The 65,728-nt window shown below is 55.0% G+C and overlaps 4 protein-coding genes across 9 annotated transcripts; 2 read left to right on the forward strand and 2 right to left on the reverse strand.

The window, feature by feature from the left end:
- The first annotated feature begins 3,769 nt into the window (after window positions 1-3,769).
- SLC34A1 (solute carrier family 34 member 1) lies at window positions 3,770-18,773 on the forward strand. 2 transcript variants are annotated; one of them, XM_015141513.3, is made up of 13 exons: window positions 3,770-4,413; window positions 5,585-5,714; window positions 5,853-6,002; window positions 6,087-6,215; window positions 6,289-6,432; window positions 7,631-7,742; window positions 7,863-8,058; window positions 8,146-8,241; window positions 13,873-13,942; window positions 14,212-14,379; window positions 16,670-16,786; window positions 16,886-17,010; window positions 17,712-18,773. In XM_015141513.3, exons 2-13 carry the CDS (start codon window positions 5,606-5,608, stop codon window positions 18,213-18,215), a joined length of 1,920 nt encoding a protein of 639 aa, XP_014996999.1. In that variant the 5' UTR covers window positions 3,770-4,413; window positions 5,585-5,605; the 3' UTR covers window positions 18,216-18,773. The 2 variants fall into 2 exon arrangements, with proteins under 2 accessions (XP_014996999.1, XP_001089538.1); XM_001089538.5 differs by having other exon boundaries at window positions 3,774-4,413; window positions 5,559-5,714.
- Window positions 18,263-20,506, reverse strand: PFN3 (profilin 3). Its single transcript, XM_077937475.1, has one exon. It carries the CDS (start codon window positions 20,504-20,506, stop codon window positions 20,093-20,095), a length of 414 nt encoding a protein of 137 aa, XP_077793601.1. The 3' UTR covers window positions 18,263-20,092.
- A 2,049-nt stretch (window positions 20,507-22,555) lies between these two features.
- On the reverse strand, window positions 22,556-38,196 carry F12 (coagulation factor XII). 3 transcript variants are annotated; one of them, XM_028849951.2, is made up of 16 exons: window positions 38,093-38,160; window positions 30,839-31,175; window positions 30,418-30,475; window positions 29,992-30,125; window positions 26,360-26,459; window positions 26,137-26,207; window positions 25,724-25,834; window positions 25,454-25,585; window positions 25,210-25,314; window positions 24,899-25,064; window positions 24,596-24,813; window positions 24,259-24,490; window positions 23,883-24,019; window positions 23,656-23,799; window positions 22,965-23,113; window positions 22,556-22,874 (listed from the first exon to the last, which is right to left on the reverse strand). In XM_028849951.2, the coding sequence occupies exons 4-16, from the start codon at window positions 30,008-30,010 to the stop codon at window positions 22,707-22,709; spliced, it is 1,752 nt and encodes a 583-aa protein (XP_028705784.1). In that variant the 5' UTR covers window positions 30,011-30,125; window positions 30,418-30,475; window positions 30,839-31,175; window positions 38,093-38,160; the 3' UTR covers window positions 22,556-22,706. The 3 variants fall into 3 exon arrangements, with proteins under 3 accessions (XP_028705784.1, XP_028705785.1, XP_001089771.2); XM_028849952.2 differs by lacking the exon at window positions 29,992-30,125 and having other exon boundaries at window positions 23,656-23,782; window positions 38,093-38,196; XM_001089771.5 differs by lacking the exon at window positions 29,992-30,125 and having other exon boundaries at window positions 38,093-38,196.
- A 9,167-nt stretch (window positions 38,197-47,363) lies between these two features.
- On the forward strand, window positions 47,364-64,929 carry GRK6 (G protein-coupled receptor kinase 6). Of its 3 annotated transcripts, none has more exons than XM_015141517.3 (16): window positions 47,364-47,574; window positions 51,483-51,578; window positions 52,608-52,720; window positions 52,856-52,933; window positions 53,329-53,429; window positions 53,768-53,860; window positions 53,968-54,031; window positions 54,157-54,297; window positions 54,535-54,725; window positions 55,497-55,534; window positions 55,627-55,716; window positions 56,992-57,200; window positions 57,312-57,449; window positions 62,763-62,900; window positions 62,982-63,116; window positions 63,308-64,929. In XM_015141517.3, the coding sequence occupies exons 1-16, from the start codon at window positions 47,523-47,525 to the stop codon at window positions 63,311-63,313; spliced, it is 1,683 nt and encodes a 560-aa protein (XP_014997003.1). In that variant the 5' UTR covers window positions 47,364-47,522; the 3' UTR covers window positions 63,314-64,929. The 3 variants fall into 3 exon arrangements, with proteins under 3 accessions (XP_014997003.1, XP_014997001.1, XP_014997004.2); XM_015141515.3 differs by having other exon boundaries at window positions 63,772-64,929; XM_015141518.3 differs by lacking the exons at window positions 47,364-47,574; window positions 51,483-51,578 and having other exon boundaries at window positions 52,439-52,720; window positions 63,770-64,929.
- Window positions 64,930-65,728: the final 799 nt, after the last annotated feature.

Consider the following 65,728-nt stretch of genomic DNA (forward strand, 5'->3'; position numbering starts at 1 on the left):
TGGCGCGATCTCGGCTCACTGCAAGCTCCGCCTCCCGGGTTCCCGCCATTCTCCTGCCTCAGCCTCCTGAGTAGCTGGGACTACAGGCGCCGCCACCACGCCCGGCTAATTTTTTTGTATTTTTAGTGGAGACGGGGTTTCATTGTGTTAGCCAGGATGGTCTCGATCTCCTGACCTCGTGATCTGCCCGTCTCGGCCTCCCAAAGTGCTGGGATTACAGGCTTGAGCCACCGCGCCTGGCCTATTTTATTTTATTTTATTTTATTTTATTTTTGACACAGGGTCTTGCTCTGTCACCCAGGCTGGAGGGCAATGGTGTAATCACAGCTCACTGTAGCCTTGACTTCCCAGATTTCAGCAATCCTCCCACCTCAGCCTCCCCAGCTACAGATGTGTGCCACCACACCCGGCTAATATTTTATTTTATTTTTTTTAGAGGCAGGGTCTTGCTATGTTGCCTAGGCTGGTCTTGGACTCCTGGGTTCAAGTGATCCTCCCACCTCAGTCTCCAAGTGCGGGATTACAGGCCTGAGATATAGAGGGGATGCACCCCTGATGTATGACTGTGCATTTAAGGAGCGCATGGCTCTGAAGAATTGCAGAAACGGCTGGTCGTGCCAGCCTCCACAGCTTGCTCAGTTCCTGGATGTGCACATTTGTTCTTGGGATCGTTCTCTCTCTCCGTTCAGCAGTTATGCCTCTCCTGGAGAAATGGTTTTCATTGGTGTGATGAAATTCAATATATGTGTCAGCTTCTCATGTTCATGCCGGCCATGCTATCTCTGCTCCCCCGCCTCCCGCTCCTTCCCACACCATCGCAAGCGGACTCCTCCCTCGACACGCCCTCCCAGGTGGCTGACAGCCCCTGGCTGTTAAGTCCTGTCTGTTCTCAGATTACTTGACATCTCAGCAGCACTTGACCCAGCCAACCCGGGTGTCTCTCTCAAAATGTGGTCCAACCTGGCTTCTGAGGTGGCCTCCTCCTGGTCCTTGGCTGCTCCTCTCAGTCTCCCTTAAATATGGGCGCCTGCCGGGTGCCGTGGCTCACTCCTGTAATCCCAGCATGTAGGGAGGCTGAGGCGGGTGGCTCACAAGGTCAGGAGATCGAGACCATCCTGGCCAACATGGTGAACCCCATCTCTACTAAAAATACAAAAATTAGCCGGGCGTGGGGGCAGATGCCTGTAGTCCCAGCTACTCAGGAGGCTGAGCCAGGAGAACTGCTTGAACCTGGGAGGCAGAGGTTTCAGTAAGCCAAGATTGCACCACTGCACTCTAGCCTGGGCGACAGAGCAAGACTCCATCTCAAAAAAAAAAAAAAAAAAATGTGGGTGTGCCTCTGGGCTAGGCCCTGGCCCCTTCTCTCCTCCTGTACATGCCCTCCCTGGGGTACAGGTTCTCAGGCACAGTCTGAGGCTGGCAAAGCAGGTAGGAAGCCATGTCACCCTGGTCCTTCTAGGCTACTGTAGGATCCTGGGCTTTATGCTAAGTGGTTAGCAGGGGCAGGTTTTAAAGGGAGAGGAGGCGACATGCTTAGCTTGGTTTTTCTTTCTTTCTTTTTTTTTTTTTTTTCTTTTTGAGACAGTTTTGCTCTTGTTGCCCAGGCTGGAGTGCAATGGTGCAATCTCGGCTCACTGCAACCTCCGCCTTCTGAGTTCATGTGATTCTCCTGCCTCAGCCTCCCGAGTAACTGAGATTACAGGTGCCCACCACCACGCCTGGCTAATTTTTTATATTTTTAGTAGACACGGGTTTTCACCATGTTGGCCAGGCTGGTCTCAAATTCCTGACCTCAGGTGACCCACCCACCTCGACCTCCCAGAGTGCTGGGATTATGAGCCACTGTGCCCCACCTAGCTTGGCATTTTGAAAAGATTGCGGCCGGGCGCGGTGGCTCAAGCCTGTAATCCCAGCACTTTGGGAGGCCGAGACGGGCGGATCACGAGGTCAGGAGATCGAGACCATCCTGGCTAACACGGTGAAACCCCGTCTCTACTAAAAAATACAAAAAACTGGCCGGGCGCGGTGGCTCACGCCTGTAATCCCAGCACTTTGGGAGGCCGAGACGGGCAGATCACGAGGTCAGGAGATCGAGACCATCCTGGCTAACACGGTGAAAGCCCGTCTCTACTAAAAAGAAGTACAAAAAACTAGCCAGGCGAGGTGGCGGGCGCCTGTAGTCCCAGCTACTCGGGAGGCTGAGGCAGGAGAATGGCGTAAACCCGGGAGGCGGAGCTTGCAGTGAGCTGAGATCCGGCCACTGCACTCCAGCCTGGGCGACAGAGCGAGACTCCGTCTCAAAAAAAAAAAAAAAAAAAAAAAAAAGAAAAGATTGCTGTCTGCTGTTTTGGAGCATGGATCAGTGGCAGCAAGGGCAGAAATGGACAGAGCACTTGGGAGGCCACTGCAGTGACCCAGGGGAGATGACAGGCCCAGTCCAGGGAGATGGCCCCAGAGAGGCCTAACAGCAAAAGGATCAGGGAGCTCCTGGAACAATAAAATTGGAAGAATTCAGGAATGGGTTGGAAACGAGGAAGTGGAGGGGAAGGAAACAGCAAGGATGTGTGCTTGGTGCCCGACCCAGATGGATGGACGGTGTGCTGCTCACCAAGATCAGGAAGAAGGAGGAGGCCCAGGTTTGGGGTGAGAAGCACAGTGTGTGCTTCTGGCTTACAGAGCCAACTGCTCGTGCCAGAGGCCGCTCAGACAGCCTGAGCAGACGGAGCTTGGCACCTTCCCTCCAAAACAGTTCCTCCCGCTGGGTACCTTTTCTCAATGCGAGACACCCCCAACCAGGCAGGCTCTCAGCCCAGAAAAGGTCTGGGGAGGCCATGGCCAGAGCCCAGGTGCACAGATAAGGTGGGAATCACCACCCAGGGGGACACACAGACTCTGTCACTGACCAGGGACGAGGCAGGCAGTAGGCAGGGAGGTGCTGAAATAGCAGAGAGGCTGGGAAGAGATGCTTTGGTGCTGGAATGGAGCTGCCTTCTCGGCTGCCCTTATGAGTCCCAACAGCAGCTCTGGTCAGATGCAGCATTTTCTCGCTTTCACTAGGGCTGTAGCCCCAAAATAAATTTTTGGAAGTGGTGGCTGCGTAAATCCGCAGCAGTTTGGAGTTACATCTCTTGATGGATTTGATCAATAGCTAACTGCCTCCCCCACTAAACCCAGAGCTCCGTGACAGCGGGGAAGGCAAACTTCAAACATACCAAAAAGCACAACCTTATTAAAAAGGAGAAACACCCCCAGTTTACCAGGAGCACCTTGGATTCAGCTGCTCCTGCCAAGGGTCTGAACTGTGCGGGGGAGAGGAGAGAAACAGGTCACGTGGGCCGGGGTCTCTGGGCCCGCTGTGGGGGTGTCAGTTTGCTCATAGGTGAAGACACTCAACGTGACATTAACCTTCAAGCCCAAGAACCCAGAGATTCTGACATAAGAACTGAGAAATGATTGCATTTCCCTGACTCGGTGACACCCTCCTACCTGGGCGCGAACCCAGCCCTAGCCAAAGATCCAGAGGCGCGACTCCCATCTGTTTCCTTTCCCTCTCTCCCTCCCCGTCACCAATCCTACTGGCCAGGTGTCCCTGGGATGCACCGGCCCTCCCCAGCCCCTCTGTTCCCATCTTAGTTCAGGCCTCATCGTCTCTCGCCTGGACCATTTATTTCATCAGCCTCTTAACTGGCCTCTCCGCTTCCAGGCTCTCTTCCACGTGTCCGGGCTCCACCCCACTGGGGCCATTCTAAAAGGCAGATCAGGCCCTTCCCAGTCTGGAGGGCAGCTCCACATTGACTCAGACTCACATCCTGGACCCAGGGTCAGGCATTAGAGACCTGGCACTATTCAATGTCCTCCGGCCTCTCCAGCTTAGGTCCTCATCTCACACTCCCTCTCCTCCGAGCTCCCCCTGGGAGACTCACAGACGCCCTGACGCCTGGCAAGACCATAGGATGTTTTTGTTTGGTTTGGTTTGGTTTGGTTTTTCTGAGACAGTCTCACTCTGTCACCCAGGCTGGAGTGCAGTGGCACGATCTTGGCTCACTGCAACCTCCGAAGGCCATAGGATGTTTGGGTCACTCCCTGGGGAGTCCTGTCAGGCCAGGAATGAGGGGACCCTGGGAACAAGGTGCTGAGTGGCATCAGGGTCTCTGCCTGCGAGCGGGGGATGTGTCTGGATCGCGGTTGACACGGAGAGCCTGACCACAGATTCCCCATGCAGAGCTGACGATTAGCAATTAACTGGGAGGAATCTCGGGGGTGAGGTTAATTGGGGAACAGAGGGAGGGCAGCTAGGGTTCCAGGGACTTTGCCCTTGGACACGAGGATATAAAGAGGAGGGTCCCAGTTCTCCTTCCGGCCCTGGAGGCTTCCTTGAGCTGCTGAGCAGAAGCTGAAACACAGAATCCCAAGGTGAGCCCAGGACCCTCACATCCCACCCCCACCCCCAGCTCTGAGTAGGAAACAGCCCAGCACCCCAGCCCCTTCATCTCTGTCCTATCTGTGCCCACCCCCACCGTGGCCCATATAACATGTCAGTCCAGCCAGGCGCAGTGGCTCACACCTGCAATCCCAGCACTTTGGGAGGCCAAGCGGGCAGATTACCTGAGGTCGAGTTTGCACCAAAAATACAAAAATTTAGCTGGGCATGGTGGCGGACACCTGTAATCCCAGCTGCTTGGGAGGCTGAGGCGGGACAATCGCTTGAACCCAGGAGGCGGAGGTTGCAGTGAGCCGAGATTGCGCCAGTGCACTCCAGCCTGGGCAACAAGAGTGAAAGTCCGTCTCAAAAAAAAAAAAAAAAAAAGGACTCTTGCTCCTTCAGGGCTTGCATTCAGCTCTTCACACCCCCACCACAACAGCCAAGGCCGCTAGGACAACGCGGGGAGTGCTGAGGCAGATCAGGGTGCCTCCACCCCAATAGCCGAGACTCCTGGGGCAGTGTAGGGACAAGCAGGGGGCTGAAGCAAGCCTGTCAGTGTTTGTTTATTGCCCCTTGAGGGGGTGGATGGGGAAAGGAGTTCACTGTGAGGGGAACCCAGGAAATCAGGATCCGGACCAGGGGAACTCCATGTGTGCCCAGCTGACCCCATGAGAAGGGAGGTGACTGCAGCTCCTCCCTGCTCTCCAGGTGGGCAAAACTGAAGCCTGGCCCAGCCCCAGCCCACACCTGCAGCCACTGCCAACACCACATATTCCCTGGCCCCCTCCAGCCCCACACAGGCTGGGCGTCCTCGGTTCTCAGTGTCTTTCATCAACGCTATATCCCAGCCTCTGGTTCAGAGCCTGGGCTAGAGCTCCGTAATACTCACTGAATGAGTGAATGGGTGAATGAAGGAACACCTCACCACCACCACACACACCCCTCTGAGACTCACATGCAGGTGCCCGGCACAGATGTGCACATGTAAGTCTGCATGTGAGTCTCGGAGGGGTGTGTGTGGTGAGGATCGGGGGTGTACTTTGCTGGGTGTGTGTTTAGAATCACGCGCCATGGGGGTTTGTGCAGGTGAGGGTGTGTGGGAGTGAGTGTCCCGGACACAGCCATTGTCATTCAGCATTGCTGCGACCCACTGACCTGCAGACCTCACAGTGGGTGCCCAGGATGCTGTCCTATGGAGAGAGGCTGGGGTCCCCTGCTGTCTCCCCACTCCCAGTCCGTGGGGGGCATGTGATGCGAGGGACGGCCTTTGCCTACGTGCCCAGCCCTCAGGGTGAGTGCTGCTCCCATACCCTGGACCCTCTTTGCCCACAGTTGACCACATCCCGGGTGAGGCCACTTCCCCCGCCTGTCCCTCCCCGCCTCCCCGCTGTGGGGCCTCTGGGAGCTCCTGACCAGGCTCCCTCCCTAGTCCTACACAGGATCCCGGGGACCTCTGCCTATGCCTTCCCCAGCCTGGGCCCTGTGGCCCTTGCCGAGCACACCTGCCCCTGTGGGGAGATCCTGGAGCGCCATGAACCACTGCCTGCCAAGCTGGCCCTGGAGGAGGAGCAAAAGCCAGGTGGGCCTGGGCTGGGGGCAGCAGGGGCAGCAGCAGTCCCCGCCCTGGCCTCTGCCCACTATGCTCATGGCTTCCCCCGACCAGAGCCCAGGCTGGTCTCCAAGCTGCGCCAGGCTGGCGCCATGCTGCTCAAGGTGCCGCTGATGCTCAGCTTCCTCTACCTCTTCATCTGCTCCCTGGACGTGCTCAGCTCAGCCTTCCAGCTGGCTGGAGGTAGGGCCCAGGTGGGAGAGACCTGGGAGGGGTTCCTGAAGGGCCTTGGACAACGCCAGCTCATGCTCCCCAGGGAAGGTGGCCGGTGACATCTTCAAGGATAATGCCATCCTGTCCAACCCGGTGGCCGGGCTGGTGGTGGGGATCCTGGTGACCGTGCTGGTGCAGAGCTCCAGCACCTCCACGTCCATCATTGTCAGCATGGTCTCCTCTGGCTGTGAGTTGGCCCACCACGGTGGGGAAGAGCCTGGAGGGGCACCCCAGGAGCTGGGAAGGGTGGCAAATAGGGAGCATGACCCCAGGAAGGCTGGCCTCCATTCAGCCTGACTCCCGTATCAGCCAGGGACACGAGAGGAACCCAAACTGTAGCTGTGTGTGACCCAGATGATTTATGGCAAGAAACTAGCTTCCCCGATGGTGGGCTGTCTGGGCAAGTCAGGAATCCGTAGGCTAGGGCATTGGAAGGGCAGGCGGGAACTCTCAGGTGGGCGCCGACGCTGTAGTCCAGACAGGGCAGGGTTTCTCCTTCCTCAGGGAAGCCTCAATTCTGCTCGAGGCCTTTTGTCCTATTGGATGAGGCTGACCCAGGTTACCAAGGATAATCTCCTTTTCTTAAAGTTAGCTGACTGTAGATGTGAATTGCATCTACAAAGCACTTACAGAACACCCAGGCTAGTGTTGGGTTGAATAACTGGGTACCACAGCCTAGCTAAGTTGACACATAAAACTAACCATCACTGGTCGGGCGCGGTGGCTAATGCCTGTAATCCCAGCACTTTGGGAGGCTGAGGCGGGTGGATCACTAGGTCAGGAGATCAAGACCATCGTGGCTAACACGGTGAAACCCCGTATCTACTAAAAATACAAAAAAAAAAAAAAAAATTAGCCAGGCATGGTGGCAGATGCCTGTGGTCCCAGCTACTTAGGAGGCTGAGGCAGGAGGATGGAGTGAACCTGGGAGGCAAAGCTTGCGGTGAGCCGAGATCACGCCACTGCACTCCAGCCTGGGTGACAGAGCAAGACTCCTCCTCAAAAAAAAAACAAAAACAAAAACAAAAAAACTAACCATCACGTTTGGGGACACGTGTGCACACACAAGCACAAATCTCTATTTGCACGTAGGATATGAGCCCACAAGCCCTCATAACGAAGGCCTCACATGCATACACGTTCACATCCATACACCATGAGCAGCGCGTGTACATCTACTCACATGGATGAATGCACACACCTGTAAATGCACAGCCCGTGCCCACATGCACCTGTGACACCAAGGTTAGGCAGACGCAGCAGCATGGCAGGAGCGTCCACTGGGGACTGGGACATGGGTGGGGACCTGACAAGAGTTGTGGTAGGACCGTGGGGCAGGAGCTGGGTGACCGTCAAATTCGTTAGGACGTCTTCTCTTCTACCAGTGCTGGAGGTAAGCTCTGCCATCCCCATCATCATGGGTTCCAACATCGGCACCTCTGTCACCAACACCATCGTGGCCCTGATGCAGGCGGGGGACAGGACTGACTTCCGGCGGTGAGGGGGGCTGGGGGTTGGGGACTTGTGCCTGGGGGAGGACAGCCCCAGATGCCAGGAACCCCGGGCGCGACCGCGCTCTGGCTGCAGCCTGCCTTGCAATGTGGCCTCCCTGCCCAGGGCCTTCGCGGGGGCCACGGTGCATGACTGCTTTAACTGGCTGTCAGTGCTGGTCCTGCTGCCCCTGGAGGCTGCCACCGGCTACCTGCACCACATCACTCAACTCGTGGTGGCCTCCTTCAACATCCATGGTGGCCGTGACGCTCCTGACCTACTCAAGATCATCACAGAGCCCTTCACGAAGCTCATCATCCAGGTGACAGCAGGGCCTGGCATGGGGCGAGGGTGGGGGTAGCAAGGGACCCAGCCTCCTTCACTCCCCCTGCCCACATCTTGCCCACAGCTGGACAAGTCCGTGATAACCAGCATTGCCACGGGTGATGAGTCCCTGAGGAACCACAGTCTCATCCGGATCTGGTGCCACCCAGACTCCTTAGAGGTAAGTCCCAGGCCTAGCCCCAGGTAAGAGGACTCCCTTTTCAAGCTGTTGGTTTCATTGTCTGTTCAAAATGCTCCAGATAGAACTTGAAGATCATTTAGCCAGGAGAGGGCAAATATGTGGCCCTTCTACTGTGCTTACAGTAAACATTGCTAATTCCTCCCAGCTTCACACATTGCCTTAGGCAGACATCACCCATCAGAGTTATTATGTAGCTGATCTAGCCCAGTGGTTCTTGAAGTGTGGTCCCAGGCCGGCATCTTGGGTACCACGTGGGAACCTATTGGAGATGCAAATCACCCTGCCCTTCCCTAGACCTGCTGAATCTGGAAAGCCCTGGGAGTGGGGCCAGTGGCCTATACTTCAGCAGTTCCTCTGGGTGTGCTCCGTGCTCAAGTTTGAGAACCACTCATTTAGTGCAACCCTTAGGTTTCACAGGTAGAGACACAGGTTCAGAGAGACTAAGAAACATGCCAGAGCTTGTCCTACCATGTCAGGGCCTGAGCACCCCAGAGGGGTTAGTGACTCAGCTGGGCCATGTTTTGGGACCCAGGTAATGGGAGGAGGAGGCGTGTCCTATAAGGACACCCAGGAAAGTAGGGTGAGCAGGAAGGTGGGCTGCATGGAGACCTCCTTGGAGATACAGCAGCTACTTGTGCTGGCATCGGGGATTCCTTCTCCTGGAGACTGCCACAGGCAGGAGTCCCTTGTCCTTCTGCACTGTTTCTGCTGCTTCTAATGCTGGGAAGATCTGTTTGAATCAAGTGGACACTCATGGACCACCCATTATGCCAGGCTGACAAGGAAGCAGGCAATTAGCACACTTCCTTACTCAGCCATAAAAAGGAAAATGCTCGGCCGGTTGCAGTGGCTCATGCCTGTAATCCCAGCACTTTGGGAGTCCGAAGTGGGCGGATCACGAGGTCAGGAGATCGAGACCATCCTGGCTAACAAAGTGAAACCCCGTCTCTGTTGAAAAAAAAACAAAAAACAAAAAAGTAGCCGGGTGTGGTGGCGGCCTCCTGTAGTCCCAGCTACTCGGGAGGCTGAGGCAGAATGGCGTGAACCCGGGAGGTGGAGTTTGCAGTGAGCTGAGATTGCGCCACTGCACTCCAGCCTGGGTGACAGAGCGAGACTCTGTCTCAAAAAAAAAAAGGAAGACACTTCATCCAAACCACAATGCACCATATTTGCTTCTCCTTGATGCGTACATACGAGACATAACTTCATTTATAATGAGATATGAGGAAACCCAAAGCCACAGCACAAGCACAAGCCCTCCCCCCCACCCTCCCACTTGCCACTCCTTGTGACTGGACCTTCCTCCTGGTGTGAACAGAAAACACTCATCTGACTCGCCCTGCGATGCTCCTTTGCATCTGAAGTTGCTCCGGCTCAGCCTCTGAGTGTTCAAAGCAGCCTTATATAAAAAAGCCCCAGCGGGCAGCTTTTACGCTGACTTCGTGACCTCTTTAATACATCAAGCACCTTCTCACGAGCTCTGTGAGCACTCTCAGTGCTCTCTGAATCACCACAAGCCTCTAGACTTCATAGCAAAATGTGGAAGGGAGCGAAATCACACACTTTGATCTTCACACAGAGCAAGCCAGGGAAACCAGCTCTGATCCTCGCTGCCTCGGAACTCCCCGCCGGTCACCTGCTGCAGCTTCGGGCAGGTCTCAGCCTGCAGCCTCCACATCCTCACCTGAAGTCGTCCTCACCCAGGTTCACTCCGTGGAGGCCGCCCTTGGGCCTTTCTCTACGGCTGCAGCTGCCACTTGTCCAGCTGGTTTCTCTTCCTCACTCTGCCAGGAAACGCTTTCCTTCAACGCTTTCTGCAAGGCAGGGTCTGATTTCCTCGGCTCGGAGAGTAGCTGGTGGGTGGGACCCAAGCTCTCACGTTCACCCTCTTTCTGGGACCCCGCCGAAGGAGGGTGACTCACACAGCAATGGATGTGCTTGGTCTTGCGAAGTGTGAAGTGCGAAGTGTGAAGTGTGAAGTGTGAAGTGTGAAGTGCCTCCTGGCTCCTCCTGCCCAAAGACTTGGGTTTGTCCTTTGGCTGCAGAGTCTCCCTGTGCTTCCTTCCAACCTGTTCCCATTGACTCCAACTTCCACCACGCTGAACCTGAACTAGTCGCCAGGGAAGCTACGCACGCGGGAGAGGAGGCAAGTCCAAGGCCTTCCAGATGGGGAAGGAAGAAGCAGTGGCAGTTGTAGTGTTCAGATCCTGAGTCTCCCGGGACCCTGACATTGTCCTGGGAATCACCTTCTTACGTGGCCACACTGCGGATTATCAACTATACCTGCCTGGATTAAACAAGCATCTTTTGAGGACTTGCAACCTGGGAGGCAGGGATTATCACATCCCCCATTTCACAGATGAGGAAAACCGAGCCCCAGAGAAGTCCAGTGGCTTGTAGGATACAAATCCTGGTGGAATCCTGACTCTCTATCTGGTTGCCTCTCCCACTCACCGGTCTGACATTCTACTATATATGTCTGTTTCCCATGCTGCCCATCAGGCCTGAAGGCCACCAGGTGACCACAGCCCCCTGGAGACCACCCCAGAGGTAGCGGGTGTTACTCTAAGGAGGAGTTCTCCTTTTCGCCACCAGATGGTGCTGCTGGCACAGTGCTCTCCCTCTGCTTCCAGAAGAACAAAGGCCCTAGCGCGCCCCTTCTTCTGTGGGGGAAACTACTGCGCAGGCCCACATCCTGACAGGCTTCTGTGAGCTTCATCACCTCCTTCAGTTCCCAGAAGGGGTCTCTTTAATTTAGGGTGTCCCTGTAGGCACTTAAATCCCAACTCCCTCTTCCATAATGCTGCCAAATAGCCTCTGGGAAAAGGTGGGCAGCATTATGGACTTCATGCTGCAGAGGAGGAAACTGAGGCCCAGAGAGGCTAAGTGTTTGCTCCAGTGTCACACAGCTGGGAGTGGCTCAGCTGGGGTATGGACCTAGGGCTGTCCACAGGCCAATTCTGCTCTTCCCACAGAGCCCACCACCTGCTTCAGGTCCCTCCGGCCTCTCCTACCCAACCCCAGGCCCAGGCAGGGATGGGCACATCTTGGGAAGATGCCCCCAGATCCTGGGCCTCCCAGCTCTTTTATCTAAGCTGGAGTTTCCGTCTTCTCCCTCTACCCCACAAGGAAGCCCCAGGGCCTGCTCCCTCCCGGCAGTTCCCTCTCCGCCTGGCTTTGTCCCTCCTGCCACCTTTACCTTCCTCTCTTATACTTTAGGGTCTCTGGCCTCCCAGCCAGGGCCACACAGCCCCACGCAAGAAGGTCAAGGTTCTAAAAACCCAGAGGGCTTGGCCCTGCTGCTGCCCCTGCCAGTCCTAAGTCGGGACCCCAGTAAAGTTCCCCATTCTCCTCCAGCCTCCCCAGGACCCCACAGTCCTCCCCACAGAGACCTCTGGGCCCAGCCCAGGTTAGGTCAGTGGGGCACAGGTTGACCAGGCACCCACTCATTCAAGGGGTTGTCTGCTCCCTCAGCCCCCAGGCTGGGTACTCCCAGGAAGGTCCAAGCAGATTCCTCCCCAACAGGGCCAGGGTTCTCAGGTTCGTCGGCAGGGGGCACTGGTCCTGACCTAGGAAGTCAGTCACACACACAGCCTCCCCGCCATGTGGTCCTGAGCAGGCCCAGGGAGGGAGACGGTCACTCCGTGTAGGAAGACAGTTTACCGAAGGCTCACTATGAGCCAAGCCCTGTGATGAGCGCTTTAAACACATTTCCCCCGTAGCCTTCACAGCAGCTCTTCTCTTACCCTGCGTTAGAGAAAACGGGCTCTGAGAGGTGGCATGGCTTACCCAGGGTGGTTGGTATAAGAAGCAGGATTTGAACTTAGATCTGCCTAACAGCAAACAGCTGGCTCGCTCTCTCCCTTACCCTCGCAGCAGTTACCGTCGCTTTTCCAGCCTGGTTTTCCCATCTAGCCCAGCACAACCTATTTTTTCCAGGCTTCTTGGCCTGCCATTCAGGACCAGTCTTGATGGGTCCACAAGGCCCTGATGTGGCGAACTGGGAGCACACAAGAGCACATTGCCCCATTCAAGGGAGCACATCCCGCTAAAATAAACCCGGATATTACACCAGATGCCACAAAATTTCTTACCTTGGCCAGCGCAGTGGCTCACACCTGTAATCCCAGCACTTTGGGAGACTGAGGGGGGGCGGTGAATCACCTGAGGTCAAGAGTTCGAGACCAGCCTGGCCAACATGGCGAAACCCCGTCTCTCCTACAAATACAAAAAAATTAGCCAGGCGTGGTGGCGGGCGCCTGTTAACCCTAGCTACTCAGGAGGTGGAGGCGGGAGAATCGTTTGAACCCAGGAGGCGGAGGTTGCAGTGAGCCGAGATTGTGCCACTGCACTCTAGACTGGGCAACAGAATGAAAACTCTGTCTCTAAATAAATAAATAAATAACTTACTAGCCCAACAAGGCTAAAAATTAGTTGTCCACAGGCCAGGCTGGCCTGCTTCTGCTGACCTTCTTTGAGTTGTAAAGATAACTCTAAGTGGTTGCCAATATTTACAGATTGGGAGTTTGTTGCTTTTGGGGTTTGTTTTTGTTTTTGTTTTTTTGAGATAAGGTCTTGCTCTGTCACTCAAGCTGGAGTGCAGGGCCGTGATCAGAGCTCATGCCAGCCTCGAACACTTGGGCTCAAGAGATCCTCCTGCTTCAACCTCCTGAGTAGCTAGGACTACAGGTATACACCACCATGCCCTAATTTTCTTTGTGGAGACAGGGTCTTGCTATGTTGCCCAAGCTGGCCTCCCACTTCTGGCCTTGAGTAAGCCTCTCACCTCAGCCCCCAAAGTGCTGGGATTACAGCCATGAGCGACACTGCACCTGGCCCAGATTGGGAGATTTTATCTAGAACTTCAGAGTTGTGGCTTCTCTCATAGAAATTGGGCAATTTAGCCATGCCAGGCTCCGTCCCTGGATGGTGACAGTGACCAGGAGCTGAGTAACTGCTGACTCTATAAGCCCAGCAGAAACTCTCCCCACCTCTTCCACACATAGCCCGAGCTGCTCACTTAGGTTACCTGCCCAGCCCTGTGGCCCTCTGAATTGTACGGCCTCCCTGGGGAGCCCCTTTGTTTCACTGACAGTAGGTGACAGAATAGATGTGTGGGCTGGGCCCTCTGTCCCCCCACATCCCCTGAGAATAAGGAATTGATCTAGAGGAGAATGGAGCTTGGGCTAAGGGTGTCTTGGAGGAGAGGAAGGAGCCAGGATGCTGGGGAAGGGGCACCAATAAAGGGATTGGTAATAAAAGATGAGGAAGGGGGAGTTTTCAGACAAAGAGGAACACGTTCAGCAGCACGGAATGCCACTGAGAGAGGGAGGAAAAGAAAGACAGGAAGCCACAGATGTGGCCCTGGGGAGAGCTGGGCCAGTGGAACGACAGGGCAGAACACACAGAGGGCCAGATTCTTGTGTGGCAGCTACTTTCATCTACATGTCCTCAGTGGAAGAGACAGGCTCAGAGAGGGCAAGAGACCCATGCATGGTCACAGAGCAGGAGGCCCATCTCCATCTTCCCCATCCTTCCCTAACCCCCATCTCGGCTCCAACCTCAGGCTATGTTTTCCTAATTCACTAAGTCACCCTCCTCTTAATGTAGGCTCCCACCTCCATGTCGAGAGCAGAGGCCAACTCCAGCCAGACCCTTGGAAATGCCACCATGGAGAAATGTAAGTGCCTGAAACATGGTGTCCAGAATGGCAGGGGCAGAGCCTAGCAGTGGCAGGGCAATCCTGCACCAGCTGCCAGCCACTAATTGTGTCCAGCCCCAGGAAGGACAGCTGTCAACCAGCCCATCTCCTGAGCCTGGGTCAAGCTCCGGTGTTAAGGCTCAAGGAGCCTGAGGTGGGGCCTTAGGCTCAGAGTCCAACCAGGTGGCAAAGGTGGGGACCTGGGAGCCAGGTATGGGGTCAGCTGTCAGGAGCTCCACCCCCTGCAGGCAACCACATCTTTGTGGACACCAGCCTACCGGACCTGGCTGTGGGGCTCATCCTGCTGGCAGGATCCCTGGTGCTGCTGTGCACCTGCCTCATCCTCCTCGTCAAGATGCTCAACTCCCTGCTCAAGGGCCAAGTGGCCAAGGTCATCCAGAAGGTCATCAATACCGGTGAGCTGCGAGCAGTTGACTGGGCAGGGCCGCAGGATGGGCCTTTCCAGATCCTGCTAAGTCCTGTGACTGCCTTGATCTGGGTAAAGCCTACCATCTCTGAGCCTGTTTCCTGATGTGAACAAAGAAGGTGGTTTCTGATGCCACTGAGGTGCTGACAGCTGGAGACCCGTGGCTGCCTCTGACTGTGGTTCCATTTTAGCAGGTGGAGATGCTTGTTTGATTCAATCAACAAAGAGTTGATTGGACCATTGTTTGATTCAATCAACAAAGAGTTCTTACACCCCCATTGTGTGACAAGGGAGGTATAGTGCCAGGTATACACAGGTGAGACAAATAGAGATGGGTCCTGCCCTGAGGGGCTCACAGCCCAGCAGGGGAAGGCAAGCAATGAAAAATACGTGAGATTGGCAAGTGGGTCACACCTGTAAATGCAGCACTTTGGGCAGCTGAAGCAGCAGAATCAGTTGAGCCCAGGAGTTCAAGACCAACTTGGGCAACATAGTGAGACTTTTTTTGTTTGTTTTTTTTGTTTTTTTGAGACAGTTTCATTCTTGTTGCCCAGGCTGGAGTGCAATGGCATGATCTTGGCTCACTGCAACCTCCGCCTTCCAGGTTCAAGCGATTCTGCTTCAGCCTCTCGAGTAGCTAGGATTACAGGTGCCCGCCACAACATCCAGCTAATTTTTTTGTATTTTTAGTCAAGACAGGGTTTCACCATGTTGGCCAGGCTGGTCTTGAACTCCTGACCTCAGATGATCCATCTGCCTCAGCCTCTCAAAATGCTAGGATTACAGGCATGAACCACTGTGCCCGGCTGAGACTTTGTCTCTACAAAAAAATTTAAAATTAGCTGGGCATGGTGGTGTGCTCCTATAGTCCCAGGTACTCAGGAGGCTGAGTGGGAGAGTCACTTGAGCCTAGCAGGTTGAGGCTACAGTGAGCTATGATGGCACCACTGCACTCCAGCCTGTGCAACAGAGTTCAAAAATAAATAAATAAAAATAGAAAAAGAAAAAGAAAGAAGAAAGGAAAATGAATTAGGGGGATACATTCAGAAAGAGGTACCTGCCAAGGACATAGCAAAAATGGCAATGCAGGAGGGTGTGGAAGACATGGCTTCCAATGCGCAGTTTGAGGCCGCTCAGTGCAGCTGGCATTTGAACAGACACAAGTAGCCACGGTGCAGCTGAAGAGCACTCTGGGTGGAGGAATAGTATGTGCAAAGGCTCAGAGGCAGGAACCAGCATGGCAGGTCCGTGGCACAGAAGGGTGGCCAGCAGCTAGCAGGAGCAGGGTAAGCAAGGGGATTGGCTGAGTGGGGTCAGTGAGGTGACAGGGAAGGGGCCAGAGCATGGGGTCTCCAGGCTGTGCTCAGAGTCTGGACTTTAACGAGGGTAACATGAGCACTCAGAAGACCTGGGGCAAGGGAGCAACGCCATTTGATTTTCATTTTCTCTTTTTTGTTTTTTGAGACAGAGTCTTGCTTTGTCACCCAGGCTGGAGTGCAGTGGCGCAATCTCAGCTCACTGCAACCTCTGCCTCCCAGGTTCAAGTGATCCTCCCACTTTAGCCTCCTGAGTAAACTGGGATTACAGGTGTGCACCACCACACTTGGCTAATTTTTGTATTTTTGGTAGAGACAGGGTTTTGCCATGTTGGCTATACCAAGCCTCCCACCTTGGCCTCCCAAAGTGCTGGGATTACAAGTGTGAGCCACCATGCCCAGACTCTTCCTATTAACCATAATTTTTTTAAAAAATAGAGATGGGCTCTCACTATGTTGGTCAGGCTCATCTCGAACTCCCAGTCTCAAGTGATCCACCCAACTCAGCATCCCAAAGTGCTGGGATTACAGGTGTGAGCCACCTTGCCCGGGCTTGATTTTCATTGTAAACTTCATGCACTAGGAGGGGCCGAATGACAAATGCTAGAATAAGGGGTATCATGGGGCTGTGGGAGTTCAGAGAAGGGAGAAAACGTCTGCTCCAGAGCAGGGGGTCAGGGAAGGCTTTCCAGAGGAAGTGACATCCATGCTGAGTCTGAGGATGAATATTCCGATGCTGAGTAGGATACTCCCAGCAGAGGGAACAGCCCCAGCAAAGGCACAGTCGCCTGACAGAGCCAGGCTGAGAAAGGCCTTTAATCCAGGAGCAAAGAGGCCAAGTGGAAGCCACTGCAGTAGGCGCAAACCCCCACGGAGGTCCTCTCTCCCAATGCCCCCACGGAGGTCTGCTCTCCCCATGTCCCTGCTCTGACCCCAACCTGCTGGGATGCGGTTTCCTTGTAGACTTCCCTGCCCCCTTCACCTGGGTAACAGGCTACTTTGCCATGGTGGTGGGCGCCGGCATGACCTTCGTGGTCCAGAGCAGTTCCGTGTTCACCTCGGCCATCACCCCACTCGTTGGTGAGTGCCCATGTAGAGGTGGAGTGGGGTGGGCCAGGGCTGGCAGCGAAAGGGCTGAAGGAGACGCTGGGGAACTACTTCCTCTCCCTCTGCCCCCAGGCCTCGATGTGATCAGCATTGAGAGGGCCTACCCACTCACACTGGGTTCCAACATCGGCACCACCACCACGGCCATCCTGGCTGCCCTGGCCAGCCCCAAGGAGAAGCTGTTCAGCGCTTTCCAGGTGCGCTGGGAGTGTAGCCTCGCCTGGGGCAGGATGGAGTTGCGTATAGGGTGTGGGGCCTGACAAAGGTGTGATGACATGCAACAAATATTTTGACTGCCTACTAAGGGCCACCTACTATGCTCAATGAAACCATTATAGACAAAGTAGACCCAATACCACCCTCGAGACCTTAGCATCTCATAGGGAGACACTGCTCATAATTACACCAATAAATAGCAGTGAATCGGATTTGCCCATAAGGAAGAGGAAGAGGCACTATAAGAGGGCGCCTGGCACAGTTTGAGGAATCCATTGCGGGGGTCAGGGCCGCAAATGGCAAAGGGGAATTTTTCTAGGAGCAAAGGAGTAACTGACAAGCCAAGGCACTGACTGAGTGAGGATCCAGAAACTGACATCAATCCTTTAGCTGCTGGATTTTGGCAGTATCTGCTGGGGTATTCCTGTGTGAGGGATCAGTGGGGAAAATGTGGGGAGCTCAGGGCAGTAGTTATTTACCAACTGGTCTAGAAGTATTTCAATATTTGCATAACCAGCATAGCTGCCCCGGGGTGATCTGGGGGCGGGGGACACATCACCCCTAAGTGGAAACTTTCCTGCTGCCCAGACCAGATTGGGGTTCCTATCATCTACCCCTGCTGGCCTGACCCAGGACCTGGGAGCCAGTGCCCACCTCAGCCCCTCTGCCTCATCCCCTGCAGATTGCCCTCTGTCACTTCTTCTTCAACATCTCGGGCATCCTTCTGTGGTACCCGGTGCCCTGCACACGCCTGCCCATCCGCATGGCCAAGGCGCTGGGGGAACGCACAGCTAAGTACCGCTGGTTCGCTGTCCTCTATCTCCTTGTCTGCTTCCTGCTGCTGCCCTCACTGGTGTTTGGCATCTCCATGGCAGGCTGGCAGGTCATGGTAGGTGTGGGCACGCCCTTCGGGGCCCTGCTGGCCTTCGTGGTGCTCATCAATGTCCTGCAGAGTCGGAGTCCCGGGCACTTGCCCAAGTGGTTACAGACATGGGACTTCCTGCCTCGATGGATGCACTCCCTGAAGCCTCTGGACCATCTCATCACCCGTGCCACCCTATGCTGTGCCAGGCCTGAGCCCCGCTCACCCCCGCTACCCCCTAGGGTCTTCCTGGAGGAGTTACCCCCTTCCACGCCCTCCCCCCGCCTTGCACTGCCTGCTCACCACAATGCCACCCGCCTCTAGGTGGTGGGCCCAGACTACAGCCTGGAATGGGGAAGGCCTGGGGTGGAAAGGCAGGGGAGGGAGGGTGTGTATATGTGTGTGCATGTGCCTGTGCCACCCTGGGTGCCAGTCTCTCCTTCTGTAGCTCCGCAAAGGTCTGGGCTTGTGTGACAGTGTCGGTGTGCGTGCATGTGTGGGGGTGAGTCTGCATGTGCACCTGTCATGTGTAGACGCTTGTATTTGTGTGCAGGTGTGCCAGCCCATGCACATATACACAGACACACCTGTGGGAGGCTTTGTGCAGGTTTCAGGATATCTGATACGACTTCAGGTCCTCTGCACGTGTACACATGACTAGGATAGACAGGAGTGAGGGTGGGTCTGAGTATATGACTGTGCAGCTGTTTGTGCATAGATGTTGGTGCCTGCCTCACTGAATTTGCACACCTCCCTGCCACCTTCCTTCCTCCAAGATACCCTCTCCTCATCCTCACCCAGGTCTTCAGCACCACTACAGTTCCCTTCCCAACACTTGCCTGATGGAAAAAAAAAACAAAAACAAAAGGAATCAAAACTCTCCTTAGGCATTCGGAAGTCTTTTTGCTCTCCACCAATGGTGAAAGGCAAGACCAAGCCATGGGGTTCAGTAGCACCATCTCCCCTCAAAGATTGGCTGCAAGAGCAGCCTGCCCTGCCCAGGTCAGGTGCAGTTCCAGAGAAACCAGCCCTGCAGGCTCACACCCCAACCTTTGGTCTGGCCCTACCTGAGAGGCCGATCCACACTCAAACTCCCTGAAGCCCCTCCTAGGCCTGGGGCCACCCCCAAGGCAAGAGTAAGGAGGATTCTGCACCCCCAACCCCTGACCCCCACCTGGCTCAACTTCCTCTGGTCTCCCTCTGCCCTCTGAATTCACCCACCTCAGCCACACATCACTCCTTGCTGGGATAAGATCAGGGCTCCAGAATGAGTGACACGTGGGGTCTGCTGTCAGGGCCGCTGGGGGAGGGGATGGGAAGGGGGGTGATGGGCAAGAGAGGCTGTGCCCTGGGCCCCAGCACATGGAGGGCAGAGACCAGACACTCTCCCTCCCACTTTTGTCCACTATCTTTGGGCAGAAAACCAGGCCACAAACTCATCCAAGCTTTTCAATTCCCCCTCCTCCATAGGTCACCCCGAAACGGAGGCCTACAGAGTGAGACTTCGGGGTAGGGATGCCAGAGTTCCTCCCTCTAGTCCAGGGACTCCTCCCGGGCCTTTTCGAAGACCTGGGGAAGGCAGGATGTAAGGTCTCAGACCCACTTGTGATGGTCTTGGACATGTGCCCTCTCAGTGGGCCCCCCTTGGAGGAATGTGGGCAGAGATGCAGAGGCCTGTGAACCCCGGAACTGCTTTACAAGCTACCAGGCCCGTCCTGTCACCCACTCACACACCTTGCTAGTACGTGAGGTATGAGTGGAGGGGGGAGGAGCAAACTGGCCTCTAGCCTGACACTCTGACGGGGAGAGGTGTTCGCGGGATGGGGAAGAGGCTCCTTTTACTTGTCCTGCCTAATGTGTGGGAATATCTGCGAGAAAGGACGCTAAGGCGGAAACAGACTTTGAGAAGCCCCACCCTTGGACTCTTCCTCAGCTGCGGAGTGCCTAGGACCCTGGGAAGGCGCCAAGGAGCAGCAGTCAGGCCAGGAGACTCTGCAAGGCGTCCATGGGAGAGCAAGGTGGAGGGCACAGGAGCCTGGTAGCCTCTAGACTCAAAATCCCATCTCCACCAGGTAACCGTCTTGCAAAGACCAGTTTCCTTATTTACAACTCCTCCCACCGCGCAAGCGGAGAAGGAGCCAGCCGCGCCCAGGTCACAGTTTATTTGGCCCGCGCTACCAGTGGGCGGCCTGGCTGCCCGGCTAGGCGCCCTGCATGCGCAGCCCGCGTATGAGTTCGTGCACCGTCTTGTTGAGGATGCCCCCATGGACGCCGCGTCGGCCCATGAGCACCAGGAGCGCGCGCGGCGCGTGGCCCACGCACACGGCGCGCGGGTCCAGTCCCTTGGTGCGTGCGTCCAGCACGCCGTCGCCCTCGGCCAGCAGGTGGTCGCGGATGACGCAGCAGCGGCGGCCGCCCACGCTCAGGCCCGCCTGCAGGAAGGTGCAACGGTCGGGCCCCGTGAGCACGCCCACCTCCTGCGGCGAGATGGCAGCCAGCAGGCCCCCGGGCCGCGAAGCCCACACGCAGCTGTTATCCGCATGGCCCACGATGGCCACGTCGTCGATGCGCTGGTCCCGCAACACTGCACTGATGTAGACCTTCCAGTCGCCCATCGCGCTCCGAGTGCGCCCCGCCGCCTCGTGCCTCTCGGAGCAATGTAGAGGCGCCACGCGGGGAAGGCCTGCGGCGCTGCGACGCAAGCTGGGGTTGTGACGTCACACAAGGCGCCGTCCCGGAGGGACCACCCAGGCTGGGGCACGTGGGGCGTGGGCGTGTAGTGCAGGGGCAGTTCTAAGGTTATCCTGTAAGAAGGGTTTGGCAGAGCGCTGTGGCTCATTCCTGCAATCCCATCGCTTTGGGAGGCCGAGGCGGGCGGATCGCTTAAACTCAGCGAGATTTTAGGATCGTGTCGCTGCACTCCAGCCTGGGCCACAGAGCGAGGCCCCGTCTCTAAAAAAGAAAAAAACATTTAATTAAAAAAAATTTTGGCCGGGCGCGGTGGCTCAAGCCTGTAATCCCAGCACTTTGGGAGGCCGAGACGGGCGGATCACGAGGTCAGGAGATCGAGACCATCCTGGCTAACACGGTGAAACCCCGTCTCTACTAAAAATACAAAAAACTAGCCGGGCGAGGTGGCGGGCGCCTGTAGTTCCAGCTACTCAGGAGGCTGAGGCAGGAGAATGGCGCAAACCCGGGAGGCGGAGCTTGCAGTGAGCTGAGATCCGGCCACTGCACTCCAGCCCGGGCTACAGAGCAAGACTCCGTCTCAAAAAAAAAAAAAAATTTTTTTTGAGATGAGGTCTCACTATATTGCCCAGGCGGATCAGGAACTTTTGAGCTCAAACAATCCTCCCGCTTCAGCCTCTCAAAGTGGTGAGATTACAGGCGTGAACCACCGCATCTGGCCAATCTTTCTTTAATTTTAAAAAGCTGATTTTGTGAACAAAAGGATGCTGTGTCTGGACAGCCAGACCTCCACCTGTAACCATTCAACCCCCAGATTGTGGTTCTCAAGCATGAGAGAACATCAGAATCCCCTGCAAGACTGTTAAACAGATTGCTGGGCCCCACCCCAGACTTTCTGTTTAGCAGTGTAAAGTATAGCCCGATAATTTGCTATGTGTAACAAGTTCCCTGGTGATGGTACTGCTAGCCAAGGGACTCTGAGACCCACTACCCTAGTGCGTGTTGGGGTGGGGACAATGATATGTCACCCACCCCTTAGGGTCCACGCCACAGTCAATGCTAACTCTCCCTCCCCCTCCCCCTCCCCCTCTCCCCCTCCTCTCCCTCTGAGACCCACTACCCTAGTGCGTGTTGGGGTGGGGACAATGATATGTCACCCACCCCTTAGGGTCCACGCCACAGTCAATGCTAACTCTCCCTCCCCTCCCCCTCCCCCCTCCTCCCCCCTCCTCCCCCTCCCCCTCCTCCCCCTCCCCCTCCTCCCCCTCCCCCTCCCCCTCCTCCCCCTCCTCCCCCTCCCCCTCCCCCCTCCTCCCCCTCCCCCCTCCTCCCCCTCCCCCTCCCTCTTCCACCGTTTCAAGTGATTCTCCTGCCTCAGCCTCCTGAGTAGCTGGGACTACAGGCGCACGCCACCGTGCCAGCTAATTTTTTGTATTTTAGTAGAGATGAGGTTTCATCATGTTGCCCAGGCTGGTCTCGAACTCCTGAGCAATCCACCTGCCTTGGCCTCTCAAAGTGCTAGGATTACAGGCGTGAGCCACCGCGCCCGGCCAATGCTAAGTGTTTCTAACCATGATTCTCAACTTTGGCTGCACATGGAATTATCTGGGGAGTTTTGAAAATATACCACTACCCATGCCCCATCCCTAGACATAGTGATTTAATTGGTCTGAGGTGGAACTTGGGCATAGATTGGCTCAAAAACTCCCCAAGTGATCTTAGTGTATGGTCTGAGAACTATTGCTCTGTAAACAAAATGTTAGTGAGTTTCTCATAAGGAGTAACATGCAGGTTCTCCTTGCACAGGGCTTGGTACACAGTATCCTAGGCTCAGTAAACATTAGCTGGACCGGCATCTAGATTTTGCACGTTAAGATCTCATAGACCTTGTTCTCTGAGAGCTGTGGAGAAGCTGTAAATCGCTTTTCTGTCTTGGCATCTCCCGGCGGGACCCATGAAGAAAAGAGCTTTCCTTCTCAGCATTTTCAAAGCAGTTTATTGAGTTCCTGCGCCATCCTGGCGCGGAGCTGGCCGCATTGGGGGAATGGGACACAATTTTGCCTTCCATGCCCCAGCCAGTCTCCCACTGCGGAATCACCGAGGAGGGAAAGATGAGTCCCTGAGCAATCAGGAAGCGGTGTGCTCCCGGATCCAGGCCAGGTAGTAGGCCACATCGGTGTAGACGCCTGGCTTGTTGCGGTCACCACAGCCCGATCCCCAGCTGATGATGCCTTGCAGGGTGAGCCGGCGCTCTGCGGCTTGGTCCTCACACACCAGCGGGCCTCCGGAATCACCCTGGGTCGGAAACACGCAGCTCAGTGCTGTGGACCTGGGATTTGTGCCTGACGGCCTCGGGGAAGGGCGCCAACCGGGCTAAGGGCTCACCTGGCATGCATCGGTGCCGCCCTCGAGGAACCCTGCGCAGAGCATGCCGGGGAGGATGGAAGCTCCGTGCACCTCCGGTGCTGAGCAGCTCTCCAGGGAGAGGAAGGGTACCTGCGCCTCCTGCAGGAAGCTGGAATATTCCTCCGCCCCTGCGAACACCGAGCGCCTTCTTCACACCCCATCTGACAACGCTCACCGCCCGGACGATGGACGAAGCTGCGCCAGGCGCTGCTAAACCCACTCATGCCCTTCCTCTCTTGCAGCAAGCCCGAGGGGGAGGAGATGCCATTAATTCAATTTCATAGGCAAGGAAGCTGAGGTCCAGGGAAGAGCCAGGATTTGAATGGGCGGGGCGGAAACAGAAACCCCACCCCCACCACCCATCCAGAGTCGCAGAACGTGGCTCCCACACTAGCCCGGAGCGCGGGGTCAGCGTCATAGTTGGACTTAGAAGCCCGGCGCCCAGAGGAAACCAAGAGCAAGTTCGATTATCCCTGTATCCCCAGGAGATTTGGGGGATCCCAGCAGTGAATCCCAGGCCCTGGGTGGCCCTACACATTCTCACAACCCATCAGGTCAGCGCCACCCATTCTGTAGGCACCCGGAATGATAACACAGTCGCGGGCTTCTCCTGCCTAACCCAGTGATCAAAGGCCTCCTCTCCTACCCTGCCCCTAGCAGTTGTGCCTACCCTCGAACTGGTGGCCCCAGCCAGCCACCTGGCAGAGCGCGGGCTCGGAGGGTCGCGCGGCGCCGCTTGGCAGGCACACCGGCTGAACGTAAGGCGACAGGAGCGCGCAGCTGCCGTCCGCATCCTCCTGAAGGCGCAACAGAGCTAACCCGGGCCGAGAGGAGCGTGAGGCGGGGATGCCGGGGGCCCATCCTCTCTTCCCGTCCCCGCGCGGCGCCCCCACGCACCCAGGTCGTGCTGGTAGCTGTCGGGCGAGAAGGCCTCGTGCAAGCGGTAGGAGCGCACGGCCAGAGTCTGGCACTGTTCACAGCTGTGGTTATGGCGTTCCTGGCCGAGTACTACCGTCAGATCCTCGGGTGCCGGCCTGCGGGCGGGTAGGGGAGAGGCAGAACGCTCAGACCTGGCCACAAGCGTTCTGGGGAAGCCCCCTGCTCCCGAACCCCATCTCGTGTTCCAGATTCCTCCCCGGGAGCTCTGGAGGGGCGTGGAAAGAAGGGTGGGGCGGGAGAAGGTAGGGCACGGGTTCGGGTGCAGCGTGGAAGCAGCGCTGGGAGACGGAGGAGCCGCGGTCCCTGGGGCGGCGCTGGGCGGGCAGGTACTCGCCGGTCCTGCAGGCAGTGGGCGGCCGTCAGCACCCAGCAGGGGGCGATGAGGCTGCCGGCGCAGAAACTGTGGCCCCAGTACAGCGCGGCGATGTAGGGGTGCGCCCCGCGTAGCGCCACCAGCCCGCCAACGACGCGGGTCATCGAAGACAGACTCTTGCGGAGCCGCTGCCCGCAGCTCACTGAGCCGTTCCGGGTCAGGCGAGGCGGCTGCTCCTGCTTCACTGGCAAGGCTGTGGAGGAGCCGGGGCTGAGGACGCGGAGCCCGCGGCCCGCCGGCCGGAATCTAGCTCGCCGCCCAGAGCCCTCTCGGCTCCTCCTTCCCCCCGCTTCCTAACCTCCCGGGGTCTGGGACTGAGGCGGGGTCCGGGTCGTGGGCTGAAGCTTCGGCGGTGCCGGCTGCGGGGGCATGAGTGGGACATGAAGCCCAGGGGACACCGGCGTCGGAGGCGCCGCCTGGGTTGGGGCCTGGCACTGTGCCACGTCGCAGTACTCCCAGCTTAGCCTGTCGCCGATCAGCACGAAGCACCACGGGCGGATGTCGTTGTCCGGGTTCCTGTAGCCACACGAGGGGGCGCCGTTAGAGCGCCGGGAGCCCGGGGCCCTCGGGCGGAGGGGTCACCCAGCCCCACGCGGCGCACCGGCAGAAGGCGTGGCCGCCCAGTCCCCAGTTCCGCGCTTGCTCGGCCGTCACGTTCCAGTAGGTGGCCTCCGAGGTCCACGGCTGACAGGGCGCACCCGAGAGCGTGGTCCTGGCCAGGCCGCGGTAGCTGAGCCCGCGGCCATCATAGCAGCTCGCCTTGGTGTCTGGGGAGAGAGGGGGCTCCCTGGGCAGCCAGGGCTGGGCTCTCCTGCCGCCCTCTCATCCGCTTTCTGCACTCTCCCTCCTCCTCCCTGGCAAGTCCGTCCCACCTGGGGGCTGGCCTTCTGCTTCCTCCAGACCCTCACTCACCCAAGTCGCAGAAGGGTCCGGTGTAGCCCACGGGGCAGTGGCACAGGCGGTGGCCCTCCACCTCTAGGCAGCGACCCCCATGGAGGCACGGGTTGGTGCGGCAGGCTTGGGGAGGGAACGCAGTGAGCCACCCCTGGGCCTAAAGAGCCCCCCAGAGAGCTGTCCTTCCCGGCACGCCACCCGGCCTCCTGCCAGCCTGTCTTCCTGACACTCCTCCCTGGCCCGTTCCCAACCATCTGCTCACCCTGGCTGGCCAGCCGCTGGCAGTGGGCATCAGGACCCTTGCACTGGCATCTGGCCACAGCTGCTTGCTCAGATCTATACCATATCTCATTCTCGTGGAAAAACCGGAGAAGCTGAGGCTCAAAGCACTTCTCTGAGGACAAAGAGGGACAGTTGTCTCAGGAGAGTCTAGGACCATGCCAAGTCTCCTGGTATCCAGCGACCTCTTCTGCAGGCCCAGGGTTGCCCCTGTCCCCCAGCACCCCCGCCCGGGTCCTCAGCGTCTCCTCACCTCTCTGGCAGTGGTTCCCAGTGAGGTGTTGTGGACAGAGACAGTGGGTGCCACTCAGCGTGTTCACACAGGTCCCCCCTTTCTGGCAGGGGCTGTGTTTACTGCAGTGGTCTGAGAGATGGACACGGTGGGAGGAAGAGCAGGGAGCTGAGTCAGACAGTTGGGGGCCAACGCCCTACTTGAACCTACTTGCCTTGTGACCTTGATACTCCAAGTTTCCAAGGCTTAGTTTACCCACCTGCAAAATGGGACCACTCCTTCCCAGAACTCTCCCTCTGGACTTCCAAAGGGTATTGTGGAGGGAGAGAAGGGGCTGGGCCCAGAATCCCAGGTGTGTGGGGTCTGGTGATACCAGGAGAGTAATGAGGCAGGAGGAGAGAGCCCCGGGCCACCCCAGAGGCTGTGTGTAGCACCTTTCACTTTCTTGGGCTCCACACAGTATCCCCATCGCTGGTCCTCATCAAAGTTAGGGGTGGTAGCACACCTGTAGAAAGAGACAAGACTTCCCTGCTCTGCCCAGGGGCCTGGCCCACCCTCCCCTATCACAGCCCCCTCTCTCTGAGCAGAGTTCCTTAGAAGGACAGCCAGGGCCCATGTCTCCCAGGCCCCTGCTCCAACTCCTCTGCGTAGTCTTACCAGGTCTGAGGGCCTGGCCGGCCCTTGTGGGTACATTTGTGGTACAGCCGCCGGTGGTACTGGAAGGGGAAGTGGCAGGGCTCCCCGGTGACAGTGAGAACTGCAGGGACAACACATTCCCTGAGGACTTCCCCTGTACTCAACTGTGCAGGCACTGCCCCTCAGGGTCTGGTTGGGAAAGGACAGACCCTCCAAAAGGCCGCTGTGCATTGAAAACACTTTCTGCTTTAAAAGTTGGGTTCAGAGCCGGGCGCGGTGGCTCAAGCCTGTAATCCCAGCACTTTGGGAGGCCGCGGCAGGCGGATCATGAGGTCAGGAGATTGAGACCATCCCGGCTAACACGGTGAAACCCCGTCTCTACTAAAAATACAAAAAAATTAGCCAGGCATGGTGGTGGGTGCCTGTAGTCCTAGCTACTTGGGAGGCTGAGGCAAGAGAATGGCGTGAACCCAGGAGGCGGAGCTTGCAGTGAGCTGAGATCACGCCACTGCACTCCAGCCTGGGTGACAGAGAGAGACTCTGTCTCAAAAAAAAAAAAAAAAAAGTTGGGTTTAGGACTCAGACAGCTGGAGTAGACTGACTCCACCACCTGCTAGCTGCGTGACCTTGGGTAAGTCTGCAGTCCCAAGGCCAGGAAGAGCACTTGTCACAAAGCAGGCACTTAATAATACTTGTTGAACGTTGAAGTCAGTGTTAACCACTCTGAGCCTTGGTTTCCTTATCTGAAAAATGGCAGTAATAATACTACAGTTGATCCTCATTATTTTCTGGTTCTATATTTGAGAACATGCCTACTTGCTAAATTTTATTTGTAACTCCCAAGTCAATACTTGAAATGCTTTCGTGGCCATTTGTGGACATGCACAGAGCAGTAAAAAATTTGCACACTCCCAGTTAAGGTTCAACAAGGCGTCACACTGCTGCTTTTGTTTCAGCTGTCGTATTGAACGAGTGTCCTTTTCAATCTACTTAGCACAACGTTTTTCACACTTTGTGCTTTTGCTGGGGATTGCTTTTGGAAATGGCCCCTGAGCCTCCTGCTTAAGAGTTGTATAGTTCCGTGGCCGGGCGCGGTGGCTCAAGCCTGTAATCCCAGCACTTTGGGAGGCCGAGACGGGCGGATCACGAGGTCAGGAGATCAAGACCATCCTGGGTAACACGGTGAAACCCCGTCTCTACTAAAAACTAGCCGGGTGAGGTGGCGGGCGCCTGTAGTCCCAGCTACTCGGGAGGCTGAGGCAGGAGAATGGCGTAAACCCGGGAGGCGGAGCTTGCAGTGAGCTGAGATCCGGCCACCGCACTCCAGCCTGGGTGACAGAGCCAGACTCCGTCTCAAAAAAAAAAAAAAAAGGCCGGGCGCGGTGGCTCAAGCCTGTAATCCCAGCACTTTGGGAGGCCGAGACAGGCGGATCACGAGGTCAGGAGGTCGAGACCATCCTGGCTAATCCGGTGAAACCCCGTCTCTAGTAAGAAATACAAAAAACTAGCCGGGCGAGGTGGCGGGCGCCTGTAGTCCCAGCTACTCCGGAGGCTGAGGCAGGAGAATGGCGTAAACCCGGGAGGCGGAGCTTGCAGTGAGCTGAGATCCGGCCACTGCACTCCAACCCGGGCGACAGAGCGAGACTCCATCACAAAAAAAAAAAAAAAAAAAAAAAAAAAGAGTTGTATAGTTCCTAAGCACAAGAAGGCTACCTTAGGGAGAAAGCATGTGTTAGATCCACTTCATTCAGGTGTGAGCTATAGTGCCATCAGCTTAGCATTGATGAATCAGCAACACATATATTAAATAAAACGTCTTTAAACAGAATCACACATAAAACGAGATTATATACTGTTGGTTGATGAAAATGTTGTGATCAGAAGCTCACAGGAACCTAATACTGTTTGCCAGTTCAATGTTCACTGTGATTTTACAGAACATAATCACCGCGAATAATGAGAATTGCCTGTGTCTTCTTCAGAGGAATTGTCGTGAGGCTTCATGAGATAATGCCGTGAAATGCTGAGCAGTGTCTGGCACATAGTACCTGCTTAATAAGCTTCTGCCACTATTTTGTTAAAGGCAAAGTGCACTTGCCAAGTACCAAACCAGAACCAGGACAGTAAATGGAAATGGATCTGAGATGAACCTATAAGATGCAAATGGCGGCTGGGCGCGGTGGCTCATGCCTGTAATCCCGGCACTTTGGGAGGCTGAGGTGGGTGGATCACCTGAGGGCAGGAGTTTGAGACCAGCCTGGCCGACATGGTGAAACCTCATCTCCACTAAAAAATACAAAAATTAGCTGAGCATGAAGGTGCATTCCTGTAATCCCAGCTACTTGGGAGGCTGAGGCAGAAAACTGCTTGAACCCAGAAGGTGGAGATTGCAATGGGCCAAGATGGCGCCATTACACTCCAGCCTAGGGGACAGAGCAAGACTCCATCCCAAAAAAAAAAAAAAAAAAAAAAAGATGCAAATGGGATGGACGGACAGAGAGGAGGGGGACACTAGGCAGGGCATTAGGCAAGCATAGGGCACCAAGGTTGGGTAAGGCAAGAGGGAGGAGAAACTTTTGGGTGTTGGGTGAAGAGAGGAGGCTGAGGGAGTCCAGGGTTGGAATGAGCTGGGCCTCAATGCCATGCTTAGGGACTCAACCCCACCAAGTCAGGCCCACCAGGTTAGGGTCTGTCTGGTTCACAGGCCCTGCTATGTGGCATGCTCTAGGTAAATTTTCTTTTTTTTTGAGACAGTGTCTTGCTCTGTTGCCCAGCACTTTGACAGACTCTTGCTCTGTTTGCCCAAGCTGGAGTGCAATGGTGTGATCTTCATTCACTGCAACCTTCATCCTCCTGGGTTCAAGCAATTCTCCTGCCTCAGCCTCCCAAGTAGCTGGGACTACAGGCACATGCCACCATGCCTGGCTAATTTTTGTACTTTTAGTAGAGACAGCGTTTCACCATGTTGGCCAGACCAGTCTCGAACTCCTGACCTCGTGATCCACCCGCCTTGGCCTCCCAAAGTGCTGGGATTACAGGCATGAGCCACCATGCCTGACCTCTAGGTAATTTAGTGTCTGGAAGAATGAAAGCAATGAGGAGCTATGGCAGGGCTTGAGGAAGGGGGAAATGGCAGGTACCCCTCATCTAAAAGGTAGTTTAATAATAAAAGCTAATTTTTTTTTTTTTTTGAGACGGAGTCTCGCTCTGTCGCCCAGGCTGGAGTGCAGTGGCGCGATCTCGGCTCACTGCAAGCTCCGCCTCCTGGGTTCACGCCATTCTCCCGCCTCAGCCTCCGAGTAGCTGGGACTACAGGCGCCCGCCACCATGCCGGGCTAGTTTTTTGTATTTTTAGTAGAGACGGGGTTTCACAATGTTAGCCAGGATGGTCTCGATCTCCTGACCTCGTGATCCACCCGCCTCAGCCTCCCAAAGTGCTGGGATTACAGGCTTGAGCCACCGCGCCCGGCCAATAAAAGCTAATATTTTTAAAGCATTTCCATGCACCATTCCCATGCACCATTCCATTCAGGTGATGGGCTGAATGCCTTACATGGGTTTTCCTTCTCAACAACCCTAAGAGGTTTACTATTATCAACCTGGTTTCGCAGAAGGGGAAATTGAAGCTTAGAGAACTCAGATTTGATTCTCACCCAGAGTCACCCAGCTCATAAGTGATAAAGCTGGGATTCAGAGGCATTCGAATGCCAGAGACCAGCTCTTGATCCTTCCTTGCCCATTGAAGGTCCTGGCCTCTGTGTGGCATGATTCATGCCCATGAGACATACTGGTGAAAGGAAAAGAAGGGGAAAAGCTGGGGAAACTGAGGAAGGCTGGCAGGATCCCAGGTGTGATGGCACCAGCAGCACATATCTCAAGCACCTGCTCTGAGCCAGGCTCGTGGGCACTTAGACACAGTTATGCCCTGCCCTCAAGGATCACACAGCTCACGATCACTCTGGTGCCCATGGGCATAAGACCTAGCACCAAGTAGGCACAAGACTAGATTGTCTTGAGACTGCACATGCTGCACCATACACATCCCCACCCAAGGGTTCTCAGGAGGAGGAGCCACTTACCGACTGTGTGCTCTTCAGCTTTGTACTTATGCTCCTTGGGCGCTTTCCAAGGTGGAATCTACAAGGGAGAGAAGGCAGGGAACTGCCTAGAAGTCATAGCCTGCCACCGATCTGTTGCTAGTCTGCAGCTTCCTCTCACAGCCCAGAAATGCAGAGATTTCCTCCCAAGACCCAACCCTTTCTACCTCCTCCCATTGTCTTCTTAAGGCCCATCTCCCCCAGAAATGTAGGCTGTGCCCTTGTATCCACCCAGTCTGGTTGTCTGTCTCCTCTGCCTGGGCCTTCGGGGCTGGCCTCACCTTTCCACATAGGCCTCCTAGTCACCTGAACCCACAGGTCATGAGCAGAGACCATGGCTGTGATAGCGACCGCCCCCACCCCAGGACCATCCTGGGACAATCCTGGTTCCCACAGCACTCACCGAAAGTGTTGACTCCAGGCTCACCAGCAGGAACCCCAGGAGCAGCAGAGCCCTCATGGCGTCTGTCCGTTGGTCCAACTGTCTGCCCAGGAGTCCAGATCAATAGGGTTGGCCAAAGGTCTTGGAAATAGGGATTGGTCAAGCTGCCCCCCTGAGCCTGGTGGGGCACAGGCTGTTTATGGAAAGCCAAGTGGACTGACTTCCTTGGTCACCTGCTGAGGGCCAGGAAGTTGGGAGTTAGTGGGTGGGGGTGGAATGATGAAGAGCTGGGCTCCTCCTCTCTTTTCTAGACGGTAGGACTAGAAGCAGGAGAAGGGACGTTCTTGTGCTCTGGGTCCTGTGGAGATGAGGAGGTTAAGGAGATCAAAGAGAAGCTCCCTTTCACGGGCATCTTGGAGTCCACTGCGAAGTGTGTTCGTTTTCTATTGTCATGTAACAAATTGCCATAAACTCAGCAGCTTACAACAATGCCCATTTTCAATTTTTTTTTTAATTTTCTTTTTTTGAGACAGAGTTTCACTCTTGTTGCTCAGCTGGAGTGAAATGGCACGATCTTGGCTCACTGCAGCCTCTGCCTCCCGGGTTCAAGCGATTCTCCTGCCTCAGCCTCCCAAGTAGCTGGGATTACAGGCAACCACCACCATGCCCAGCTCATTTTTGTATTTTTAGTAGACACAGGGTTTCATCATGTTGTCCAGGCTGGTCTCGAACTCCTGTCCTCAGGTGATCCACTCTCCTCGACCTCCCAAAGTGCTAGGATTACAGGCGTGAGCCACTGTGCCCGGCCAGTACCCACTTACTAATTCACAACTCCGTAGTTTAAAAATCCCATACGGGGAAGATTCACTTCCAAGCTCATTCAGGTTGTCTGCAGAATTCAGTTCCTTATGGTTGCAGGAATGGGGTCCCTACTTCCTTGCAGGCTGTCAGCCAGGGGCTATCCTCGGCTCCCTGAGGCCTGTATTTCTGGTCATGTGTCTCCTTTTTTTTTTTTTTTTTTGAGATGGAGTTTCACTCTGTCGCCCAGGCTAGAGTGCAGTGGCGCCATCTCAGCTCACTGCAAGCTCTGCCTCCCGGGTTCACGCCATTCTTCTGCCTCAGTCTCTCGGGTAGCTGGGACTACAGGCACATGCCACCACGCCCAGCTAATTTTTTGTATTTTTAGCAAAGATGGAGTTTCACCGTGTTAGCCAGGATGGTCTGGATCTCCTGACCGTTATTTGCCCACCTTGGCCTCCCAAAGTGCTGGGATTACAGGCCTGAGCCATCGTGCCCGGCCCAGGTGAGTTCTTAAAAGGAGACACATGGCGGGGCCCGGTGGCTCACGCCTGTAATCCTAACACTTTGGGAGGCCAAGGTGGGCGGATCACAAGGTCAGGAGATCGAGACCATCCTGGCTAACATGGCAAAACCCCGTCTCTACTAAAAATACAAAAAATTAGCCTGGCGTGGTGGCGGGCGCCTGTAGTCCCAGCTACTCGGGAGGCTGAGGCAGGAGAATGATGTGAGCCCAGGAGGTGGAGCTTGCAGTGAGCCTAGGTCATGCCACTGCACTCCAGCCTGGGTGACAGAGTGAGACTCCGTCTCAAAAAAAAAACAGAAACAAAAACAAACCAAAAAACCTCACTTGATTAGGTCAGGCCCACCAAAGTCATTGTCTTTTTTTTTTTTTTTTTTTTTTTTTTTAGACAGTCTGGCTCTGTCCCCCAGGCTGGAGTGCATGGCACGATCTCAGCTCACTGCAAGCTCTGCCTCCAGGGTTCACGCCATTCTCCTGCCTCAGCCTCCCGAGTAGCTGGGAATACAAGTGTCCACGACCACGCCGGGCTAATTTTTTGTATTTTTAGTAGAGACAGAGTTTCACTGTGTTAGCCAGGATGGTCTCGATCTCCTGACCTCGTAGTCCGCCCGCGTTAGCCTCCCAAAGCGCTGGGATTACAGGCGTGAGCCAGCGCACCTAGCGCTGCCATTCTCCTTATTTTAAGGTCAATTTGGGACTTTAATTACATATGCAAAATTCTTTCACAGAAGCATCTACATTCGTGTTTAACAGAATAACTGGGAAGTGTGCAAGCATCGGGGTAGAGATCTTGGGGCCATATTAGCATTCTACCAACCACAGGAAGTGAGGCAAGAAAGCAAATGATTTCATGAGAAAAGTGCTAAACCAAGGGGCACTAAGATGTGCAGCTGGAACACAAGAGAAGATGGGGTGCACATGTGCTGCCCAGTATCTGTCCTGGTTCGGTAATGACACTTTGATTTTTCCTTTAACAATGACTCCTCTCTTACTTCTTCCACGGGCTCTAGTGCTGCCAGCTCTACCCTCAGAACTAGGGCTATGGGTGTGGCCTAGGTCTGGCCATTCAGGGCATGGCATGGACCTAGGTCTGGCCAATCAGAGCATGACATCTCTACTCCACAGTGATTGGTTCAGAGATAAGCATATACACAACTTAGGCCAATTAAAGTGCTAGTTTAGAACTTTTGCCAGAACTTTTGGGAAAGCAAAAAAGTTGCACTGGGGTTACTAAGCACAGAGCATGTGGGTCTGAACACGTTGATGATCACCTTTGTCACTGTCTAGGGAGGGCCTGTTTGAGAATGAAGCCTACACATAGGAAAAGCAGAGCAAACAGGGCAGAAAAGATGGAGGGATGCTGTGGCAGACGGCCTCAAAGACAGTCCCCATTGATCTTCACCACCTAGGATTCATGCCTTTGTATAGTGTCCTCCCACATTGAGTTAGGGCTGTTCAGTGTGTCCTTTAGAATATGACAGAAGTGGCTGGGTGCAGTGGCTCACGCCTGTAATCCCAGCACTTTGGGATGCCAAGGAGGCGGATCACTTGAGGTCAGGAGTTCAAGACTGGCCTGGCCAACATGTTGGCCAAACCCCGTCTCTGAAAAATACAAGAATTAGCTGGGCGTAGCGGCACGTGCCTGTAATCCCAGCTACCCGGGAGGCTGAGGCAGGAGAATCACTTGAACCCAGGAGGCGGAAGTTGTAGTGAGCAGAGATTGCACCATTGCACTCCAGCCTGGGCGACAGAGACTGTCTACCAAAAAAAAAAAAAAAAAAAAAAGAATATGGCAGAAGTGAGGGTGTTGGACTTCCAAACCCAGGTCATAAAAGACATTGCAGTTTCTGCCTCAGTCTCTTGGATTGCTCACTCTGAAGGAAGCCAGCCACTACACTCTAAGGACACGCATGCAGCCCTGCAGAGAAGCCCATGTAGGGAGAAGGTAAAGCGCCCTGCTGACTGCCAGTGCCAATTTGACAGCCACATGAATAAGCTGCCTTGGAAGTGGATACTGCAGCCCTGACTGATATTTGGCTTGCAATCTTGTGAAAGACCTCAAGGCAAAACCAACCATCAGAAACTGTGATAAATCATCATTAAATGTTGTTGCTTTAAGCCACAAGTTAGGGTGATTTGTTATACAACATTTGAGAACTAATACTGATGGACTGATTTCTCATGACTTTGACAGCCTAGATCCTAAAACTAGAAGTATCCTTAAGACTTGGTCAGTTATGGCCAGGCACAGCGGCTCATGCCTGTAATCCGAACATTCTGCGGGGCTGGGAATCACTTGAGGATCACTTGAGCCCAGGAGTTCAAGACTGATGTAGGCAACATAGTGAGATCCCAACTCTCCAAAAAAATTTAACATTAGCCAGGCGTGGTGGCACGTGCCTGTACTTTCAGCTACTTGTGAGGCTGAGGCAGGAGGATTGCTTGAGCCCAGAGGTCCAGAATGCTGTGAGCTATGATTGTGCCACTGCACTCCAGCTTGGGAAACAGAGTGAGACTGTATCTCAAAAAAAAAAAAAAAAAAAAAAAAGACTTCTCAGTTATATGAGCCAATAAAACCAATTTGAGTGGACTTCTGTCACTTTCAGTTAGAGTCCTAAGTTATCCCATAAGTAATTTATGGGAAATGAAAACAGAACGTAGCAATGTATTAATTCTGCTGGAAGACAGGCAGGCTGCGGAAGACTTCTTGGAACAGAAATGCAGAAAGAGGAGGGCAGGAGAGGAGGGGCATCCTTCCAACCACTGGTTTCAAAGTCATTGATGTGACAGCTGTTAACTCCATGATGAAAGTGAAACTATTAGATATGTTGACGAGTCATTAAAGTGAAAGCACCTTTGTCACCTTTTTTTTGTTGTTGTTTTAAAGAGACAGGGTCTTACTAAGTTGCCCAGGCTGGCCTGCAAATCCTGGGCGCAAGTGATCCTCTCGCCTCAGCCTCCTGAGTAGCTGGGATTACAGGTGCATGCCACCATGCCTGGCTCTGTCAATTCTTTTTTTTTTTTTTTTTTTGAGACAAGAGTCTCCCTCTGTCGCCCAGGCTGGAGTGCAGTGGTGCGATCTCGGCTCACTGCAAGCTCCGCCTCCCGGGTTCGTGCCATTCTCCTGCCTCAGCCTCCCGAGTGGCTGGGACTACAGGCGCCCGCCACCACGCCCGGCTAATTTTTGCATTTTTAGTAGAGACGGGGTTTCATCGTGTTAGCCAGGATGGTCTCGATCTCCTGACCTCGTGATCCGCCCGCCCCGGCCTCCCAAAGTGCTGGGATTACAGGCGTGAGCCACTGCGCCCGGCCGGCTCTGTCAATTCTTGGTTGCACCTGAGTATAGACCCTGGCCCTAAGGCCACTCCCACATTGGCTCCTTCCTCTCGGGGAGAAGGCAGCTGTTCCTCTAAATGGAAGGCGCCTTTTGAACAAGTCTTCACCCCAAGCAGGGGTTTGAGGCAGAGTGAGTAATACAACTGCACAGAAGCCTGAATGCAGCATGTCAAATGGGGAATGTAGTGAGCATAGGGAGCCTTGTAGGGAGTGTGAGATGAGGCGTGAGGTGGACATTAATGGGCATTTGGATGTTCAACATCCATCTCCCTTCCTCTTCCCCTCCCAGTTTCATTTTGTGATCATGCCTCCCCAGTTGTGGTGGTGAAAGGCTACTTTATTGGCCGGGCGCAGTGGCTCACGCCTGTAATCCCAGCACTTTGGGAGGCCAAGGTGGGCAGATCACAAGATCAGGAGATCGAGACCAGCCTGGCTAACACAGTGAAACCCCGTCTCTACTAAAAATACAAAAAATTAACCGGGCCAGGTGGCGGTCGCCTGTAGTCCCAGCTATTCAGGAGGCTGAGGCAGGAGAATGGTGTGAACCTAGAAGGCGGAGCTTGCAGTGAGCCAAGTTCGTGCCACTGCACTCCAGCCTGGCTGACAGAGTGAGACTCTGTCTCAAATATATATAAATATATATATTTTTTTCTTTTCTTTCTTTTTTATTTTTTGAGGCAGGGTGTCACTCTGTTGCTCAGGCTAGAGTGCAGTGGCATGATCATGGCTCACTGCAGGCTTAACGTCCCAGGCTCTAAGCGATTCTCCCACCTCAGCCTACCAAGTAGCTGGCATACAGGTGTGCACCACCACACCCAGCTAATTTTTAAATTTTTTGTAGAGGTGAGGTGTCACTATGTTCCCCAGGCTGGTCTCAAACTCCTGGGCACAAGCTATCTCCTCAACCTCAGCTTCCCAAAGTACTGGGATTACAGGTATGAGTCACTGCACCATATTTTTCAAATATTTGAATATTTGAATATTTCTCAAATCTCTCCATCTCTCTCAATTTCTACTGCCTCTTCTTTGACTTCCAGAAAATTCAAGGTGGCTACAGCTGTGAAACACAATTTGAGAGCCAGTGATGGACGTCTATCATTTCCTGTTTACCATTCATTCTCCCTGCTTCTAGAAATGGCCTTCAGTGTTTCTTTGGGGAATCGCTCCTCCCCACTCTGCGTCAATATACATAAAATAAAGCCTACCCCATCCCTTGGCTGAGGGTGGAGTGGGCATTTGATCTAGACCTGGCCAATCAGAACACCACCTCTGCCTGTCTTCAGCGGTTAGTTCAAAATGAACACCTGAATTAGCTGGGTGTGGTGGCACACGCCTGTGGTCCTAGCTACCTAGGAGGCTGAGGTGGGATGATGGCTTGAGCCCAGGAGGCAGAGGTTGCAGTGAGCCAAGATGGCACCACTGCACTCTAGCCTGGACGACAGAGCCAGACCCTATCTCAAAGAAAAAAAAAAAAAAAAAAAGAACACCTAACCCACATCAAACCAGTGAGAGGCAGCCCCAGGATTTTTGCTGGAATTATAAAGCTAGAGGCGTTCTCTTTCCATGGAGGTTGCCACATTCCTAGCAAATGAGCCTGGAGCTGCTGGCAGCCATCTTTAACATCTCAAAAGGAGAACCTACCTGAGAATAAAGATAATAAAGATTAAAAGCAGAGACAGAGTATGGACGCTGGGCACGGTGGCTCACGCCTGTAATCCCAGCACTTTGGGAGGCTGAGGTGGATGGATTATCTGAGGTCAGGAGTTCGAAACCAGCCTGGCCACCATGGTGAAACCCTGCCTCTACTAAAAATACAAAAAAATTAGCTGGGTGTGGTGGCGTGCCTGTAATCCCAGCTACCTGGTAGGCTGAGGCAGGAGAATTGCTTGAACCTGGGAGGCAGAGGCTGCAGTGAGCTGAGATTGTATCACTGCATTCCAGCCTGGCAACAGAGTAAGACTCCGTCTCAAAAAAAAATAAAGAGCAGAGCCACGGTATGAAGAGAGAGATTTTGGGCCGGGCATGGTGGCTCACACCTGTAATCCCAGCACTTTTGGAGGCTGAGGCAGCTAGATCACGAGGTCAAGAGATCGAGACCATCCTGGCCAACATGGTGAAACCCCGTCTCTACTATTATATATATATATATATATATATATATATATATATATATATATATAGCCAGGCGTGGTGGCATGCAACTGTAGTCCCAGCTACTCGGGAGGTTGAGGCAGGAGAATTGCTTGAACCAGGGAGGTGGAGGTTGCAGTGAGCTGAGATCGCGCCACTGCACTCTGGCCTGGCAACAGAGTGAGACTCCATCTCAAAAAAAAAGAAAAAAAAGAAAAGAAAAAGACAGATTTTGAATGACACCATTTGAGACTCAGCATCCAGAAACGTTTGAAGTCAGAACCACCCCCTATGCTTTTCTGTTACTTGAACCCCAAAATTCCTTTTTTTGCCTAAGCCACTTTTAGTTTCAACCAAAAGTCCTAACTTATGCTGCCAGAGTTCATGCACTGTTACCAGGAAGTTCCTAAAACAAAACAAAGCAAAACAAACCCTTCATGTGATTGTGATGGGTAAGTCAATAGTTTAAAGGACAGGAAAATACCGACCTTAGAAGCAAGGTAGGGAAGCTCTGGACTTGAGTCAGGAAGCCTTCCACTCCCACCTTGGCCACCGCCCTGCAGTGTGATGACGGCTAAGCTTGGCCTGTCTCAATCTGCATTGCCACACCTCTGTAGGGAGGGATGGGCACTCATGCTGTCTGATAGACTTGTTGAGGTGTTTGAATGGGATTGCATGTGAAAAGGCAGAACCTGGCATGTGGTTGGAGCTCAGTCCATAGAAGTGTACAAAGAAACTTTCCAATGTGGATACATTTTTCTCTCTAATTTCTGCACACTTGTCCCCAGATCTTCTTGCACATCTGCCTGTCTTCCACCAACTCCTTTAGACCAGAGCAGAAAGGCACTGTCCCCTTGCCCTGGCTTCTGTCTTTCTACAGCTGGGCTTACCTGCCCAGGTAGCTGGGATTACAGATGTGTGCCACCATACCAGCTAATTTTTTTGCATTTTTAGTAGAGATGGGGGTTTCACCATGTTGGTCAGGCTGGTCTCAAACTCCTGACCTCAGGTGATCCACCCACCTCGGCCTCCTGAAGTGCTGGGATTACAGGCATAAGCCACCGCCTCCGGCCAAGATAGAGTCTTTACACAAGTAAAAGCCATTCTTTCTTCCAGACCAGTGCCATCTGAGAACTTTCTGTGATCATGGATGTGCTCTCTGTCTCTGTTGTCTAATACAGTAGCCACTGATTACACAGGGCTATTGAGCACTTGAAATGTTTGAAATGGGGCCATTGTTACTGAGGAACTGAAGTTTGGTTTTTTTGTTGTTAGTTTTGAGAGACAGGGTCTCAGTCTGTCGCCCAGGCTGGGGTGCAGTTGTGCCATCATAGCTCACTGCAGCCTCAACCTATTAGGCTCAAGCCATCTTCTCACTTCAGTCTCCTGAGCAGCTGGGACTACAGGCTTGAGCCATCATGCTTGGCTTGTAGTTTTTGTAGAGACAGAGTTTTGCTGTGTTGCCTAGGCTGGTCTTGAACTCCTGGGCTCAAGTGAACTACTAGCTTCGGCCTCCCAAAGTGTTGGGATTACAGGGATGAGCCACCACGCTGAGCTTTTTTTTTTTTTTTTTTTTTTTTAAATGGAGTCTCACTTTGCTCCCCTGTCTGGTCTTGAACTCCTGGGTTCAAGTGATCCTCTTCCTGTTTCGGGAGTAATCCTCTTCCTGCCTTCAAATGATCCTTCTCCTGCCTTCCAAAGTGCTGGGATTAGAGGCATGAGACACTGCGCCTGGCCTTGATTTTATATGTATATATATGGAGAGAGAGAGAGAGAGAGAGAGAGAGAGAGAGAGAGAGAGAGAGGGAGTTTCACTCTTGTTGTCCAGGCTGGAGTGCAATGGAGCAATCTCAGCTTACTGAAGCCTCCACCTCCCAGGTTCAAGTGATTCTCCTGCCTCAGCCTCCCAAGTAGCTGGGATTACAGGTGCCTGCCACCACACCTGGCTAATTTTTGCATTTTTAGTAAAAACGGGTTTCACCATGTTGGCCAGGCTGGTCTTGAACTCCTGACTTCAGATGATCCACCCGCCTCGCCCTCCCAAAGTGCTGGGATTACAGGCATGAGCCACAGAACCCAGCCAAATTTAATTAATTTAAGTAGTCACATGTGACTAGGCGCTACCATATTGGACAGTGCAGTTCCTGACGGATGCAGGAAGAAGGTCAGTGTGTGGCTGCTGGTGCACGCCGAATGAGAGGGAGATGGCATGAAATAACGCTGGAGAGGGAAACAGGGCCCGGATCAAGCTGGGCCATTGTAGGCCACAGGGAAGAATGTAGGGTTTTTAACATTTTAATTGTTTATTTTTTGTAGAGATAGGTCGCACAATGTTGTTGTCCAGGCTGGCCTTGAACTCCTAGGATCAAGTGATCCTCCCACCTCAGCCTCCCAAGTAGCTGGGACCACAGGAAGGTTTTTTTTCAATTTATTTTTTTGAGACAGGGTCTTGCTCTGTTACCCAGGTTGGAGTGCACTGGTATGATCATGGCTCACTGCAGCTTCAAGGAGGTTTTATTGTTTAAGTGTAATGAGAAGCGTATTAATTGTCTATGGCTGCATAACAAATTGTCCCAAAATTTAGCAGCTTAAAATGACATTTATGTAGACTGATCTCAGTGATAACTCTAGTTCTCTCATGTGGGCCAGCCTCACATCAATTAAACTTTTTTTTTTTTTTTTTTCTTGAGATGGAGCTCTGTCACCTAGGCTGGAGTGTGCAGTGGCACGATTTCGGCTCCCTGCAGCCTCTACCTCCTGGGTTCAAGGGATTCTCCTGCCTCAGCCTCCCGAGTAGCTGGGACTACAGGTGCCCACCATCACACCTGGCTAATTTTTGTATTTGTAGTAGAGATGGGGTTTCACTATGTTGGCCAGGCTGGTCTCGAACTCCTGACCTCAGGTGATCCACCCACCTTGGCCTCCCAAAGTGCTGGGATTACAGGCATGAGCCACCACTCCCAGCCATAAATTCTTTTTTTAAAAAAGGTATTTATGGGTCAGTTTCTATGGGTCAGGAGCCTGGCACTGTTTAACTGAGTGCCACTGGGTCAGCATCTCTCACGAGGCTGCATCGGAGGGTCAGCTGAGGCTGCTGGGGGAAGGATCCACTTTCAAGTTCACTTACAAAGCTAGAGACATCAGTTACTTGCCACATAGGTCTCTCCATCTCACAACATAACAGCTGGCTTCTCTCAGATTGAGCCAGTGAGGGAGCAAGAGGAGTTACCTAAGATGGTAGCCACAATCTTTTAGTAATCTCATGTTGGAAATGACTTCCATCACCTTGGCTGCATTTTTCCATTGGAAGTGAGTCAGGCTGGGTGCCGTGGCTCACGCCTGTAATCCCAAGACTTTAGGAGGCCAGGGAGGGAGGATTGCTTGAGCCAGGAGTTTGAGAGCAGCCTGGGCAACAAAGGGAGACCCTATCTCTACAAAAAAATCAATTAGCTGGGTATGGTGGCACCCGCATGTAGTCCCAGCTACTCGGGAGGCTGACGTAGGAGGATCGATTGGGCCCAGGAGGTGGAGGCTGCAGTAAACTGTGATCGTGCCACTGCACTCCTGAGTGACAGAGCAAGACCCTGTCTCTTAGGAAAAAAAAATGTGGCTGGGCACAGTGGCTCACGCCTATAACCCCAGCACTTTGGGAAGCTGAGGCAGGTGGATCACCTGAGGTCAGGAGTTTGAAACCAGCCTAGCCAACATGGTGAAACCTCATTTCTACCAAAAATATAAAAATTAACCAGGCGTGGTGGGTGGTGCCTGTAATCCCAGCTACTTGGGAGGCTGAGGCAGGAGAATTGCTTAAACCCGGGAGGCAGAGGTTGCAATGAGCTGAGATTGCACCACTGCACTCCAGCCTGGGCGACAGAGCGAGACTCTGTCTAAAAAAAAAAGGAAAGAAAAGAAAAGGCCGGGCGCAGGCGAGGCCCGGTGGCTCACGCCTGTAATCCCAGCACTTTGGGAGGCCGAGATGGGCAGATCACTTGAGGTCAGGAGTTCAAGACCAGCCTGGACAACATGGTGAAACCCCATCTCTACAAAAATTAACTGGGCGTAGTGGCACGCGCCTGTAGTCCCAGCTACTCGGGAGGCTGAGGCGGGAGAATTGCTTGAACCCCAGAGGCGGAAGTTGCAGTGAGTGGAGATCATGCCACTGTACTCCAGCCTGGCAACAGAGTGAGACTCCCACAGAGCGAGACTCCGTCTCAAAAAAAAAAAAAAGAAAGAAAGAACAAGAAAAATGCCGAGTGTGGTGGCTCACACCTGTAATCCCAGCACTTTGGGAGACCAAGGTGGGCAGATCACAAGGTCAGGAGTTCCAGACCAGCCTGGCCACATGGTGAAACCCTGTCTCTACTAAAAATACAAAAAATCAGCCAGGCATGGTGGTGAGCGCCTTTAATTCCAGCTACCCAGGAGGCTGAGGCAGGAGAATTGTGTGAACCCAGGAGGTGGAGGTTGCAGTGAGCTGAGATCGCACCATTGCACCCCAGCCTGGGTAAGGAGAGCAAAACTCCATCTCAAAAAAAAAAAAAAAACAGTGAGTCAGGAGGTCCACCTGACACTTAAGGGGATCTCAAGGGTGTGAATACCAGGAAGAAACAGAGATCCCTGGCAGCAGGGGTACCTTGGAGGTTGCCTACCGCAGTCTGCCACTGGAGAGTTCTGAGCAAGAGAGTGACAGGATCCAGCTGATAGTTTTTAAGACAGGCCATCCAGTCACACGATACAAGATTAACGGTGCAGAAGGGAATAGGGTGAAAAACCTCTCTCCTGCCCCTGTCCCCAGCCATTTAACTGCCCCTTCCCAGATGCGAACAGCACTCCTGCTGCCTCACGTGGCCTTCCCAAAGTGGCCAACATGTATATAAGCAAAACTATCTGTGGTGGTTGTTAGTGTTGTTCACCAAATATTTCCAATTCTTTTCTCCTTCCAGGCCTATAGTAGTCATGGCAGGTACCTGTTTCTGCATTACAAACTACTCTAAACTTAGTGGCCTGCTTTATTATGCTCATGGATTCTGTGGGTTGGGAATTCAGGCAGGACTCAGCGGGGAAGATGCCAGGGGCCTCAGCTGGATACTTGAATGGCTGGGGGTGATCCAAATTGCCAGGGGCGGAGGCTTCTTCACTCACATGTCTGGTGCTTGGTGGGATGACGGGATCATCCCAGCATCCTGGGCTCAGCTGGGATTGTCAACCACAGCAGAGCACACACGTGTGGCCTCTCCATTTGGCTAGGGCGTCTCACAGCAGCGGCTGATTCTGAGGAAACAGCCCAAGAGGACAGTTCTGGAAAGCCGGCATTTTGTGAGAGCCAGGCCATATGGCCTTTTCTGACCTGGCCTCAGACCTCACTCTGCATCATTTCCATCATATTCTACCGACGACAAGAGAGTCATTAAGGTCAGACCAAATTCAAGGGGAGGGAAATTAAACTCTATCTCTTGCTGTGGGGGTGGCAAGGTTTCATTGCAGGAGTGCCTGTGGGATGGGAATGCATTGTTACACTCATCTTCAGAAAATATAATCTGCCATAGTAATGTTGTGTCTCCTCACTCCTTTATTTATTTATTTATTTATTTATTTATTTATTTATTTATTGAGACAGAGTCTCACTCTATCTCCCAGGCTGGAGTGCAGTGGAATGATCTCAGCTCACTGCAGCCTCCGCCTCCTGAGTTCCAGCGATTCTCCCACCCCAGCACCCCGAGTAGCTGGGACTACAGGTGTGCAACATCACGCCTGGCTACTTTTTGTATTTTTAGTAGAGACGGGGTTTCACCATGTTGGCCGGGCTAGTCTCAAACTCCTGACCTCAGGTGATCCACCAGCCTTGGCCTCCCAAAGTATGGGGATTACAGGCATGAGCCACCGCACCAGCCCTTCTCCCCACCCTTTAAAAGCTAGTTGTGGCCACGTGGTTTGCTTTGACCAATGAAATGTGAGCAGAAGTGACTTGTGTCACTTTTGGGTGTGAGCTTTAAGGACCATTGTATGATTTACCACATTCCTATTTCCTGCCATTACAGAAGCAGAAATTGCAATGAAGCCCCTATTATGCTGGGCTCTGAGTGACTACTATGTGTAGTGCCACCCCACCACCCAACAAGCTGTGTTGGACATGTGGTACATGTGAGAAATGAACTTTTGTTGTTTTAGGTTACTTAAACTTGAGATTGATTGTTACTGCAGCAGAACCTAATCTATCCAGACTCTTCTTTAGTTTTTGAGACAGAGTCTTACTCTGTCACCCAGGCGGGAGTGCACGATCTCGGCTCACTGCAACCTCTACCTCCTGGGTTCAACCGATTCTCCTGCCTCAGCCTCCCGAATAGCTAGGATTCCAGGCTCAGGCCAGCATTCCTGGCTAATTTTTGTGTTTTTTATGAGACTCTGTCTCAAAAAAAAAAAAAAAAAAGCATCTTTTGGACAATGCTGCAGTGAATAGCACCAGCATTGTGCATTAATAGCACTAAGCGCAATGATATTTGTAAGATAAATTCCTAGACACGCACATCTCAGATGGTTGGTGGCAGATTTTCCCTTTTATTTATTTATTTATTTATTTTTGAGATGGAGTCTCCCTCTGTTGCCCAAGCTGGAATGCACTGGCGTGATCTTGGCTCACTGCAAACTCCTCCACCTACAGGGCTTAAGTGATTCTCATGCCTCAGTCTCCTGAGTAGCTGGGACTATAGGCGCGCACCACTATGCCTGGCTAATTTTTTTTATTTTAGTAGATATGGGGTTTCACCATGTTGGCCAGGATGGTCTCGAACTCCTGAGCTCAGGTGATCAGCCTGCCTTGACCTCCCAAAGTTCTGGGATTACAGGCATGAGCCACCATGCTTAGCCAATTTTCCCTTTTGAAAATATGACTTTGGCTGCAGGTAGAAAATGGCTTGAAGAGCTGGAACCAAATTTCCTGAGTGACATCTTCTCTTCACCTCTTATCTATTGCCATGTCCTGTCATGCCAGCTACATGCCAGGTCTCCATCTGTCCACCTGTCTGCATGTCATGGCCACTGCCCCAGCATAGGGCACCATCATTCCTCTCTCTAAACGTTCCTTCTAAAAGGTCTCTCACCTGTCTTAGGATACTTGGCCTGCAGACAAGGAAGCCAATTCTGGGTAACTAAACAGACGAGGAATGGACAGGACAGCCTGGGGGGCTTGCCGAATCCCCCTCCCCCAGGAAGGGCCTAGCTTGACTGCCTTCCTTCCCTCCCCCAACCTCCACGGCCTCCACAATGAATTCCATGTCTTGCGCTGCTCACTTGCTCTAGATTCAAAGACCTGGTTGGAAACATCGGAAATTGTGCTCCAGCTACCAGACACCTGGGAGAAAAAATTCTACCTCCCTTCTTTGATTTCCTTAGTTGAAGGCAGGGTCTGCCTCCACATCTCATAGGATTCTTCTCAAATGGGAAGGGCTTCAGATGTTGGGAACTAAAACAACAAGCCAGCCCCCTCCCCTCAGCTTATCCTTCACAGTGCAGCCCAGAGCTCTCTATGAAAGCAAATCTGATCACCGTGCTCAAAACCTCCTTGACAGCTCCCTACCACCTTCAAGATGAAGTCCAAAATTCCTTAGTTGGCTCTCAAGGCCCTCCCTGATCCAGGCCCCTCCTGAGACTTCAGCCTCATTTCTTGGCCCCCATGTCCACCCCATCGTGTACCTTTAAACTCTAGCTGGATGCTCTGCCCTTAGGTGCTGAACACAGGAGCCCTTCCTGACTTCCTCTTCAGAACTTTGAACATGTGATACCCCTCTGTCCAGAAGGCTCTTTCCCTCCCTACTCCAGTAACCCGCCCATTTTCACTGAATCTTCAGATTTCACTTGGACACAACAGCCTTCACTAAGTGAGGCAACTGCCCTATGTTCCACTGGCCCCTGGATTTCCCTCTTTTTTTTTTTTTTTTTGACAGAGTCTTGCTCTGTCGCCCAGGCTGGAGCGATCTCATCTCCCTGCAAGCTCCGCCTCCCAGGTTCACACCATTCTCCTGCCTCAGCCTCCCAAGTAGCTGGGACTACAGGCGCCGGCCACCACGCCTGGCTAATTTTTGTGTTTTTAGTAGAGACAGGGTTTCACTGCGTTAGCCAGGAGGGTTTCCCTCTTTTAAGGTACTTATCTTAATTCCCTAGATCCTAGATCCATCCACTTTTCTCCATCTCTACTGCTACCTTGTTAGTCCAGGCCACCGCCATCGCTGTCCTGGAATTCTGTAACCTCCTGACTGCTCTGCTTCCACTCTTGGCCCCCTAGGAATCCACCAGAGTGATATTTTTAAAATATAAATCATTCTTTCAAATGTTTCACATTTCACTTAGCAAAAACATTTCAACCTCCTGGACGTGTTCACGGTCTTCCATGACCTAGCTAGTGCCTTTGCTCCTTCTGTCTCATCTCAGACCACTGGGCCCAGAAGCTGCAGACGCCTTCTCCTATTCCCTGAAACACCACTTAGTCTGGCTTAGAGCCTCTGCGTTTGCTGTTGCTTCTACTGGATCCGCTCCAATGTCACACACTGAGAGTGTCACACACTCTATCTTGTCTTAACGTCCCAAGAGCAGTTGTCACTCTCTGAAACTATCTATTTGTTATTTACAGAATGATTACCTCTATCTCACCCGGCCCTCACTTGCTCCCTCCACTTCTAGCAAGTAAGCAGGGAGCCTGGCTATCTTGCTGCCACCACTGTATTCTCCAGCACCTGGCTTGGTGCCTGGCACAGAGGTGTTGCTCAGTAAGTGTTTTCGGATGAATGAATGAAGAGGGACTAGAGAAGCCTAGATGGATCTGGCTCTGCCTTACTAGCGGAATTTGGGCAAGCCCGTTTCCTGCTGCGTGAAGTGGGGGGTGGAGGAAGTGGGGTGTTAAGCTACAAGGTGTTGATTAGTTGTAAGATTTCAGCCTTGTTTTCTCCGTAGTGTTCGGGCTGGAGTCAGCCACTTGACGTCCGGCGCCTCAGCTCCCCACCTGTATAACGGGTGTGAACTCATCCCAATGTCTAGGGGTGGTAGTGCTGCCTTATAAGGCAGCAGAGGCCAAGGGAAGACTAGGCCGAGTGGGTGGAGAGAAATCACAACATCCGGCTGCGGGGGCTGGGCGGGGCGCCTGCGGCGACCGGGCAAGAGGTCGGGGAACGGCTGCGGAGGCCGCAGCCTCCTCCCTGTCTCTCCCTCTTTCGATGTGCGCCCTCCTGGTTGGGACCGACCCAAGGGAATAAGGCCACACAAGTGGACCAAACAAATTCGCTGCCAGCCCGCAGGAGGCACAGGATACGGAGCGCATCCTCAACAAAACCCTAGAAAAGCCATCTGCAAGCTAAAGGCTGCCGGGCCACACCTTCAGGCGATGGCCCAATCAAAATGCAGTACTTAAGATGACGGACGTCTTCTTCACCCAATCACACATTCGGCCTCCTGGGCGTGCCCCAGAGTACCCACCTCCGTTGTCCCGGCTGAGGGCTCGGCCCTAATTGGCAGTTTGGTATCCTACGAAAGCCTAGAAATTCGAACCTAGGGGCTGAACCCCGCCCTCAGACCAACCAGGAAGAGGTGACGTGCTTGATCCCGCCCCCATACTCCTTTGAGCGAGTCCCCAGCTCGGGGGGCGGGGGAAAGAGGAAGAGGAAGACTAATGGGAAGACGGCGCGGGGAGCTTCTGCCCGGTGATTGGTCTTGTAAGGTAAACAGAGGGCGGGGCGGGGCGGGCCAGCGCCGGGGTGGCCCCCGGGAGGGGGCGGAGAGTGCGCGGCTGGCTGCGGCGGCCGGGGAGGCCGGGGAGGCCGCGGCGCGGTCACTGCGAGCCGAGCCGAGCCGCGCCGATCCCATCCGGCCTCGGCACTCGCGCGCGATCCCGGCCGGCGGTGCGGCCCGGCGCGCCAGGCGGCGCCACAGCCCATGGAGCTCGAGAACATCGTAGCGAACACGGTGCTACTCAAGGCCCGCGAAGGTGAGGCGGCCGGGCGGGCGGCCGGGCCCGGGTGCATGGAGCGCGAGTGCGCGGCGTCTGAGCTCCGCGGGGCTACCCAGCCGTCGAATCCCCTAGGCCCGCGGGCCCTGCGCCCTACACCCCGCCCAGACACGAGCCTTTCCGGCCCGTCGTCTTCCTCCTCAGCACCTGCCCCCGGGATTCGGGGCCCAGGAAGGGGCGGGGGTCAGGCCGCCGCCCTCACGGCGGGTGGGGGTGAAGGAGTGAAAGAAGGAGAGACGAAGAGGGAAGGGTGGGACCGGAGCCCCAGGAGAGCCTCTCTGAGTCCTCTCCAGGTGAGAGGTGTAAAGATGCCCCACGTGCCATGGGCCCAGACCCCAGCACCTAGCCTAATCCCGCAGAAAGTTGGTGTTAGGTAAAGGCTGGAGAATGAATGAGCGGACCCTCTGCGTAGCACAGCCCACCTGACTTGGGGAAACTCCTGGTCACAAATGCTACCTATAGGACTGCTACTTGCTCTGTGCCTCAGGACACTGAGGGCAGAGGTGAATGGATATTTGCCCTCAGGGAGCCCATGCTCTAGTGGGCCTAGCGGACACAGAAAGAAGTGGGAGCAGAGCAGGCTGCGTTGTCAGTATTGTAAGTTCAAAGGCCTGACTGGGGAAACCAGTCTGGTGGACCGAGTGTGTGTGTAGCTCCTCGTGGCTCCCACCCCAGATGTTATCAGACACTTGCTCTGTGCAGGTCCTGGGAGAAACACAAGGACCAGACCGGGTCCTCACTGCCCTGTGGTCAGTCTGCCCCCACCTGCCACACCCCACCTCAGTAACATGATCACTGACCACCCACTGTGCCCTACCTTGTCCAGGGTGCTGGGGAAGCAGCAGTAAACAAGACTCTTCTTTTTGGAACTCCAGGGCAAGGAGGGAGACCATGACAGTTTTTCCTTTACTGGGCTTCCAGGCTTAAAAGTCATCTGCTTCACCTTTCTGCCCCATTTTACACGTGAGAAGCTGAGGCTCAAACCAGGGATTAGCATCAGTCACACAGCAATATTGTGATTGACTCAGGCCTAAGACACAGGATGACCGGCACAGTCTATAGGAAGCCCAGAGGAACCTCCAGCTGGGTGCCACACCTGGCACCCCATGCCCACCCAGTGCCCTGGCGAGGTGCAGCTCAGAAATGGCATGGCAGGCTGGGTCCTCAGTGCCTGGGGAGCCTGTCTTATCCCCTGTCCCTTATCGAGCCCATGGGCTAGGCCTTCCTCCCAGCCTCTGGGGGCATCTGCCGATTCTGTTCTGCCTTGTCATCCAACGAGCCAGGGAGGAGGGGTGGGGAGGGCTGAAACAGGACTTCTTCCCTAGAGCTGTAACCAGTTAAGGCCTCAGGCCTGCTGATGGCACTGCCTGGCCGGAGAGTGTGGGTATGTTTGGAGAAGCTTTGTCAGGCCATGGGCAAGGCACAGGGTGGTGTGGCCAGACTGGGGACTGGTACCTCCACTTGAGAACTCTTACCACAACCTGGCTCTGCCCTTCCCACCTGCATGACTTTTATTTGAGATGGAGTCTCACTCTGTCACCCAGGCTGGAGTGCAGGGCTAACTGCAATCTCCGCCTCCTGGGTTCAAGTGACCCTCCTCCCTCAGCCTCCCAAGTAGCTGGGACTACAGGTGCACGCCACCACACCCAGCTAATTTTTGTATTTATAGTAGAGACGGGTTTCACCATGTTGGCCAGGCTGGTCTTGAACTCCTGACCTCAAGTGATCCACCTGCCTCTGGCCTCCCAAATTGCTGGGGTTATAGGCATGAGCCACCGCGCCTGGCCGACCTTCATGGCTTTAAACATGTCTCTTCTCTCTCAACTTCAGTACCCCTTTTTGTGGAACGGTTGGGGGTGGGATATAAAGACTAAAGGAAACCCTGACTGTCACTGAGTCCTGAGCCCAGGCGCCTGGGTGGGCTGCATCAGAACCAACTCATGAACCGGCTTTCCATGAGCTTGGGGCTGGGACCCTTGACGGCTTCCTGAGTGATCTGAGACCCCAAGTGGGGTTTGGGAACCCTTGGAGTGTATATACAGTTGGCACCTAATAGATGCCAGCCATGTTTGGGGTGGGAAGGGAGCTTGGGTTGTGGCCATAGGGAGCTGGGTACCAATCCTGTCACCTCTAGGCTTAGTCATCTTGGGTGAATCGATTCCTCACCTCGGAACCTCAGTTTTCATAGGAAATTGGGCCTGCTCTGGCAGAGCTGCTGTGAGGATGGAGTGGGACAACGCTGGGGCTTGAGACCTCCCTCAGTACCCCTTCTCTTCCCAGGCACTCAGAGGCATGGGGAGGGGGCCCAGGGACACTGAAAGGGGATGGGGAGGGTGGGGAGGAGCCCCACTGACTGGGAAGCCCAGGACAGGATATTTGCATGTGACTCTGCTGCTGCCTTGATGTGGCTGGGAGGGGGGAGGAGGAAGTAACTGAGGGTGGGAGGCTGGCGGATGGAGGGTTGGGTGAGGGACCTGTGGGTGTGGGGGAGGAGTTCCCCTTCTGGGAAGGCCTTGCCCTGGGTTGAGGGGTGGGGGTCTGTTGCTCACTCACAGTGAAGCAATGACTGCAGGGCATGCTCGCAGGAGGCCTCTAGCAAGTTTCTCAATGGGCCTCTGCAGTAGTTCCTCCTCCAGGCAGCTTAGGTCAGGGAGCCATCCAGGGACCTCGCCTTGCCCCCTCCCTAGAAGGCAACTTCTGCCCTTGCACCACCTGCCCTCACCCAGGCCAGATGGATACAGGACTGAAAAACCAGATGGGAAACTGAGGCCCAGCATGAGAAAATGGTTGTCTAAGGTTGCCATGGAGTTGTTGGAGTTGGGGCTCACCTCTTGACTCAGCCCTACTTAATGTGGACAGCGTCTCCCATGCACCACATAACACACGCGGAGAAGCTGAGGTTCACAGATAGCAAGTGATGGGCCTATGGTGTGAATCAGAGGTTCAGACCCAGCTCTGGGAGGCTCAGGCCCCTTCCACCCGCCTCAGCCTGGTGGCCCACAGGCCACACACGTTTAGCTAGCTCCCTGACACATTTTATTTATGTGGTTGCAGTGAGTTGTTTTTTTTTTTTTTTCTTTTTTATAAAATGAGGGCCAATATTTTATGTGAGAGTCTGAATTTCTAGCTGCTTTTGAAAAATCAGAAGAGCTGGCCTCACTGAGCCAGAAACCCTCCTAGCAGCAATCAAGCAATCAGCTGGTGTTGTCCTGCAGCTGCCTCTGTCACAGGGGCCTTCGCTGTTCCTGGTCATCTCACATCTGGCCCATGTTTCCCACACCTGTTGGGCTCTGCAGGCAATCCCACTGCTGCCGTGACCTCAGCCGCTGCAGGTGGGGTGTCTGCGAGGTCAAGCAAGGCAGGCAGGGGACCGGGGAAGCCCCAGTGTGCAGGGGATGGGGAGTCCTGGGTGCCAGCCCCCTTGCCCCTGCCTTGTTTGAGCATTTGATAGCTCTGATGTGGGGCCTGGTGATAGAGGCCTGGGAGCCTCCTTGTCCCCAGGCTGCCCTGTGCATCTCTCAGGCCTGCCCCACTGGCCTAGAATCTCTCCCTCCTGGGCCTTCTGCAGTTCCCACCACTGCGATGTCCTTCTCCCCTTTCTTCACTGAGGGAACTCCTACCTGGTGGGAAGCAGCTGAGGTTGGACCCATTGTTGGAGCTTCTTGGAACACCGTCCTCCCCCAGCGACCTCACTGCCTCTCTTGGCTCTCCCAGCGCAGGAGCCTGAAGCAGGAGAACCACGTGTGTCCTGGAACGCAGCAAGGGCGTGCTGGAGCGTGCAGAGGGAAGGCCTGAGGTGCCGCTCTGCCTTGGCTCTGCCTTGGCTGAGCCCTAGAGGCCCTGGACTGCACTGAGACCTGAGACCCAGTGTCCGCTTGCTCCCACAGGTGGCGGTGGAAATCGCAAAGGCAAAAGCAAGAAATGGCGGCAGATGCTGCAGTTCCCGCACATCAGCCAATGCGAAGAGCTGCGACTCAGCCTCGGTGAGGCCTGGGCAGGGCCTGCGGGTGCCAACACAGGGGCCCCTGCCGGGGCAGGGGGAGCCTCCCCTGAGACCTTGCCCTGGGGCAGAGGGACAGGCTTGGGGGATCCAGTGAGCAGGAGGATGAGGACTGCACCATTCAGCCCAGTTTCAGTTCCCGGGCTTGGGATGGGTGGAGAGCAGACAGCAAACAGGGTCACGCTGGGGGTGGGTGAAGCGGGTGTCAGGAATAGGGCAGGGGCAGATTGGGGCAGTTGATACCACTTTGAAAAGGAGAGCCAGCTAGGGTTAGCAGGGCCCACAAGAGAGAGGGAGTGGCCGCTGGGCCAGCCCACAGACTGACTGCCTTGGGAGCTCCACACTGGGGCTTAGCCTCCCAGGCCCAGCCCAGAGGGGTGACTAGCAAAGCCTTGACCAGAAGCCCTCAGCCTAGGCAGTGTGACAGGGTTACTCCTGGGAGGGGACAGAAGGGCTCGGGACCCCAGTTCCTGCCAATCTTGGCCAAGGCCCCAGGTCTGAGCAGCACCCACGGTTGCTGAGGCCCCCGGTGGCCTGCACGTGGGCAGAGCACACCCGGGCTGCTCCCACCTCCTGGGAAGGAGGCCCAGCTGAGAGCGTGCCGGAAGCCACAGCTTCCTCTCGCACTTTCGCCAGGCAGGCAGCAGGTGTGGGCCTGGCTGGGGCTGGGCTGGGCCGGAACCTCACGGACCGCACCCAACCCCAGTACTGTGACATACACAAGTCGTGTAAATCAGGAGACGATGCAGGGAGGTGGGTGGAGTCCTGGTCTCTGGAGCCAGACTCCTGGCTGTGTGACATTGAGCTAGTCAGTTAGCCTCTCTGGGCCTCACAGCCCCAAAACAGCTGTGCCCAACTTAGGGTTGTGGTGAGGGTTCCGAAGAAGACTGTGGCTGCCACACTGCAGATCTGGAAGCTGTTGTGGGGGCCCAGGGCCTGGTGGTGTGGGCAGGAATGCCCCACCCATGTGCTCTGGGGCTGTGGACCCAGCAGCTTCCATCACTGCCCACAGAGCGTGACTATCACAGCCTGTGCGAGCGGCAGCCCATTGGGCGCCTGCTGTTCCGAGAGTTCTGTGCCACGAGGCCGGAGCTGAGCCGCTGCATCGCCTTCCTGGATGGGGTGGTGAGTGCAGCCCAGCCCTGCCCAGCCCTGCCCAGCCCTGCGGGTGGCCGAGGTCCCAGCCCCATGTGCCCCTCCTCCCCACACCTGCTGCTTGCTCTGTCCAGACCTCCAGCTTCTTTGCTTTCCACCCTGCAGGCTGAGTATGAAGTGACCCCGGATGAGAAGCGAAAGGCATGTGGGCGGCAGCTAATGCAGAATTTTCTGAGCCACACGGTGAGTGAGCAGTGATGGAGAGATGACAGGATCCGCCAGAGCCCATTGTCAGGGAGAGGAGTGACCACAGTGTCAGGCCTCTGAGGGTGGTTTCTTCACACAGACTGCATAACACACAGCCTGGGCAGAGAGTGCCCTGGAGCTGCTCCAGGCAGCACGGCGGGCATGCGGCCCAGGGTATGGGCTGGGCTTGGGCCAGGCGGCCTCCCAGTGGCTCTTCTGCGCTCTGCCTCACGGGTGGGCAGCAGGGAGGAGTTCAGCAACCAGGCTGGCTGGCACACCCCCGGCCTGCAGCCTCCCATGGCACCAGCCCGAGATGCCTGACCCCTCTCCCCTGGGAGTGGGTAGCCGTCCAAGGGAGCCCCTGCACTGACCTGTCTGGGGCTTGTTCCCAGGGTCCTGACCTCATCCCAGAGGTCCCCCGGCAGCTGGTGACGAACTGCACCCAGCGGCTGGAGCAGGGGCCCTGCAAAGACCTTTTCCAGGAACTCACCCGGTAAGTCTGTCCCTGCCCACAAGCCTGGAATTGTGCCCAGAGGAGGGAGCTTCTGGGGGTCAGGAAGACTGTGAACAGCTCAGTGGCTGGTGAGGGAGCTCAGCTGCCCAGCCCTGGCCTTGCCCCTGCTGTGTGACCTGAGCAGGCTGCCTCCCCTCAGTAGCACCCACAGCTTCAGCACAGGCTATGTGTCTCCCCACTCGGAGGTTAGCAGGAGGACTGGCCGACGATGATACCTGTGGGCTAAGCGTGTGCAGAATGGGAGGCCTGGCCCATCGAGCCAACAGCCTGCAATGTCAGGGGCTGGCGGGTGAGCTGGGCCTGCCTTCCCTCACTAGGCTGACCCATGAGTACCTGAGCGTGGCCCCTTTTGCCGACTACCTCGACAGCATCTACTTCAACCGTTTCCTGCAGTGGAAGTGGCTGGAAAGGTGAGCTCCCTGAAGGCTGGACTGGGACAGGCCAGGTTGCTGGGGTTCTTCCCAGGCCTTGGGCTCTCCTGCTCAGCCAGCGTTCGCTTCCCCACCCCTTGCCACAGGCAGCCAGTGACCAAAAACACCTTCAGGCAGTACCGTGTCCTGGGCAAAGGCGGCTTTGGGGAGGTGAGTGGCCAGGCCAGTGGCCCTGGAAGAGTGAAAAGGGTGGGTGTGTTGGGCCCTGGACCACCCCCTGGATGCCCAGCAAGGGCACAGCTGGCCTCCATTCGCCCCTCTCTGCCTGGCCACAGGTGTGTGCCTGCCAGGTGCGGGCCACCGGTAAGATGTACGCCTGCAAGAAGCTAGAGAAAAAGCGGATCAAGAAGCGGAAAGGGGAGGCCATGGCGCTGAACGAGAAGCAGATCCTGGAGAAAGTGAACAGTAGGTTTGTAGTAAGTACAGAAGGAGACTCTCCCTTCCCCTTGGCCATGCTGGCGCACTGGCCCTCCCTACCCCCCAGGCCCCACCCTCCCGCACGGGATGCCGGGAAGGGCGGGTTTGGGGTGTTGACGCCAGGCTTGGGGAGCAGGCTGGGCCCAAGGAGTGGCACCGAGAAGGCTTTTTTGGGCAGCCCTGCCGCCAAGCGCCCCGCAGCTCCTGCCTGAGGGCTCGGGTCCCCTCGGCCACAGGTGAGCTTGGCCTACGCCTATGAGACCAAGGACGCGCTGTGCCTGGTGCTGACACTGATGAATGGGGGCGACCTCAAGTTCCACATCTACCACATGGGCCAGGCTGGCTTCCCCGAAGCACGGGCCGTCTTCTACGCCGCCGAGATCTGCTGTGGCCTGGAGGACCTGCACCGGGAGCGCATTGTGTACAGGTTGGGACGGCTCGGCCACCCCAGGGGCTTAGTCCTTCCCTGCCAGCAACTGCAGCTGGGCCTGGACGGAGGTGGCCAAGGCTGCTGATCAGGCCAGACTACAGAAGGACATTGGTGTGGGGGCTGTGGCACTGGCTTAACTCACATGCCAGGCCAACTTGAGTGGCCCAGACCTAGGCTTTGGGCTCTGGTGGACCCACAGGGGAATCCTGACTTTGTCACCCCTCCACCCCCCACCGTGTGACCTTGGGCCAGTCAGCTCCCTGCTCCCAACACTGCTTCCTTTTCTAGGAAGCATAGACTGTAATTCCTACTTCCCAGGTTGTTGGAGGAGCCCAGTGAGTTAAGTACAGAGTGCCTGGCACACGGGGCTGGGTAAGAGAGCGCCCTGGCTCTGATAGTTGCTGACTTCCTGTGAGCCTCACAGCAGCCTAGTCAGGGGACAGATGAGTAGTCCCATTTGATGGAGAGGAAAGGCGGAGTCAGTCATCAAGGGGTGAGCAAGGCCACTGGGGAGGCCTCTTGCAGGTGGAGCTGCCTTCCACTCGCCTAGAGAGTCCTGGGAGTCCTAGCTCTATAAATCCTTCCTCTGCTCCCTTGAATCCAGGCTGTTGCCAGGGAGAGCAGGGCTGTCTGTCGCCCTGGCAGCAAATGAGTCTTGCACCTTGCTCCACACCTGGCCCCAGGAGGCAAGTGAGCTAGGAGGGGCTGACCCCGTCTGGCTCCCTGGCAGACTGAGCAGCATCTGACCCTGTTCTTCTTTCTGCACAGGGACCTGAAGCCAGAGAACATCTTGCTGGATGACCACGGTGTGTGGGGGTGCCTGGGGTGGGTCAGGGTGGGGTGAGATGCAGAGGCCTGGCCTGTTAACGGGTCTACCTGTTTCTCCACCCACATTCAGGCCACATCCGCATCTCTGACCTGGGGCTGGCTGTGCACGTGCCCGAGGGCCAGACCATCAAAGGCCGTGTGGGCACCGTGGGCTACATGGGTGAGTCTTCTCTGCCCGGCACACTAGCCTCCTGGGTTCCCTCACTATGCAGCCATCCAGCCACACCCACTTCTGTCAGGGAGTCTTCTCTCAAAAGGGGCCTCAGCAGAAAGGGCTCATACCAATGCTCCTCTTCTAGAGCTTAGGAGACCAAGACTCAGCCAGGGCCGCACACAGTTGGAAACCATGTCATTCATTTGCTCAATACTTTTTTTTTTGAGACGGAGTCTTGCTCAGTCGCCCAGGCTGAAGTGCAGTGGCGCGATCTCCGCTCACTGCAAGCTCCGTCGCCTCCCAGGTTCACGCCATTCTCCTGCCTCAGCCTCCCGAGAAGCTGGGATGACAGGCGCCCGCCACCATGCCCGGCTAATTTTTTTGTATTTTTAGTAGAGACGGGGTTTCACCGTGTTCGCCAGGATGGTCTTGATCTCCTGACCTCGTGATCCGCCCGCCTCGGCCTCCCAAAGTGCTGGGATTACAGGCTTGAGCCAACGCGCCTGGCCGCTAAATACTTATTAAACCCTGCTATGGCTCAGCCTGCAAGTGGCCACCGGGGGATGGAGGAGAGAGACCCTCCATCTGTTTCTGTGGCCCCAGTCCCTGCCCTGCCTGTGCCCATCTGTGAAGGAGGCCAGTGGAGGGGCCAAGATGAGGCCCCACATTCCACTTGGAGACTGAGAGACACAGGAGGCAGAGTTCTGGCTCTGCAGGCGCCGCCTCTTGCCTGTTGCGTGGCCTTGAACCAGAGACTCCACTGCTCCCAGCCTCACTTTGCTCCACTGTAAAACGCTCATCATACCTGCCTCCCAGGGCTGCCTGGAAGATGAAAAGAGAGAGTTCAGGGAAAACTCCCCACGGGGCTGCCCTGGAAGGTAGGAGGTAGTCAGAAAATAGGAGTTTCCTTCTTCTCACTGTTATTAAATCCAGAAGTTGCAAACTGGTAGCCACGTGGGCCCAATTTGGCCTACATTTGTGTTTAAGTCAAATTGTTTTTAGTAAGCCAGATGGTTTCACATACAAAATACAGATTTCTGACTCCTTGTGTAAAATCTGAAGACCCAGGGACCCTGGGCATGGCCTCCTGCAGGGCTGTACCCACCCGCTTGATGGGGCCTGCGCTCTCCTACTGGTCGAGGTCCCCCCCAAGCTGGGACGGCACCTGCCTGGCCAACAGGTTTGAGTGTATCCCAGACCTAATGTGCGCTGGCGTTCCTGGGGCCTGAGGGTCCACTGCCCGCCTCCTGCCCAGCCCTAACTCCCATGCCACCCACCCAGCTCCGGAGGTGGTAAAGAATGAACGGTACACGTTCAGCCCTGACTGGTGGGCGCTCGGCTGCCTCCTGTACGAAATGATCGCAGGCCAGTCGCCCTTCCAGCAGAGGAAGAAGAAGATCAAGCGGGAGGAGGTGGAGCGGCTGGTGAAGGAGGTCCCCGAGGAGTATTCCGAGCGCTTTTCCCCGCAGGCCCGCTCCCTCTGCTCACAGGTACGGCAGCTCACGGAAGCCTGGCCAGCTAGGGCTGGGGTGGACGCACCTCTCCCTCCCTCCCACCCACTCACCCGCCTGCCCGGCCGCCTCACCCCTGCCTTGCCACAGCTCCTCTGCAAGGACCCCGCCGAACGCCTGGGGTGTCGTGGCGGCAGTGCACGCGAGGTGAAGGAGCACCCCCTCTTTAAGAAGCTGAACTTCAAGCGGCTGGGAGCCGGCATGCTGGAGCCGCCCTTCAAGCCTGACGTGAGTGCAGCCCACTGCTGCGGAGGGCGGGGCCCAGCCAGGGCTGGGGCTCAGGGGCTCTTGTAGTATCAGCCAGGATGCTTCCATTGCAAGCGGCAGAAAAAACAATCTAGTGGCTTAGCCACAAAAATAAAGATAATTCACAAAAAGGAAAAGCCCCAGGATAGTTCCAGCTTTTGGCATGCCTGGATGGGGCTTGGGGCTTCTGACAATGTCCTAGGAACTCTCTCCCTCCCCTCCCTGTACTGTTGAATGTGTAGTCTTCATACTGAGGTGGCTCTCCCCAGGGTGTGGCAGCAGTGGGCCCCAGCAGCTCAGCCGCCACAGTGGACAGAGAGCATCTCTCCTCCCCTCCCCTCCCCTCCTTTCCTCCTTCATTCTTTTTTCCTTTCTTTCTTCTTTTCTTTCCTTTTTTCTTTTTTTCTTTTCTTTTCTTTTCTTTTTCAAGACAGGGTCTTGCTCTGTCCCCCAGGCTGGAGTGCAGTGGCGAGATCTTGGCTCACTGCAACCTCTGCCTCCCAGGTTCAAGCGATTCTCCTGCCTCAGCCTCCTGAGTAGCTGGGATTACAGGCACCCACCACCATGCCCAGCTAATTGTTGTATTTTTAGTAGAGACGAGGTTTCACCATAATGGCCAGGCTGGTCTTGAAATCTTGAAATCCTGACCTCAGGTGATCTGCCCACCTCGGCATCCCAAAGCGCTGGAATTACAGGCGTGAGCCACTGTGCCTGGCCTTGCCCAGTAATTTCAAAAGAAATCCTCATGGGGGAAAAGAAGTACCAAGACTGATGTCCATTGCCTCTCATTGCTCATAGTCCCTCACTGGCCACACCCAGATCATACGCCCACCTGACCTTGCACCAATGGGGGAGCTCAGTTCCCCAGAGGAAAACCACAGTGCAGTTGCCAGCAGTGGGAGGGGCTGTTGGGCTGGCCGTCCTTCTGTGGGTGGTCACTTCCCCTTATAGAGTCTCACCTGTTAACTGAGCATCTCAGTGGGCCAGGCACTCAGCAGGCAAGAGTGTCCTCTAGCTGTCAGAGGCCAGGTGGCAGAAAACCAGCCTAGGCTGGGTGCGGTGGCTCAAGCCTGTAATCCCAGCACTTTGGGAGGCCGAGACGGGCGGATCACGAGGTCAGGAGATCGAGACCATCCTGGCTAACACGGTGAAACCCCGTCTCTACTAAAAAAAAAATACAAAAAACTAGCCGGGCGAGGTGGCCGGCTCCTGTAGTCCCAGCTACTCGGGAGGCTGAGGCAGAAGAATGGCGGGAACCCGGGAGGCGGAGCTTGCAGTGAGCTGAGATCCAGCCACTGCACTCCAGCCTGGGTGACAGAGCGAGACTCCGTCTCAAAAAAAAAAAAGAAAACCAGCCTAAACTCACTTAAGCTCAACATGGAGTGTATTGGTTCATTTGGCCAGAAAGTCCCAAAGTAGGGCCAGCTTCAGGGTTTTCTGCTGTGTGCCAGGATTCTCCAGCTCTTGCCTTGCCTTCAACCTGTTGACTCTTTCCCTCCCCATGAATTAGGCTTCTCTGTGTGACAGTCACAGGGACCGTTCTGACTGGCTAAGATGAGGTCATGTGCTTTCCCCTTCCCTTGTCTGTGAGGACCGGGTCCTGTAATTAACGGTTCACCAGTAACACTGGAGAGGCCCGAAGGATGGGCAGGGCAGGCCTGGCTGATAGCTGACACACGTTTATTGATTCAGCAAATAGCTGAGTGCCCATTTATGCCAGACCCTGGAGATAATGAGGCCCACTGGAGCCAGTCCTGCCCTTATATTCTAGTGGGAGACACACCCAAATAAACCAGTAAGCCAGAAGGAATTCCAGGTCATGTTAAGTGTGATAAAGAAAACTAAAGCAAGCAGCCGGGCGCGGTGCTCACGCCTGGAATCCCAGCACTTTGGGAGGCCGAGGCGGGCGGATCACGAGGTCAGGAGATCGAGACCACGGTGAAACTCCGTCTCTGGCTGGGCGCGGTGCTCACGCCTGTAATCCCAGCACTTTGGGAGGCTGAGGCAGGCTGATCACCTGAGGTTGAGAGTTCGAAGACTGGCCTGACCAACATGGTGAAACCCCGTCTCTACTAAAAATACAAAATTAGCTGGGTGTAGTGGCGCATGCCTGTAATCCCAGCTACTCGGCATACTGAGGCAGGAGAATCGCTTGAACCCGAGAGGAGGAGGTTGCGGTGAGCTGAGATCGCACCACTGCACTCCAGCCTGGGCAACAAGAGCAAAACTTAATCTCAAAAAAAAAAAAAAAGAAAGAAAAAGGCCGGGCGCGGTGGCTCACGCCTGTAATCCCAGCACTTTGGGAGGCCAAGATGGGCGGATCACGAGGTCAAGAGATCGAGACCATCCTGGCCAATATGGTGAAACCCCGTCTCTACTAAAAATACAAAAATTAGCCGGGCGCAGTGGCGGGCGCCTGTAGTCCCAGCTATACGGGAGGCTGAGGCAGGAGAATGGCGAGAACCCGGGAGGCGGAGCTTGCAGTGAGTGGAGATCGAGCCACTGCACTCCAGCCTGGGTGACAGAGCGAGACTCTGTCTCAAAAAAATAAATAAATAAATAGAAAAAAAAAGAGAGAAAACTAAAGCTACGAAGATGGCAGAGAATGATGGTGGGGGGAGTACTTTTAGACACGGTGGTCTCTGGGGAGGTGATGGTGGTGCAGAAATGTAAAATATGTGAAGCGGAGAGCCACGCCAAGATTTGGGGTGTGAGCATTCCAGGCAGAAGAAACAGCCAGGCATTGCAGTCCTGAGGCAGGGGCCAGCCCCGTGAGGGGCAGCAGCTGCGAGGACACCTGTGTGGCTGAGTGAGCCCGTGCAGGCAGAGGAGTGCAGGCAGGTTCTCAGCAAGACGGGACCAGTGGGGCACCCTGGGCAGGAATGTGAGGTATGGGGAGTGGGCCATAGTGGGTGTGAGTGGAAGTGGGGGCGCCAGCGAGGGGGCTACTGCCCTGAGTGACTGCCTCACATGGGCCTCACTGGAACCGCTGGCCAGGCTGGTCTCGAACTCCTGACCTCAGGTAAGCTGTTCGCTTTGGCCTCCATTCCTCTTGGTCTATACCTAGAAATAGAATTACCGGGTTATATGGTAACTATGTTTAACCTTTTGGGGAACTGCCAGACTGTTTTCCAAAGCAAAGGTGGGCCCTGTCAGAGGCACTTGAACTAGGACAACCTGACTTTCGCCAGCTCGCCCCTGAGGCTGGCACTGCCACTCATCACTCAGTCTGTTCTGTTTCCTGTGTTCATCATTTCATTTAACCTTGAAATAACCACACTGCCTCTGGATCTTCCATTCAAAGTTGGAGATAAAATTAGTGCCCTGGAGTTTAACTTTGTAGAAGCAGTAGATGAAAAGCAAGCTTGATGATGATTTTTTTAACAGCTTTTTTGAGTTTAATTTATATAATTTATATACCATGCAATTCACCCATTTACAATGTATAATTCGGCTGGGTGTGGTGGCTCATGCCTGTAATCCCAGCACTTTGAGAGGCCAAGGTGGATGGATCACTTGAGGTCAGGAGTTCGAGACCAGCTGGCCAACAAGGTGAAACCCCTGTCTCTATTAAAAATACAAAAATTAGGCCGGGCGCGGTGGCTCAAGCCTGTAATCCCAGCACTTTGGGAGGCCGAGGCGGGTGGATCACGAGGTCAGGAGATCGAGACTATCCTGGCTAACATGGTGAAACCCCGTCTCTACCAAAAATACAAAAAACTAGCCGGGCGTGGTGGCGGGCGCCTGTAGTCTCAGCTACTTGGGAGGCTGAGGCGGGAGAATGGCGTGAACCCGGGAGGCGGAGCTTGCAGTGAGCCGAGATCACGCCACTGCACTCCAGCCTGGGAGACAGAGCGAGACTCCGTCTCAAAAAAAAAAAAAAAAAAAAAAAAAAAAAATACAAAAATTAGCCGGGTGTGGTGGCGCATGCCGGTAATCTCACCTACTTGGGAAGCTGAGGCAGGAGAATCGCTTGAACCAAGGAGGTAGAGGTGGCGGTGAGCTGAGATCATGTCATTGCATTCCAGGCTGGGCAACAAGAGCAAAACTCCATCTTAAAAAAAAAAGTGCAATTCATTGGCTTTTTAGTTATGCAGTCATCACCACAATAAATTTTTGAGTGTTTTCATTACCTGCCCCACTTTGCAAAAAAAAAAAAACAACCCATACCCTTAGCAGTCATTCTCCATTCTTCCCTCCAGCTGCTCCTGGCAATCACCAGTCTATTCTCTGTCTCTCTCTGTTTGCCTGTTCTGGACGTGTCATAGCTATGGAATCACACAGTATGTGATCCTCTGTGCCTGGCTTCTTTCACTTAGCGTAATATCTTCAAGGTTCATCCATGTTGTAGCATAGATCAGTGCTTCATTCCTTTTTAAGGCTGAATAATATTCCATTGCATGGATGGACCACATTTTACTTACCTGTTCGTCAGTTGGTAGACATTAGGATTGTTCCCACTTTTTGGCTGTTATTGCTGCTGTGAACATTCATGTACAAGTTTTTGTGTGGACAGATGCTGCCATTTCTCTTGGTCTATACCTAGGAGTAGAATTACCAGGTCATATGGTAATGATGTTTAACTTTTTGGGGAACTGCCAGACTGTTTTCCAAAGCCGCTGCACCATTTTACATGACGATGATATTTTAATTGACATCTTATTTGAAGGATTTAGAAAACCATGTTAAGATAAAAAAGAAGGTGGCCTCCTGGAGCTGAGATGGGCTCCCAGCGTGGGTCTGGGGAGGTGGAGCAGTGGGAGACTGCCAGTCCTCTGATTGGCTGGGAGAGAAGACGGAGCAAATCCCAGGTCATCGCAGGGCAGGGAGCCAAGGAGTCACCATCTCCAGGCTCTGCGTGGCGGTGCCCAGCCGAGCGGCCAGCTGAGATTCAGCCTGTACTCCCCACCCCAACTGCATACCCAGGAAGCAGTGTGGGCTCCCCATGGGTTGGCTTTGCTGCCTGGCCTCGGGGAGCCACGGGCAGCCCTTCCATGGCAGAGGCAAGATGTGGCAGGCGAAGGAGGTGCCTGGCATTGGCCTTTACACAGCCTCACAACCATTGAGCAGTGAGGAATAATGTACCCAGTTCACAGAGGGGAAAACCAGGCTTCGGAGAGAAGGGCCTGCCCCTTAGGAAGTGCGTGGGGCACCTGGTTTCTGACTCCAAATCAGAGAGCTGCTGGTGTCAGGGCAGCACCAGGCCAAGACCCGAGTCAGAATCAGGGCTGAGCTGCCTTCACGTGTGCGTGTCTGTGTGTGTTTCCTATCTGACCACTGCCTCTCTCCCACTAGCCCCAGGCCATTTACTGCAAGGATGTTCTGGACATTGAACAGTTCTCTACAGTCAAGGGCGTGGAGCTGGAGCCTACTGACCAGGACTTCTACCAGAAGTTTGCCACTGGCAGTGTGCCCATCCCCTGGCAGAACGAGGTGGGGGCCTGGCCTGCTGGTGGGGTGGGCTCCAGGAGGCTGCCCTGGGGACAGATGTCACAGCTGCCTGCTCCTCAGCAGATGGTGGAGACCGAGTGCTTCCAGGAGCTGAATGTCTTTGGGCTGGATGGCTCAGTCCCCCCAGACCTGGACTGGAGGGGCCAGCCACCTGCACCCCCTAAAAAGGGACTGCTGCAGAGACTCTTCAGTCGCCAAGTAAGCCCCAGCATCGGCCGACCTGGGCCCCCAGCCTGGCTCCAGGGGACGGCGGGTGGGAGGCAGAGCCGGTGCCCGCATGCACTGGGAGTGGGCATCCTCCAGCCCTGTTGCGGTGCCCAGGGTCTCTGGCCTCATTCCCGCCTGTCCCCCACCCCTGGCTGGGCTCATGGCCTCTTTTCTCTTTCCAGAGGTGAGCAGTGTGGGCTCCCCGTGGGTTGGCCTTGCTGCCTGGCCTCGGGGAGCCACGGGCAGCCCTTCCATGGCAGAGGCAAGATGTGGGAGAAAGAAGTCTGGTGCCCGCCCCACTCCCCCTGCCCACTGCTTCGATTCCCTGCACCCTGGCCCCTTGGAGCTGCCAGCTTTGCTTAGCTTGTCTCCCCATGCCCTGTCTCTGCCAGCCCCAGGGGAGAGGGCTGGGATCTACCCAGCCCCCTTACTTCAGTCTGTTGCTAGCAGCCTCTGCAATGACACCCACCCACGTGTGGCCTGAGCTGCTGCTCCAGGTTCCTCGTGGAGAGGCCCCTCCCCAGAGTGTGCCCCCCAGGCAGCTCCTGGCCTACCCTGGCAGGGTCGGCCCCATGTGACGTCCCTGGTGGTTAATAGCACCTGCTCTGCCTCTCTCCCTCCCTCCGTGTCTTCCCCGTCCCTCCAGGATTGCTGTGGAAACTGCAGCGACAGCGAGGAAGAGCTCCCCACCCGCCTCTAGCCCCCAGTCCGAGGCCCCCACCGGCAGTTGGCGGTAGCAGCTACTCCGAGCGCCGTTTACAGTTTTGCACAGTGGTCTTCCCCATTGTCCACTCAAGTCGTGGCCTGGGGAACACAGACGGAGCTGTCCCCAGTGTCCTCCACCCCTCAGCCCCTGGCCTGGCTGAGTTTGGCAGGGCCTGGGCCGTCCCTGGGACAAAGGTGCGTCCCTTCAGCTCTTCTCTGTGGAGCTCGGGGCTTTCTGTATTTATGTATTTGTACGAATGTATATAGCGACCAGAGCATTCTTAATTCCCGCCGCAGACCTGGTGCCTGCCTTGGCTCCTGGGGGCAGCCAGCCCTGGCTGGGAGAGTGGGAGCTGGCAGAGGAGCCACTGCCAAACTCAAGGCTCCTCCGGCCCAGCTTGGACGGCTGAGGGTGCTCACACCCCTGAGCCTTCAGCACTGTGCTGGCCACCCCCGGCCTCTGAGTAAGACTCGTGCCTGCCTCCGCTGCCCTGGACTCAGGCTGCTACTCTCTGGGGCCCAAAGCTGTCCCTTCTCAGTGCTTGTCAGAGATGGATCTGGGGCCTCTGTATCCCCTAGGCCTGTGCCAAAGTGTCCAGAGATTGGGCCGGCTGTGAGACCCGTCAGCCCACTGCCCCGGCCGGCCCAGATAGGTTTGCCTCTGCCTTCCAGCTCCCAGGGCCTGGTCCCTGATGCTGGGCCCTGTCCTGGAGACACCTCTTTCAGAAACACCCGAGCCCAGCCCCTAGGAGGGGGTGGGGCATCCCTGGTCAACCCTCAAACATTCCAGACTCCCCTCATAACAACAGACACGTGCCCAGCAATAATCCGCCCCTTCCTGTGTGCGCCTGTGGGGTGTGTGCGCGCGCGTGTACCTGTGTGGGTGAAGGGGATAGGGCAAGGCTGTGCCTGTGCCTGTGCCCCAGGCCCCAGTCCTGGCCCTTCCCAGACTGTGATGGCCATCCTGGTCTCAGTGTTAGGGTAGCATGGGATTACAGGGCCTTGTTTTTTCCATATTTAAAGCCAATTTTTATTACTCATTTTGTCCAATGTAAGCTGCCACGTGTCTCTGTGTGAATACAGTCCGAGCACAAACCTGGCTAGCCGCCCCTGCCTGCCTCTTTCTTGCTTCCGGTGCTCCAGGGGTCTTCCTGCTCCCCTGGCCCAGCTGGAAGCGGGAAGGGATTGGAGGTGGGCCTGGAGGGAGGCAGGGTGTGCCCTTCCGAGGCCCAGGAGCCCCCAGGGCTGACTCTGAGCTAGCCTCTCCAGACAGCCAGGCTTTGGTAGCCTTTGGGCTCACCCAGTGTGTTTCCCAACTTCCTAAAGGGGATGGGCCTAAGGAAAGAAGCTTTGGGTACCCACTGGGGTGTAGGTCTGTTTCTGACTGCTGGTAAGGCCTGCCCCTTTGGTGTCCTCCCCTCCAAGCCTAAGGTGGCCTGGCTGCCTAATGTGGACTTAGAGTAGGGTGGGAGCTGTGTGCCCCAGGCCTGCCTTACCTGTCTGCCCCAGGCCTGCCTTACCTGGACGCCAGCCATGTACCAGCCCCTGGGCTGATGCACGTGCGTCATACCCACCCCTCTGTTTTGCCTTTGACACATGATGGGCAAAAACCTAGATAGTGGGTGATGCTGGTAGATAGGCTGTGGCTGGCGTGGGAGGGCTCTCTGAAGATGGTTGTTGAGCCGGCCTCGAAGTAGACATTCACCTGGGGGGAAGGGGGACTGGGAGGCACTCAAGGGCAGCTTCCTGCGTGGGCTCTGGGGCCAAGAGCTTATTGCCTACCAGTCTGTCTCAGATCTTGCAACCCCAATGCTGCTCTATAGACTCCCAGTGTCCCCAGCTCCCTAGGAATGCCCCGTAACCCCCATCGAGCTTGTTCCTGGCCTCTGGACTGGGCA

This window comes from Macaca mulatta, chromosome 6 (genome assembly GCF_049350105.2).
Source record: "Macaca mulatta isolate MMU2019108-1 chromosome 6, T2T-MMU8v2.0, whole genome shotgun sequence".
In the NCBI taxonomy this organism is placed as follows: Eukaryota; Metazoa; Chordata; class Mammalia; order Primates; family Cercopithecidae; genus Macaca; species Macaca mulatta.

Bases quoted from the DNA above. Each gene is read 5' to 3' on its own strand.
- SLC34A1 (XM_015141513.3), top strand. From the start codon at position 5,606: ATGCTGTCCTATGGAGAGAGGCTGGGGTCCCCTGCTGTCTCCCCACTC. The intron at 8,059-8,145 runs GTGACAGCAGGG...TCTTGCCCACAG, and splicing joins TCACGAAGCTCATCATCCAG to CTGGACAAGTCCGTGATAAC. The intron at 8,242-13,872 runs GTAAGTCCCAGG...CTCTTAATGTAG, and splicing joins GCCACCCAGACTCCTTAGAG to GCTCCCACCTCCATGTCGAG.
- PFN3 (XM_077937475.1), bottom strand. From the start codon at position 20,506: ATGGGCGACTGGAAGGTCTACATCAGTGCAGTGTTGCGGGACCAGCGC.
- F12 (XM_001089771.5), bottom strand. From the start codon at position 30,895: ATGAGGGCTCTGCTGCTCCTGGGGTTCCTGCTGGTGAGCCTGGAGTCA. The intron at 26,208-26,359 runs GTAAGACTACGC...CTCTTTCTACAG, and splicing joins CGGCCAGGCCCTCAGACCTG to GTGTGCTACCACCCCTAACT. The intron at 24,491-24,595 runs GTTAGGAAGCGG...GCTCCTCCACAG, and splicing joins TCAGTCCCAGACCCCGGGAG to CCTTGCCAGTGAAGCAGGAG.
- GRK6 (XM_015141515.3), top strand. From the start codon at position 47,523: ATGGAGCTCGAGAACATCGTAGCGAACACGGTGCTACTCAAGGCCCGC. The intron at 54,726-55,496 runs GTTGGGACGGCT...CTTTCTGCACAG, and splicing joins CGGGAGCGCATTGTGTACAG to GGACCTGAAGCCAGAGAACA. The intron at 55,717-56,991 runs GTGAGTCTTCTC...CCACCCACCCAG, and splicing joins GGGCACCGTGGGCTACATGG to CTCCGGAGGTGGTAAAGAAT.